At 50.6% G+C, this 72,089-nt stretch overlaps 1 long non-coding RNA gene across 1 annotated transcript; it reads right to left on the bottom strand.

The window, feature by feature from the left end:
* Positions 1-44,570: 44,570 nt before the first annotated feature.
* Positions 44,571-66,782, bottom strand: LOC140598243 (uncharacterized). The gene is made up of 5 exons (XR_012000465.1): positions 66,674-66,782; positions 65,532-65,582; positions 57,789-57,996; positions 46,146-46,228; positions 44,571-44,953 (listed from the first exon to the last, which is right to left on the bottom strand). It is a non-coding gene; the product is annotated as an uncharacterized lncRNA (long non-coding RNA).
* Between the last annotated feature and the right edge of the window lie 5,307 nt (positions 66,783-72,089).

Below are 72,089 nucleotides of genomic sequence, written 5' to 3'. Positions count from 1 at the left end.
AGCACAACAAAAGGAGAGAGGATTCCACTTGTATTCCAGTCCATGGAAACTCTGCCCCGATTCAGCAAAGACGTTGCCCACATCATGGGTTCCGACACAATGTGGACCAACATTCATCTCACTCATGTTGAAACAGAGGGTCAGTTGCAGCCATAGATTGGCTACAGAGTTAAGAGGTTAGCAAATCCAACAAAACATCCTGAGAATCAGGAGCCCCTGGGTGGCTCAGTCGGTGAAGTGTCTGCCTTCAGCTCAGGTCGTGATACTGGGGTCCTGGAATGGAGCCCCACGTCGGCAGGAGTGGGGGTGCTGCTGAGCAGGGATCCTGCTCCTCCCTCTCCCTCTGCTGTTTCCCTGATTGTACTCTCTTTCTCTCTCTCTCTCTCTCTCTCTCTGTCAAATAAATTTTTAAAACCTTAAAAAAATTCTAAGAATGAATTGATGGCATTTACAGTAAAGAATATTGTATATTTTATTATTATTCTTTAAGTACTTTATATCCTTTATATCATTAAAATTTAGCTAAAAACTATGTATGTATATCTATGCATGTAATTTTCCAGAGAGCTAGATATTTTGCCTTCATACTACTGGGTAAAATGCTAATAAATGGAATTCAACAAATCTACCAAATCAAAGTTGATTTATCAAAAAACTAAAATGATTTAATTAACAACAAATCTCTTAATATATATCACATTAATAGGTTAAGTATTAGGAAGCCATATAGTTTCCTAAACCTGTGTTCAAATGGCAAACCCATTAACATCTTCATTTATTATATATAGTAATATTATCGTAGTATATATAATATATAATATATAACAATGTTAATATTATTAATTAGCAACATTCAATTAGTTCATGTCATTAATTTTAAAACTCTACAGAGTATTTTATTTTATTTTTTAAAAGATTTTATTTATTTATTCGAGAGACACTGGGAGAGGCAGAGACACAGGCAGAGGGAGAAGCAGGCTCCCTGTGGGGACCCCAATGTGGGACTCGATCCCAGGACCCCGGGATCGTGCCCTGAACCAAAAGCAGACGCTCAACCACTGAGCCACCCAGGTGTCCCTCCACAGAGTATTTTATTTAAAAACTCTAAAGCTTGTGTATTTATTCCAATGAGGAATATTTGCCTCCACCCAACAATCAACATCATTAACAGCAACACTCCCAAGAATCTCTACCAAAATCCAAGGAAAGACAGAGATGCCCCCTCACCCACTCCAGCTGCTCCTGGGCTCAGGTAACCTGAAGGTGCTCGCGCCCCAGGTTAGCTGGAGACTGACTTCTACCTCTGCCCCCAACCAGCCCTGCAATCGAGCGGCTTGCTATTGGTTAGTTTCCTTTGGGAGAATCTGAGGGTTAACTTTCATTGCACAGGTGAAGCACTCCATGGGGGGGGGGGTCTAACTTCAAGGGAAATAGATACATTATGGTCAATGCAGTGTTGTGAATCAGAAATGACAGGCAAAGAGACTGAAAGGCAGGAAGTCAAATGATCTTCATTTACTGCTCTCGTGGTTTTGTTTGTGTGACCATGCCAAAGAATCAACCAGAAATAGTAAGAGTACTTGGACCAGTGGGGCACTGGGTGGAGACTATGCACAGGATGTTACCAGGTCAAGGGCTTTTCTGTCAAACTGAAATGATCACTTAGAATATGTGATGGGGAGAAGACCATGCAATTTATCAAACCAAACATATATATAATATATATATTATTATATTATATATTTATTTAAATGAATATATATGAAATGAGCATAATATATATTTATTATATATAAATATATAATTTATTATACATAAATATATATTATATATAAATATATGAATATATGAATATATATGAAATGAGCATTATATATTTATTATATATATTTATTATATTGTATTATATATTATATATATATTAAATGAGCAGGACCTATGCAAATAAAAGTATTTTTATAAATGGAGGGATACAGAAGAAATTGAGTGGAGGAAAAAACTGAAAATATGTAGTTTTAATTTAACAAAGTAACACCACCGGAACTATGTTGGAAGTAAATGTGATACAAGTTTTCAAAAATGCGTGTGAAATAACAAAGTAACCACAAATGGCTCTCCTCTCCCTTTCTCCTCTTTCTCTCCCTCTCCTTCCCTCTTCTGCTCTCTCCCTCTTTCTCTCATTTTTTTGTAAAAATGGGCCATGTAATGTAGAAGTTTGTAAAACGTGTTTTAGTTATTATTAAAGTTTGGCTTTGATGCCAAAATTTACAAATGAAGAAAACAGATACACCAACCGGGATATGAATATTAGTATTTAATACATGATGATTAGGTCTTACAAATAAGTGGAGCATTAGTAATTACAATGACAAGACACTTTAAAAGCTAAACATGCAAACACAAGCGTACTAGAAAGAAATGGGATCACCAGTCTCAGGATGAGAAAGGACTTTCCAACCATATAAGGTTTTGAAGAAATATGCAAATACTTATTGATACATTTGACCATACAATTAACCATTTACACATTCAAAACATAATACTAAGTGGCAGACACACTGAGAACATATTGAGATATGATTAAAATATTTTTCTCTTATAAGTTAATAAGACAAAATACTAAGACCTCAGCCAAAAAGAGGGTTAAGCCATGTGCAGGAGCAGAGATGGAGAAGCTGGTCAAGAGAGCAGAGCAGACTCAGGTTTGGAAGTAATCAAGTTAATATTAATAATAAAAATAGGAAATAGTATTTTTATCTATTAAATTTGTGCATTTAAAAAAAGATTTTATTTATTCATGAGACACACACAGAGGCAGAGACACAGGCAGAGAGAGAAGCAAGCTACCTATGGGGATCCTGATGTAGGTAGGACTCGATCCCAGGACCCTGGGATCACGTTCTGAGCCGAAGGCAAACCTTAACTACTGAGCCACCCAGGTGCCCCAAATCTGTGCATTTTTAAAAAATGAAAATACTGACAGAATCCAGAGAGTGCTAAGGTGGCGCTTCATTCTTAGATCATGTCACATTTTTAACATGGATTAAGAATAATGATTTTTCAAATTATAGAATAAACTTAAATTCCTTGTAGAAATTTTCATTGGGAAAAGGTTAAAAGAGAAGCATAAAAATGAATCACAGTTCAGGCTCCTGGGAGACTCCATAAGTTAAGGGTCTAATTCTTGATTTTGGCTCAGATCGTGATCTCAGGGTCCTGAGATGGAGCCCCATGTCTGGCTCCCTGCTCAGTGGGGAGTCTGCTTCTCCATCTCCCTCTTCCTCTCCCCCAAATCATGCCTGTGTGTGTGCACATTTGTACGTTGTCTCTCCAGAAAATAAAAATCTTTAGTTTAAAAAAAATGATTCATTCCCTCTGCCACCCCCCTTAAAAATCAATCAATCAATCAATCAATCAATCAATCACAGGTGAACGGTATGTTTACCTTTCCTACCAGCCATTTTAGTACATGAGTGTGTGTGTCTTCACATTTATATTTACGCTTTTATAAAATATATATACTTATGTGTTGATACATATTCTGTGTACACACAGAAAAATACGTCTATAGTAAATAGAGCTATATTGGATATATTGCTTTTATCTTGCCCTTTTAACTTAGAAGTGTATAATTAACAGTATTTCAATTTCTTCAAAAATATGTCTTCAATGGCTTCATGCCATGTATGTGGTGATCGTGTTTTAATCACCTCTCCCCTAGTGTTGTCTACTTAGGTACTTCTAGAGATTTCCCTGTGGCAGAGTACTCTGCAGGAAGGGCCTTTGAACATGTGCCTTTTAGCACACCTCAGACCACTGCCTGGTGTGGTTTTGTGGGCTCCAGGGACCCGATCCCATTACCTGGGCCAAGAGGCTAAGGTGCTAAATTCCCTGAGTCTTGGTGTATGACAATGACCTGCAAATGGCCTCCATAGCTCACCTGCCTGGCCTGCCTTTCATATGCCTACTGTGTGCCCAAGGTCCTAGCCGAGGACAGGGCCTTGCAAATAATGATGTTTTCTTCCTTCTCTAAAGGAGTCACCTCCAGGCTGATGCAATGGTCAATTTCCTTCTCCTGAAGGATATCATCTGTAATATAACACATAGGTTGTGATATGCATGACAGATAGGCATTTCCCACTGTGAAAGACATGCCCCCCTTTAAGCCTCCACTAGTTCGAGAGGTGTCCTTGCAAGAGTCTTGTGATGTAGAAATTCTTCTGGCCTCAAAATTATTGGATCCATCAAATGTACTACTTGAATATTTGGTGCCATAGATTCTACTTCATATAAATGAAACCCCAAAGCTTTCTTATTGCTACTTATTTAACTTAAAAAAGAATAAAATAGACAAGAAACAGAGCTGTACAAATTAAGATAATAAAATTAGCATTTCCATCCACATGAAGAGGTGGCATTTGCAATCATTGCTATGCTTTGATAATAAGTTAAGAGTCTAATCTTATTTTAGTTCTAAAAAATAGGACATTCATCTTATTAAAAATAAATATTTTATACATGTTTTCATAATTTCCTTCGTAACAGATTGCTGTTGGAATTGTTCATGTGCTTCTATCTTTTTCCATTTGGGTCTGGTTACAGAGCTTGATTATTTCTTCATTGAAGTTGATTCATCCCACTGAGCATTAATACTTTGAATTTGTGTCATTAATTTCATACCTGACCCTGAGCTATATTTTTATTACATTAAAGAGTTCTGAAGTAGATTGTGTTCATTTAGAAATAAGCATTAGAAAAAAAAATCCAACTGAGAGTATGTTGAAGGTTTTTCTACTTTATCTATATGTGCTCCTCTTTAAAGCATGGTTGTCAAAGGTCTGGTGGAAGCGCGGTCCATGCAGGGGCTGAGAAAGGCCCGTCTCCTGACTTGTTGCCGGCTGGCTGCTGTGGGCCTCCAGAGCACTTCCTAGACCCTGGCTGCTTTCTTGCTTGTCCTGGGCCTGGGGTCAGGGGCCTGTCCTGGATGGAACCTCACCAGCCAGGGAGCACCCTTCTCACAGTGGCTCCACCAGTCGGCACTTTTGTGGGAGGCTCCCATTTTGCAGGTTCTGGAGGCTTCCCTAAGGGCTTTAGCATCCCTGCTGTGTGCACCGCAGGGAAGCAAGGGGGAAGAGAAGCCATCCAGGAGGCAAGAAAGTAGGGGAGCTTTTGTTGAACCCCTACTCTCTGTCAGGTAGTACGCAAGATATTTGGGTTTTGTGTGGAGGGGTGTTATTTTATTTTATTTTAAAAAGATTTTTATTTAAATTCATGAGATTACAGTGAAAGAGACAGAGGCAGAGACTTAGGCTGAGGGAGAAGCAGGCTCCTTGTAAGGAGCCTGATGTAGGACTCGATCCCAGACCCGGGGATCATGCCCTGGGCCAAAGGCAGATGCAACCACTGAGCCACCCAGGTGTCTCGCTTTTTTTTTTTTTTAATTGTCATTTCCACTTAAATGCTCACAGCTGACTGTATGTCCACCTGAGCAACTAGACGGACTGGTGTCAAGTGCAAGCTGACCTCAGCTGGTCCTTTTAGGGAACCCCACAGCGTGAGCAGAAACAGATGGAGCTTCCTGTCCTCATGTACCAGGAAGATTAGCCCTCACCCTGGCCGGGTTTGGGCGAGCCGAGAAACGGATTCCTTTCTGCCTCTGAATGCTCAAACCAAATGTCCTCTGGGTTCCAGAAAACCTGCCAGGATATAAGGTCTTACCTCTGTTGGTAAACTGTGGCTGGTGGACATGTCCACACTCTCACCCATACACCCTCATGCCTTTCCTGCTGCTCCACTAGGACTTTCTTGCCCATTGTGCATAAGAACCCACAGGTACGAACCTGCTAGTGCGTCCCTACAAGGGTGACAGTCACTTTGTGGGAAGATGAGCTCAACATGGCCCTTGGCAGCCCCACGCTCTTCTCTCAGCTTCCAGCTAGAGATGAGCAGTGCAGATGGTTCTACGGAATCGAAGGCTCAGCCCACCAGGTGGCTGGGGATTCTCTCCACTGAGCCCCTGAGTAGGACCCTAAGCTGACCTTGCTTCTTACGTCAGTGATGACCTCTGCAAGCTCCATGATCACCACCCCATGTGGACCCCATGGTTCCTGGAAACCAGTCTGGGAACATGATATCCCTGCAGGAGAGCCCGAGGCCTGGTGACCAGGACGGCAGGACACTGGAGCCGGGCTTGCTCTGCCAGGAACCTGGGCCTCATCCTGTGATTTATCAAGATTAGGACCCAAGCAAAGAGTCTTGCTCAGGGAGGTGATGATTGACAATTTCACGGCTGCAAAGCCGTGAACATGGGGGATGTTTTACCTGTGAAATGGCTACTTGATAATTTGTTAAGCAAATATCAAAGATATGCATGCAGGCGCCAGAGGGAGTGCTTTCGGGTGTTCTATTTACAAATTTTTAATTACATTTTCTGTTTGAATTGGTTCTCCAAAGAATTAAAAATAGCAGCCTTGCTTTGGTCCCGCTCTCCGGTGCTCCCCGGTGGCCTCATTCTGCGCCCGAGCCTGCGATCGCGTGAGCGGGCACTGCATTTGTTAATTAGGTTGAGCGAGGCGCCTGGGATCTGCGGGAGAGGCCGGGCCCCCCGCTGCGCGGGTCACTCTGATGCCGGCTCCTCAGTCACCGCATGTCACCCACGCACCAGCCTGTAGGAGCAGGAGAGTCTGTTTATTGTTTGGAAACTTGGTGGGATGTGCTGCTAATTATCTTTCCCTCGGATAGAATCCTTTCGTGCTATGTTTAGTCGGGTTTCATCTGCACAGCAGCAAAGTAAACTTCTCGGGAAATTGGCTGGGAGTCACTCGGTGGCTTCCGAGGCCCGTGCTAGAGCACCTAATTTGTCCTCTGGGGCGTTGGCCTGGCGGTGCGTGTGTGCTGGGGACATTCATGCGCGGGTGCCGGGTCCACGGGCCGCACCGCCCTGGGGATGCCCAGCCCCGTGGAAGCCCGGGAGCGGCCCAGTGCAGCTTCAGGTCCCCCGTCAGGCTGGTGTCTGAGCACGACATAGGAGTGACACCAGCGATGCTGAGCGAACAGCCCGAGGCCCCCAGGAACACCCCGAAGAGCACAGAATCACAGGGAACGCCAGCCCTCCGGAGGCTCAGCGAGCAAATTACAGGGAGGCCTGGTGCCACGATGAGACAGTGTAAAGGAAGGCCTTCACCCCCATTCCCCCACGGTGACCTTGACGGAGCTCTTTCTGCAGAACTACTCTTGAGTCCGGATTCCAGGAGCAGACTGTCCATCCTCCCTTTCCATCCAAGTTGAGCACGGGGTCCAGGCTGGGTCTCGGGTGTGCAGAGGCCTTGGAATGTGTGTGTCCACATGGGGCACACTGGAAACGGGCACACAGCTCCTCAAGCTGTCGGGCCACCTCTGGGTTCTCACGGTACAGCCCCGGCGTCACCGGTGGTCCCAGCCCCCCGGGAGTACGACAGAGAAGGTGCAATGTGCTGCCCCACAGGGTCTCCTGCCTCCGCCATCCCGGGAGGTGCTCGGGGCAGGAGACGATGGCCTGGGCTTCTTGGGCGGTGCCCCGCACCCTGGGCTCCAGGGCTCGGGGAGCCGCTCCCCCAGCTGAGTATTCATTATCGGTCCACTTATGCTCCCGGCCTGAGTCCCCACCGGGCTCAGAAACAGGCTGATGATGTGCAAGCGCAGCGGAGAGCGGAGGCCGAGGAGGCCTCCATGAGCATCAGTCGGGGGGGGCGGGGGGCAGGGGCAGGGAGCAGTCACACTGGTAAATGCATACTTCACTGAGATAACCACCAGCTCTGCCAGGAAGATAAGGGGGCGGAGAGGGGTGGGGCCCAGAAGCAGAGAGGGTGTCAGGGGGGAGAACTCTGAGAAGACAGAGAGGTCTGTGTGGATGCCTGACCAGGTGTGCTACAGACAAAAGCAGGTGTAGGGTCGCCCAGCCTGTGTGCAAGGTCAGGCATGCTGTGGGGCTGCCCCACCTGCGAGTACTGGGTGGCCGGTGTGCCCATGGGCCTTGGCCCTGGCCTGTCCGACTCCAGCCCGGTGTTATCTGAAACAGACCCCTGGTGGAACAGACCCCTGGAAGTGACAGTGCCCAAGTGCCCCTCACACGGCTTTTCTGCTGATGCCTGCAGAGGAACACAAGAAATGGGTACCTCATGCCATGGCTCTCGTCCTGCCCCCGTCATGGTGATGGGAGCCCAGCAGCCTCCTGCCCCATCTATAGTCATGCATGCACATGTACACACACATCACGTACATCCCATCACACACAGGTACAATCACAGACACAATATACACTATCACATATACACACCCATGTATGCACACTTGCACTTAGAGACACACACTTGCACACATGGGCATACATACACACACACACACCCTTCCCACCAGCAGCACCACCACCTGGCCCAGTGGCTCTGATCTGTGTCCCGGAGATGCTGGAAAGGAGACATGGGTGAGGACTAAGCCCAGGGGTCTTGCTGGAGGAGAGGAATGACAAGGGTTGCCAACGAGGCAGCAGAGCCAAGAGCTTGGGATCAGACAGGGGTTCAGGCTAAAGAATGCATGGGCCTACTCACTTGGCAGGCAGCTGCCCTATGCCCAGCCTTGCTGGAAAACCACAGCCCTAAAACACATTTCATTAATGCCAGACTTCTGGAATCCACCATGGTATCCAGGAGTGCTGGGAGCAAAGAGGCTCATAGGAGTAAGCATCATGGGTCCAGGCTCAGGTGACCTGTCTGGGCTGGTCCTTCCTTCTGCTCTAGGAGTGGAGCCAGTCAGAGTCCTGATGGGGTTCTGACGGGGTCCTGACTGTGGTCCTGATGGGGGTCCTGACAGGGGTCCTGATGGGGGTCCTGACAGGGTCCTGCTGGGGGTGATGCAGTCCTGAGGGAGGGTGTGACTTTGTCCTACTTAAAATGAGGCCATCACCTTCCACCCAGAAATGGGCCCAGGGAGGAAGCCACCATCCCGCTCTGGCCAAGCCAATGTGCCTAGCCTGGAGCCAGCGGTGGAGATGCAGGCTTGGGCCCAGCCAGCCCTGGGATCTCAGCCATACCCTCTGCCAGTTGGTGAGACCTGGTGGCTTCCACTCCTGCACCCTGGGTGGGAACTCCCCAGCATCATCCCACCAGACACCAAGACTCAGGGAGGTTGAGATGCCCCTGTCACAGTGCGCTGGGCTGCTGTGGGGTCTTCCACCACGGGAGCGCGGGGAGGGCCTGGAGGCTTTGGCCTGGGCATCCAATGCCAAACCTCGGGGAAGAGTCTTCTTCCCCGTGAAATGCTCACCTCAGCAGCAACGACCTTGAAGACAGACCTGTGACCTCGGGCGCCATCTCCCAGCACCCTGGGGCTCACATGGGCTGGGACACCTACTGGGAGGAGGACGCAGGCACCCACACTCTGCAGCGGCTGTGCTCACCCACCAGTTTCAGCCTCAGGATTTTAAAGAGCTTTTTCATGAAAACCTGTCTCGGGTGTGAACACTGGATGCACAGACACGCCTGTGTACCATCCACGTGCACAGGGACACACCCCACAGGCACACTCCTGTGTGTGATCACGGAGACCTACAGTCTGGCCGGCAGCCTGCTCAGTCGGACGCATTTGTCAGTGTGCTCAGCACCACTTATAAATAAAAGTGTGAATTAAACAAGCCCAGTTAAGAAAGCTCTCTAAAATTTAATTTGAAAGAAACCTGCGTTAGGTTTATTCAGAAGTAAGTACCCTTCTCTGAGAGCAAGGACTTTTACACACCAACATTTGGCCTGGAAATTCTTAGAACTTCATGCACAGAGACGTGAGTGCCACCTATGGAATGAAGTGACAGCCATTCCTTTCCTGGGAGTGGGGATCACGGGGAGGAGATGGGAACCGGGGGGTGGGGGGCCGGGGCGGTGGCCCACCCAGCCCAGAACCCAGTGGGCTGCAGCCTTTGACTTCAGGCCGGTCTTGCATTGACATGGGATCTGTCTTCTTTGGGGAAATCGTGGATTTCATCGTATCTCCTTAATTTATGTGACAAACTCAATTACATTTATTACATGGCAGATCTGAATTGTTTTAAAAGGAACCACAGGTCCAAAAAATAAATAAACGGAAACTGACACAATTATAAACACTGGAGAAAATTGTGACAGGTGAAAGCCATTCAAAGCACGAAGGCCTCGCGTTAAATTCCAGTCTCGGGTTCTCCATCTCAGCAAAAATGAAATGACATAAAGATTTTGATCGTTCCAAATCTTTCACCCCCAGAGTGCAGTGAAACAAATAGAGAATTTCACTCTGGGTCTTTCACCTACTTTGTTTTCTTTGATCTTCTCGTCTGGCCTCCAATTGAAGCCGTAAAGATACAAAGCGTTTCTCCGCGGACCATCTCATGAAAGGTTTCCCTCTCCCGTGTCTGCTCTTCCCCCTCCTGGTCTGGAGTTAACCGCTTTCTTTTCATGATGAAAAGGATTTTAATTGCAGTGATGGGAGGGAATGTGTAGCGCTTTATCTGAAGCCTTTCTGCTAGTTATATATCTTTAAGTTGCAAATATATCCAGCTTGTAATTTAAATCATAATTGTACTTTCTATGGAAGATTCTAGGATGAAAAGCAGAGGGCAGCCTACCACACGCAAACGCAATCACACGCAGACACACACACACACGCACGCACACACACATGCATGCACAAAAAAAAGGGGGGGGAGAGAAAAAAGGATGAGCCGAATAAAAACAGCTTGTGTCAGTTTTAAAAAAAAATCCATTTGTGATCACAAATGAAACATTTCCAATCTCATAATGGGTAGATTGCTTGGTTTTATTACCAGCCATGCAAAGCAAGACCTCATCAAAAGAAGAGCTGCACCAAGGTCCCAGTTTTCCATTAAAATAATTTCAAAAAGCTTTTTTTCTCCCACTGAAAGAACCCATTTTGCAAGATGATTTAGCTCAAAATCTGCTGGGAGTAACCCTTGACATAAAGTCATATTGTGTTGGAGGTTAGTCCTAAATTCATACATCAATTATTTACTGTCAACGCCGATTGTATAAGTGTAGAAAATTACTAGGAATGATATTTTCTCTCAGGCAGAAAAAATGTGATACAGCAGATACGCCGCACCTCATGTGCCGCCCCACTGTCCGGAGCCCAGAATTATTTATGCATTGGAAAACACTGTGCTGAGCAGAGGGGTTGAGACAGAGGGGAGAGAGGGACAGACACATTATTTTAAACCTTTCATAACACCCATAAATATTTCATAACAAATAAATAAAGAATGTCGGGCTTGTGTGGAGACAGCTGTAGATGCACGGTTCAATGCTCCGCAAAGCTCGGGGGACCCCGCGCTTACCCTCAGCTAAGCCCCCCATTCCTTTTTAATCATCCACTTAGTGCATTATGGGTAGGGGCTCTCTCCAGGTGAGTGGGACGCTGAAGGTTACGGACGAGGAGGCCACTGTTCATCTGACTGCAGTCCTCTTTCTTCTTCTTCTTCTTTTTATTTTTTTAGGCAGAAAAACAAGAAAACAGGGGTCTCTTTATGTTTCCAGAAATCCTGCCCAATGTCTGGTCTGAAGGTTTTCACACTAGCGTTACTAACACATGTCGCCCTTACAATTTCTCCCCAACTAAAAATAATAAGGATAATAATCTTATAGCCCATAGAACACACTTTTTGAGATTAATGACAAAGTCTATGACAGGAGGCCTCCCCCAAGTATAGCTATTCCACACAGTGAGCCGCAAGGAGCCCTGACTTTTTTCCCCTCCCACTTTATGGGTTTTTAAATTGATGGAGACCTTTTGTGGCAAATGGAAAGAAACGAAAGGAATACATATGCACACGCACGGACAGAACAAAATGTGCGTTTGTGCAAGTGAACTCTGGGGGGTGCCTGCTGCCATCCGGTACGGTGGCTCCGGGGGCCTCATTACCATGACTTAGGGAAACACACAGCACATTACACATGTCCTGAGCGCGGCTCCTGCGGCCAGCAGAGGGGCCCTGCAGGGAGATGGGCAGAAGCGTCCCTCTGCCCCTCACAGCTTGCGGGCCTCACTCTCACACCTTGCTTCTTCCAGTTGTTCTGGCCCCTGGGACAGTGACTCTTATAGATGGAGAGGCTTACAGGTGAAGGGGCTCACCTGCGGTGGCTTAACACCTGGCTCAGACCGCAGCGGGCCTGGAGGTGGGGCTGACAGGTTCCACCTGTGATGTCAGGACTGCCATCCAAAGGGATCAGAGGCTGGGCCCAGTAGCGGTGGATGCTCAGAGGCCACCTGTCAGTTCAGCGGGACATGGGGAGGGGGACCTGCCACCAGCATCCACCATGCACTGGTCATGGGAGCTCAGCACCTTTGGGGAGGCTCCCCAAACTGCAGAGTCTGTACCCCGACAGTGAACTCTCCCAGACTCTGCAACAAGCTGTATCCGAGCAGGACCTGGGTGCAGGGTGGCCTCCCACGTGGAGGGCGTGAGGTTTTCTTTGCTTCTTGGCACCAACCCTGAAGCTCAGGTCCTGGGGAGCCACGATCACACTGATTTCCTGGTTTATATGTGCCATGGTGGCAGAGAGGATGGCCCTTCTGCAGGGCTTCCCCATCAGTGTCCTGCTGCAGCAGCGCTGGTGGCAGCTCCCCCCGGGCAAGCTCTGCAGTGTTGCTCTGGGGTTGGATTCTTCTCTGAAGGCCGGGCTCACAGATGAGTCCTCTAATCTGATCCAGCAATCTTATCGGGCCACAATTCCCTGCTCTGAGTCCCTAGCTTGTAACCCCTGGAGTGCTCTCAGACACTGGGGAGAAAACCCTGGCTTGCTACAGACCTTGTCATTCTGCCCAGCCTGTGGCCAGGATGTCTGCCCCAGCCTCCGCTGTTGTGCAGCCCACCTCTCTGAGGAAAACAAATCCTTTCTTCTCTGATTTTAGGAAGATGCATTGTGAACATCCTTCTACTGAGTCATAGTTGAAAGTTTTAATAACCCTCTCATTATTTTTTAAACATCCGAGGATATAGCAAAGATCCCAAATAACCTGCTAAATATTTATTTCATTAATACTTAAGTACACATTTATTTTTTACTAATTATTGCACACATTGCCAAGGTTTATTTACAATGAGTTCATCAACAGTAATTTCAAGTTGAGAAGAAAGCCAGGCACATATAAAGCTTGTTATCTGCAGCCAGAGGAAGCCACGCCAAGACCTTGATCAGCTCCAGGCCTTTTGCTCCCTCCACCCCGGGCACCCAGGGTGGAGCCACCCTCGGCGCATAGGGATGGGTCTCTATTTGCCGGGACACTGTCTGCACCAGGGGGAGCCCAAAAACTCAATTCACAAAGCACACCATCCTTAGAGATATAAAAATGTAAGGTGAAGCAGATATCAGAGTGACAGGAGGAGTAGGGGGAGAGAAAGCACAAACAGTTGATCCACAGAGGACACTGACTCGGTGGCCACAGAACAGGCTATGTGGGCTCCTGAAATGACCCCACCCCAGGTTGGGATGAAGCCCCAGTGCTGGACATCGCCTTGGTGTCCCTGCTTCCCAGGCTCAGGCTCACCTCGCCTTGGGGGATGCTACAGGCAAGCGAGATTTTCCTGATCATGAATTTCAGACACTGTTCTCCAGAAGAGTTCAGGGCATGTTCTGCTTTTGGTTTTGTTGTTGGTTGTTTATTGCCATTTTTTAAAGCAAGGAGGCTTTATTTTCAGAATATTAACTTGGATTATATGAAATCTTAGATACCTGGTTGCACCCTTGGGACCCTTAGCTACTTCCAAGGGTATCATGATGTGTTTGTTAAATACTTCAGGGAAAATCAATCCTTCTTCTCTAAGTACACACGCCTGCATCGATGCCCCATGACTCTCCTTCAGCCCCATGACTCTCCTTCAGGTCTCCTTCTCCCGGGAACCTTGTTGGTGGCATCCAAATGGTTTGCTTGGATTCCTGCCTTGAAGCCCCTGGCTGCAGCTATGCAGGCTGAAATCAGTTATTCCCTGAAAATGTGAATCTCTCTATGTATAAATTGGTCTCATTTTGAAGCGAAAGAAAATCACAGAACTGATGTGTGTGAAATGCTAAGGTCTTTGGGGCCTGACAGTTGCAGGCTCTGGAGCAGCTGGAAGCATCTGTTGGTCTCTCCTCCCAGAACCACAGAACCCGCTCTTCAGGAGCCTCTCCTGGTGAAAGGGGAGTCCTGCTCAGGCTATTCTCCATGGTCCACAGAAACCTGGCAGAGTCAAGGCCATAGGGGGATTCACAGCTGCATTCGTCCGGGCACTGGGGGCAGTTGGAAATCAGAGCTGTTTCCAGCAGCCTCTGGGGATGCCCTTGGCTCAACTAATGGCCAGGTGACACTTTGCCGGTGGACTTGCTTCCCCTCCAGGACAGGATGCTGGCTTTTACTCAGTCCTTGAGTCTCACAGATTTCCTCTCTTGGGGCCAGGGATGAATCCAGAGCCAGTGGCATAGCTGAATGGTGTCCCTGAAAGGACACCACCCCTTGGGGATGTGTGGCCAGTCCATCCTATGAGCCTTGGGAGGAGGTAGTCCTAGGAAGGGGGCCCACCTCCTCAGATGTCTCAGAATCAAACAGTAACCAGAGATATTTTTAAGAATGGTGATGCACAACAGATGGAATTTTTTCTCTCTTGGCTAGGGAAAAATATATCATTCTATATCCTCACATTAATATTTATTAGTTATATATTAATATTTATTAATAGATCTGTGATGGCTAAAGAACATGACTCTCCTGATGGAGGAGACTCCAAAGTTAGCTCTGACATTTAAAAGGTGTGGCAGGTTCCACTCTTGTCCTGACAAGAAAAAAATTAGGCAATCTGAAAACACCAGTTTGCAGTGCAGAGCACCACCCTGAAGTCTGGAGGGGCAGGCTAGTTGGGAGAGGTACGGCCAGGGCCGGCCTGCCTGGTGTCAAAGCTGCTGGAACCATAAAGTAGTAGGGACAGGTGAGTGGTGCTTTGATGGGTTTCTGGGAGCTGAGTGTGAGGAGGGTGGGGGCGGTGGTCTCAGCAGCTTTCCTCCCAGAGGCTCCAAGATCTCCCAGTGGAAGTCCGAGGAAGACCCTCCCCTTGGCTTCTGCAGTGGGAGAGAAGAGCTTCACTGGGAAATACATCCAGCAAGTTGTCTATAACAAAGGGAACACGTTTCCCAAGAGCTGCGGTGCAGAGCCCAGGGAGGCCATTTCTCAATTCTGGCCCCCTCGCATCTTCTGGTCTCAACCAGTGGAGAAGAAGCTGCAGGAGAGAAGTTCTCTGTGCAGGTGACATCTGAGGGACCTGAGGGAAGGAGGCTTCTCTCTTCCAGGCCTCACCCCATGCCAATCCATCTCCAGTACCACGACAACCACAGATTATGGCCCAACAAGCTGCAGAAGCAGACATGATCTGGGGAGGAGCTCTTGGCGATCCTCAATTGTCAGGAGGGTGAGGCTAGAGAGAGCCTTAGATGAAGACCAGCTCCCGGCCATAGTGGCAAAAGCACTTGCTCTAGAGGCCTGTTCCCCTCCAAGTGGATAGGACATGTCTGACTTCAAACAAAAAATTACAGGGCATGTCAAATGGCAAGAACAAGCATACTCTGGAAAGGCAATGAGATGGGTCAACAGAAACATCCAAGCTGAATGCAAAGTGACCAAAGAATGGGAAAAGAAACATAATATCCAGAAACAGAGGGACTGTAGTACCAGGAGAAGAAGAGAGAGAGAGAAGGCGTCAGAATAAATGTTTGAAGTAATGACAGCTAAGAACTTTCTAATGCTAATGACAGACACCAAACCACAGATCCAAGATGCCCAGTGATCACGAAGCGCTGACCACGATGACCATGCATGAGCACGGCACATTCTACCTGCAGGAAGCCAAAGACACAGAAAACCTGAAGGGAGCCTGAGGGGATAGGTGAGCACTCCTCTTGGAGGGAAACAGCTATCATGGACTTGTCTCAGCAGGAGCCACCAAAGAAGGAGCAAAATGTTAAGTGGAGGAAACATTTAAATATTTGGGAAAAAAAAAAACCACCAACCCACATTCTATAGCCAGTGACAGTAACCTTCAGAAGTAGAGGAAAAATAAAGACCTTCCCAGATAGACAAAAAAAAAAGAGAGAGAGAGAGAGAGAGTTTATGAAGAAGGGATCAAAGAAATTCAAGCAGCAATGAAATAAGCTCTTGAGGGAGAAGAAATAAAATAAAGGTCAGAAACTAGAGTTTACAGAAAGAAGGAGGGTCAGAGCAGGAGCAAGTAAGGGGGGTGCATGCGGGGTGATTCTAGTAAGATGGAGAGGTGATGCCAGGGACAGTGGTGTTGTGGGTGTCGAGGAGGAGCTGGGATTTCTCTGCCACAGGGTCCTGGGCTGCCACACATGGAGCAGTGGTTTCGGGAGGTGGGCTTAGGTCCATGTGAAGAGCATACCGTAAATGTCAGGGAAACCACTACATGTTTCTAAAGTTTAACTGAGACTCAGAGGGAGAAGGGAAAAGAATCACACAAAATCCTCAATCCTCAATCCTCAGAGAAGGGGGATCCCTGGGTGACGCAGCGGTTTGGCGCCTGCCTTTGGCCCAGGGCGTGATCCTGGAGACCCGGGATCAAATCCCACGTCAGGCTCCCGGTGCATGGAGCCTGCTTCTCCCTCTGCCTGTGTCTCTGCATATCTCTCTCTCTCTCTCTCTCTCTCTCTCTCTCTCTCTCTGTGACTATCATAAATAAATAGAAATTAAAAAAAAAACCAGAGAAGGCAGAAACAGGAGCCTTGGCACTGGACACAAAGCAGCCACAAACATGGTTGATCTTGTTCGATTGGCTCATGTTAGTGCCTTGACAAAGGACAGGAGGGAGAAACACAAATCTGGGATTCAAGCTGGAGATGTCAACAGTCCCCTGTCAATAATTAATAGATCACAAAAGCAGAAAATCAATGAGTGTACAGGTGAGATTTCACATGTAGGAGATTCAAGAACTCTTCCCTTGTTCGGGGACAGAGACGAAGGCAGACAGGACACACGGAGAGGGGCCCTGAGGCTGGAAAGGGGCCGGCGGTTGCACACGGCTGGTGAGTAGGCAACCAAAAGCTGAGAGGTCCTCAGGATGTGTCAGGGATGCTTAGGCCCAGGAAGCTGTTGCTCTCAGATTGTAAGGGCCACAGGAGTCATTGAAGAGACATGGCCCTAACCCTGGGAAATGTGGCCAACTTCAAGCATCTGGGGGTGGGGCCCAAATCTGCAAAGGCAATGAGCACCCCTGGTGGAGATCCAAGGACGGGAGCAGGAAACGCAAGATGGGAGGATCACCAGGTACATTGTAACCGAGGAAGCCCTGTGTCCCTGTTGGGAGCTGGGTCCTCAGTGGGCAGACAGACCCCCGGCCCGCCAGCACCCCGCACATGGGCGCCTCGGGCAGGTTCCCCCATGGGAGCCCAGGCGGGGCAGGAGCAGCTTCCACTGTGCTCACTGCCCTCCCCAAACCGGCCCCCAAATGACAGTTGGTTTGGCCACTTACATCATGTGCACATACGTGCGCACATACCCATGATGTAAGCAGTGCTAGAGTCTTCTGTCGATAGCCAGGCATATGTATTATGTTTGCATCCTGGCGAACAGAAGAAAAATCTCTCCTACTACAGCATCGCTTTTCCTAGGATGTGGGTAAAGGGTAAATAATGGTTCTATGGTACCAACTCCTCGTTGTCTCTGCAAAAATGGAAGTACCTCATATCGTGTCTAATCCAGGGACCCATGCAAGAAAGGCCTGGAAGGTCAGGAACATGTCAACCTTCTGACAATTGATTAAATTGCTAAATGAGGGATCCCTGGGTGGCGCAGCGGTTTGGCGCCTGCCTTTGGCCCAGGGCGCGATCCTGGAGACCCGGGATCGAATCCCACATCGGGCTCCCGGTGCATGGAGCCTGCTTCTCCCTCTGCCTGTGTCTCTACCTCTCTCTCTTTCTCTCTGTATGACTATCATAAATAAATAAAAATTAAAAAAAAATAAAATAAATTGCTAAATGATACTATTCACAAAAAACAAATTCACGAACAGAGCCTGAGGTCAAGTGTTTTGAACACTGCGTCTGCGAGAAGTGAGGACTCTCAGCCTCCCAAGTAAGGTCAGGGCCGTACCGGGGACACATGGGGCCAGCTGAGGCCGTGAGGAGCAGACATACGGGTGTGTGACACGCCATCTTCCAGGACCGGACTCTAGGGAGCTGGGGCTGGGTATTCCCCTTGCCCTGGGTCAGTAGGACCCTGGTCAAATCCCCATTCCTGAGGGCACCCGTGTTGAATGCAGAGTACCTGTGCAGATTTCTGGAGGGTTCCGTGGCTCCTCTGCTGCTGGAAGCTGGAGGCCTGTGTCCCCGCCATCAGAGAGGGACCTGGTGGGGCTCCTGCTGGGCAGACTCACACAGGTGTGGGCGCCCGCTCCACCCAGCCGTTCCTCCCAGGCTGACCCCGCGGGCCCTCGAGTACCAGCTCCCGGGGAGGCTGCTGCTCGTGGTTTCTGCTCCTGCAAGTTGGGACTATCCGCATCCACCTGCCTGTCTCTCCCCTGTGAAGGCAGCAGTTCGCCTCTGGCCTCACCTTTTGCCGATCTAGGAAGACCTGCTGATCCTCAGGGTGTTCAGCGTTTCTCCCGTTGCCAGGATGGGAGGGAGGCCTCCTGGGAACCTGGTGTGCAGGAAGCATGAATCTTTTGAGGGAAGTAAGTGAGGCACCCGTGGACTGCCCAGGTGTGGTCACTGTTCTGGGAGCCGGATGGTCCGGGGAGGGCAGGCCCTCACCCACATTACAGGAGCCAGGGCAGGCATAGGCTGCGGACAGGTGTTCCGTGGGGGGCTGGGCTCCCAGACCTGTGCCCTGGGGGAGGCATGGGCAAGGAGCCTGGGCCTCAATCCCTGTGGTCCCATCTGAGTCGGGATCCCAGTGCCAGGAGGCTGCTGGCCTGACTGGTAAACGTGCCCTGAGGCTGCCCGACTCTTGGCTTCCCCGCCGGGGCCCCCCTTTTTCCTGCTGCCTCAGGTCCCTGCAGGCGCCAGCTCACCAAATTCCCTTCTTCCCTCCCCAGTGGCTCAGACAGTGGCAGTGTTTGCAGTAACAGCCCGGTGGCAGGGCTCTGAGGGCAACTAAGGCTGGGGTGGCTGGGGGGCTGGGTTAGGGGCCCCTCACCGTCCAGTGGACGCCTGCACAGAGTGTGGTAGCACCAGCCTCTGAGCAGCAGCCAAGGGCCTCCAGAGGGCATGTCCCGGGCTCCTGATGGCCTGTCCAGGGGAGGAATCTGGTGGCGGCATCCCCAGTGGTGCATCTGAGCAGAGAGCTGCTGGGGGGCACCACTAACCCAGGCCAAGTGCCAGAGAGAGAAAGAGGAAGAGGGACTGGTGCCCAGAACCAGGAGGAAGGCTCTGAGTGCGGCGCTGGGCCAGAGGGAAGGAGGACACTCACACGCTGGTCCTTTGAACCGTCGTTAATCCGAAATAATCCCACTGCAGCCCCTTTGTTCACCTGCTTTAGACAAAACTGAGAACTGAGTTTCGTCCATGTGGTGACAGGGAATGAGTGGAACCAAGCACCCAAGGACTACGCCCAAGGACTACGGGGGCGTGGACCAGCACACTTACCCGCCACCACCCTCCCCTGCCCTCCCCTGCACCCCTGGCCCCTGGCCCCTCTGCCCCACCCTCCCCTGCCCTCCCCTTCCCTTCCCTGCCCACCCACCCTCCCCCATGCCTCCCTGCCCCCATCCCCCCTGCTCTGCCCTCCCCTGCTCTCCCCTGTTGCCCTGTCCACCCTACCCTCCCTTTCCCTCCCCTGCCCTCCTGCTCCCTGTCCCCCTGTCCCACCATCCACCTCTGCCCTCCCCCACCCTCCCCCGTGCCCCCCTGCCCACCCTCCCTTCCCCTCCCCTCCCCTGCCATCCCCTGCCCCCTGACCCCTGTGCCCCCCTGCCTCCCCGTCTCCCCTGCACCCCTGCCCGTGCACACTTCTGCCCTCCCTGCATCCTGCCAGACATGCCTCCTCCACCGCTGGGCAGGGTGCTCCCCGCATGTTCATTTAAGGTCTAATTACACTCTCTGCTGATCGATGATTGAGAAACATGCAAGTACAAAGCGAGTAAAGAGAAAAAAAGCACGTCAGCTAACTGCTCCTTGAGTTCTTTACGAGGCCACATTTTTGCGTTGCTTTAATTTCTACCGGACTTCTGGGAGCCCTTGTACATTTTATAAACGCTGGTATTAACGAGGTGTATTTTCAATCACAAAGTAACAGAGAGAAAGGCTCTTAACAGTCCGTGACCGCATCTCTCACTTCCCCTGGGTTTCGGGAAGGGGGTGATAAGGACACGAGAGCCCCCTACCTCGTGCTTAGCACTCGATGAAGATGACGGGCCCCGCGCAGAGGGCTGGCCCCAGTGTGGTGCCGGGGTGCCGCCGGGCAGGATGCCGAAGCCGGGAGCACGGGGCTGGCCGCCGGCGGGTGTGGACGCAGCCTTGGGCGGAGACGCGGGCCTCGCGCAGCCTCCGAGCCCTGCCCACGTCACCCATGTGGCCGGGGGACAGGCCGGAGGCACATCTGAACCACGTGGGCACAGCCGCCACCAGCTTGGCCTGCTGCGTGCTCTGGTTGGCCCCACCACTGTGAGCGCTGCGACCCTCCACGTGGCCGACCACGTCTACAAGCAACAGCCCCGAGTCATGAGTCGAAGTCAACTTAAAAAAGGCGATGGGCACCTGACGCTCATGTGATAGTCGCACAATCGGCAGTGGGTGCCCTCCCCGGGCAGTGCTCACGGCGGCGCGCCCGCTCTCCTCCTCGCGGAGGCCGTCTGCTGCTCCTGAGTGGCGCCGACAACTCTGGGTGTAGACGTGACCGATAGGTCTTCATGTGCTGAAACGGCTTCTCCCAAGCACGTGGCCTCCTCCGGCTGACCCGTTGGCCCTGGGGCCCCCTCCGCGGGACGCCCTGCTATCTGGCCTGACGGTAAACTCCAGGCTCTCCTGCGGGTTCTGCTTCAGATCAGGACTCAGATGTTCCCCCCAAAGGCCAGATTTCTGCTGTCACCGGCCTGGGGCCGGGGTGCCCGGCGCTGCGGGCGGTCGGGGTCTCAGGGTCTGGAGGGAGCAGGTTGACGACGGGACTCAGGACGTAGGAGGACAAGCCGCGCTGGCATCCGTGGCGGTATTCCACCTCGAATCCAGGGCCAGGGGAACGCAGGCCTGGTCTCCCGTGTGTTGTGCTGGATTCATTCCTCATCCCGGAGATCCCACTGCTCGGGCACAGGTGATCGTGGGGTCAGAGCAGCTCCTGGCTGCTCACGTTCCTCGTCCCGTGTGAACCGCAGACCAGCTCAGGATACCAGTACCTGCGGCGCCCACGGGCCGAGGGCGAGAGGGAGGCCCCGCCCGTCTGCCTCGCGTGTAGTTGTGCCACGTCGGGGGCCGGGGGCACCCGCGCCAGCCTCCACAGCAAGGCCTCCCATGACTCCTGTCTGTCCCTGGTTCTCAGGGCGGCTCCAAGGAGTCTTCCTTGAGGTCGGTCCCTGCGTTGGTAGAAGGGACACGTGACCGACAGGAGGTCTCCGACTGCAAACCGCCAGCTCACCACGTCCTTCCCTGCGTGTGCCACACACACCTCTCCGCCCACTTCTGGCACAAAGCTTTGCTGGAAACTGTGACAGGATGTAGGCTTCTCTCCCTCGTAGGACAGGTGTGTGCTCACCTGGGCACAGAAGGACTCTCCTTCCTTCCATTTGTTAGGCCATTTCTGAGACCGTCTCGGCGTGGGCCCCCGGAGCCCGGACCCCGCCGCGCACCCCACACCCTGTCGGGCCGGCCCCCATCAGTCTCGGGACTTGGTCCCGTCCTTGGGTGCGGTTCTTAGGCCATCTGCTTCCTGTCCTCGCTGTTTCCCTCCAGGAGTCACTGCCCCGGCCTGCTGAGTTCTCTGTCCCTCACTCCAGCCTTTGGCACTCTCTGTGCCTTGTCATCTCTTAAATCCGTGTTTGTTTGTGAGACTTCCCCAGCGTCTTCCAGCTCTTCTGTTGGCTCACCCTCTGGTCTCCGCAGCCCCCGTCCCTGGCGGCCTCTCCCTACCGGCACCCTTTCCTGGGTGCCGCCGGGTGCTGCGGCTCTGCTCTGACTTTGCTGGTCTGCTAAGTACCATTTCCCTCGTGTTGGTCAAGGGCCAGAGGCGGGATCCTGCCTTTCCTTCCATCACTGAAGGCACGCCGTGCTGTCCCTCCTTCTTACAGAGGCTTTGTGTGGGACTTGGCCTCGATACGTGTTTGTGTGAGTTCAGTATTCAGAGCTGCAGACGGTGGGCGTCTCTAACCTCCCCGGTTCCTGCCACTGTGCTATTTCTTGAGTGCACAGCTTGGTTTGGCGGCCTGAGCTCCCAGTTGGCCCCACTTCCTTTGGGCCTCCCTCCTCCCCGGGCTTTGTCTCCAGCTTCTCAGCATTGGGTCCAAATGAAGCTGTTTCTCCTCAGAAGGAACCCAGTTTTTGCAGAAGCCCAGAGGGGCTGGACCTGACCTCGTCCACCACGAGCCTTGGCCTTCGTCGCCCAAGTGGACAGACACTGCCAACACATGTCCCCCATGGCCCAGGCAGCCTGGAGCACTTTCCAGAACAGCTGTGCATCCGTGTCTGCTGTCCTTGGGCTCAGGGACCCCTGCCCCCTCCTCCCTCCACAGAGCTCAGTCCCAGCAGGATGCCCAGCAGTTGCTTCATTCCCCACCCACGTGCACTCTGCACGTCGTCCCCTTGTTTTGGTGCAAAGTTGCCCATCGGCTTTATTTCACATCTCCTTGCCTATTTTTACGTGTGGATGGAGAGATTCAGAAACTACTCATGGTCCCAGCCATCGCCCTCCCAGGACTGTGTCACCACTTCCTTGTGCTGAATTAGAAAAGCGGAGTTAGTTCAATTAACCTTCCAACAACTCCTGCAAAACTGCAAAGTGGCTCAGTGTGGATGGAGGGCAGTGGGACCTCAGCTCCAGCCCCAGCGATGGTGCACGGTCACGTGAGTTCAGATCCTGGCACCTGTGTGTCCAGCTTAGAAGCAATTTTGCAGCAGGAATCTCTGACTTTAAAATCACAAATGGGGGCCACCTGGGTGGCTCAGCAGTTGAGGATCTGCCTTCGGCTCAGGTGATGATCCCAAGGTCCTAGGATCGAGCCCCACATCAGGCCCCCTGCAGGGAGCCTGCTTCTCCATCTGCCTGTGTCTCTGCCCCTCTCTGTGTGTCTCTCAGGAATAAATAAATAAAATCTTTAAAAATAAAAATATAAAATCAGAAACAGGCCAAGATTAAAGAGGTTCCACTGGAAGCCTGTGTTCCCTGTCAAATGCTGACTAAAGCCTTCCCACAAGGGTCCCTCCCCTGGTGAAAGCACAGGTGGGCCCTTTGCAGGTCACAGCCACTACCAGCTGGGCCCCGTGTTTGGCATCTGCAAGCTCTGGGCTGCGTGCACAGCTGCACCCGCCCCCTGCACTCCTAGGGACCCTCCATGTTTACTCCTCTATTCACGAGTGGAAGGAGAGACTCAGAGACGCAGTGCCTTCCCCAGCATCTCGCTCAGGAAGCCGCAGGATGCCTGCTAGAACCCAGATCTCCAGTGTGTGCGCCCTGACACCCTAAACCAAACCCCCAGGGGGAGGAGGGGCAGCCGGCATGGTTTCAGTGCTCTTCTGCACCTGCCATCCCTGTGCCACAGCACGGGCCTCGCTCAAGCAAGCACACCAAACCACTAGGCCTCGTGAACACAAGAGGCATTGGAGGCCCTGCGCCTGCACCCCTGGCCTGGCAAGGTTGGAGGTCAGTGTCCACTTTTGCTGTAGCTGTTGTGAAGGGACCCACCTGCTGGAGGAGAGGCCTGGGCTCCTGGGAAGTGCCCCCAGGTCCCCGCCCCTGGAGCCTGGCCACTGGGCAGTGCTCATGTGGGAGGCAGGGGCCACCCAGTGCTGTAAAATGATCCCGAGCACCAAGAGCGACCAGGGCTGGCTTTGTAGGACCCTGAATTCCAGAATCAGAGGATCAGGACTCAGGGCCTGTGCCCGCCGCAGCGGGGGGTGACTCGGACAGAGCCAGAGGACAGCACAGGGAGAGTGTGAGTTAGGAGACGAGAGCAGCCAAGACGGCAGATCCCGAGCGTTGTCTCACGGAAAATAAATGGCAGTGGGTTTGGGGGAGAAGAGGGATGACTTCTTATTTATAGGGAGAACACTTAAATTATCCAGAATGTAAGAAAAATACTGAGCTATTAAACCTCAGAGGTCCCCCCCCCCAAAAAAGCCATCTTTTACAAGAGAATGAATTTCAAAAGATTTATTAAAGCTCACTGAGATTTTAAGCATGTTAAGGAAAATCCATGAAAATACTCCTCTTCTTTTTCCTTATGGCTTTAGAAACCTCTGCACTTTTTCCTACAATTCCCCCCCCCCCATTTTCTAGCTTTTCTGTTGTTTTCTGCTTATAACCTTTACAATACTTTCATGAGCATATGCTATAATTCTCTCCCCTTTCTTTATCTTCTTGTTCCTACAAGCTGGCTTGAATAAAAGAGTCATTATCAGCAGCCCTACAATGGACCCAGACATCCTCAGTCAAGATGCTGAGCAGATGAAATATTGATCAGTGTTCCATGAGTAATAGTGCTCCCCTGAAAGGAGCAGCAGAAGTTAATGCGTCTGCCCATGCACACCACAAACAAGGCATTCAGCAGCACAGGGTCCAGCCTCGCGGATTATAATTACTCCCTACAACAATAAACGTCAGGACCGTTTTTATTTATTGACCACAATCAATGATCGTCTGTGGGCTACACATTGAAAATTCATTTTACAAACCAGCATCCCATTGGATTGTTTGCTTTCTTCCAGAGACTGCTGAGCGTTAACCCCGGAGCTGCCTGCCGGGCCCTGGCCCACAGGGAGGAAGGGCAGGAGGAGCTGGCCGAGGCTCTGCAGCGCACACCCCATACCCCCTCAGGAGCCCTCACGCTGTGCACGACCTGACCCAAAGTGCAGGTGTGAACCCCGGCCCACTGCAGGCCAGTGAGTGTGGACGCGTGCCCAAGCCAGACCTGAATCTCTCCGTGCTGGCTCCCTGGACATGCAGGGCGGCCAAAGACAAGTTCGTTCCAACTTGTTGCTAGAAACAGAATTAGATATTACTAAACTCAAGCCTTTTAGGTCGGCGTGTGCAAAACGCCTGCCGATGCCTAGAAGCGCATGCACCTTGGACCCAGCCTGTTCATATAAAAAGCGGCGTGTCTTTCCCTGTGCCCCTGTTCATCTGCTGGAATCCAAGGAGAGATGTCGAGTGTGGGTAGAGAACATTTCACTTGATTCTGGGTGCAAGTCACTTCGTTATTTCGAGATTAACTGTCATAGCACCCATTCGACGAGCAGCCAAGTGGTACTGAACATAGGTCACACCCTTGGGGAATGTCATGACGCACCCTCTGTGCTGGCAATGCTGCCTTCCTACGGGCGCGGCCAGGCCGTCTGTGCACCGGGGACGCCAGACTCTGCATGGTCGCCTTGCCTTGCCCCTCCTGTCTTGGTGGATGCCCCGTACACCCACATGGGGTCAGCCAGGCAGGACATGGGATTGATTCTCCATGTACCTCACACCTGAAACGCTGGAGAAAGAGCCATGGCAATGCAATATAAAGCCATGACCACAGCGTCCAAAGCCAAGCCCACATCGGGGGGGTTGCCACCAACAGTGATGCTTATAAGCAAAATGTCCTGGACAGATGTAACCTTTAGAAACTGGTCACTTTCCCAAGAGTCGGTATTATGTGGTCACCCAGCTGCGGTGCTGATTGGATCGCATCCTCTTCCTCTGGACCCGACATGGCTCTGAGTGTCTGCGTCTCTGATCCTCACTCTCTGAAGTTCCACTGTGTTGTCTGCGAGGTGACGGAAGCACGGCCCACGGCACCTGTGGTCACCGGGACGAGATATGATCACCATGGGGAGCCCGGACGGGTGCCGGCAGCTGGCAGGTCTTCGGGATTCTCCCCCTTGCCCATCTCCCACCTCCTCGTTCCCCATTTTTTTGAAGCCTTCCCCATTTTTTAAAAGATTTTATTTATTTATTCATGAGAGACAGAGGCAGAGAGAGAGAGAGGCAGAGACACAGGTGGAGGGAGAAGCAGGCTCCATGCAGGGAGCCCCACTCGGGACTCAATCCCAGGTCTCCAGGATCACACCCTGGGCTGAAGGCAGTGCTAAACCACCGAGCCACCTGGGCTGCCTGCCTTCCCTATTTTTAACCTCAGAGTGAAATACATCTACAATGTATATTTTTTATTTGTCCTGCAATGTCAGAGAATGAAGGCGGTTTCAGAGCACCGGATGAGGTGCCTGGGAGGGAACTCCCTGGGTCCCGGCCTCAGAGGTACAGGGCTGCCTGTGGCGGGGGAGGGGGTATCTGGGGCGTAGCAGGCTGACCTGCACCCCTTTGAAATCAGTGCGCTGGCCTCCCAGCCGCAGGACCTCAGTGTGGGACTGTGCGAGGTTTCCAAGCAGGTGACCGAGGTCAGATGCAGCTGTGTGGATGCTCCCTCATTCCACAGGGACGCTGGCCCTGTAGGAGGAGGAGATGGGGACACAGACACACACAGGGTGGAGACGGGTCTACACGCCCAGGGGGAGGCCCCTGCCTGGATCACAGACCCATACCCTCCACAATGGCGAGAAGACACATTCTGTCCTGAAGCCCCTGGTGTCTGCTGGTGACACACAGACTAAGGCTCAGGGCAGCAGCCCAAGATCCCCTTCCAAGAACCAGGCTCGGCCAGGTCTGCAGAGGCCAGGAGGCCACCTCGTGCCTTCCAGGTGGTCTGCTTGCTTCCGGCTGGGGTGCGTTCTGGAGCCCATTGCGGTGCCTGGTGCCCCCGGGACGTGGGCAGAGTGAATCTGTGATGACCCCCACCCCCCAAGACCCACATCTCTGGGAAGGCTGCCCGGGCCATCTTCCGGAGACTCACTGTTGGCCTCACATCCTGCGGGAATCACAGAGCCAGATGCAAACCCTGCCCCCCAGGACAGCGGGCCATCGCCTTCTGTGTCCCCTGACCCCCCTCCTCGCAGGTAAAGAGTGTGTCCTTCAGACCAGGAAGACATGGATAGCACAGGAGGAAACCGTGAGAAGGTGTTGGTGCTGGTGCAGAGGCCGTGAGGCCTGGAGCTGGAGACCGCGTGGGGCCGAAGAAGGCTGCTGTGCTCAAAGTCAGCAGGTGACAGCAACCAGGATGGTCCATTTCTGTGTCCCCGATTCTCTAACTGAAATTCGAGGATAGTGGGCTGTGCTTCATACCTTTGTGAGCAAGGTGGTGCTCGGTTTACGAATGCGGTGTAGACAGACCCCTCGCCTGTTCACACTGACCCCGGAACCCAGATCCACTCTCTAGGGAATGTGCGGAGAAGCAGCCACCCGGGTCTCAGCTCTGTGTCCTCTGCCTCGTGGGTTGGAGTGCATTTACCTGCCGCCCGTCGCAGCTGACCTGCTGGGGTCAGGAGTCCCCACCTGGGGAAGGAGCCTCTTGGGGAGCAACCAACCACAGTGCAGGACAGTCGCCGTGGTCGGCTTGCACTGGGCTGTGGGCAGCGAGCACCTGAACCCACCTGCCCCTAGATCTCAACGCTGGGCGAAGCAGTGACCTGCCCTGGACCATCACTGGTCAGAGGGTCACTGTGCACGCGGCATCTGGGATGGGAGGATGCCAGTGACAGAAGAGAATGTTCTTCTCTTTTTAAAGATCTGTTTATTTATTTGAGGGAAAAAGACAGAGAGAGAGAGAGCAGTGGAGGAAGGGGCAGGGGGAACATCCCACGCAGACTTCCCGTTGAGCAGAGCCGGACACAGGGCTCGATCCCATGAGCCTGAGACCATGACCAGAGTCGAGATCAAGGGTCAGACACTCAACTGACAGACAGAGCCTCCCAGGCACCCCTGGAATCTATTTCTTACTGAGTTTAATAGGGACCAAATCCTGTGCCCGGCATGAGCCTCGATGGGAGGATCGCTGCAGAGATACCAGGACCACTGACCTCCGTTCACGGTTTCCTTCCAGGCTGCGTCACAGGGCGCGGTCAAACTCCCCCGCTATCAGGGGGCCCAGCGCCGTCCTCTGGGGAGAGGTAAAGGCAGCGTCCCTGGGAGCTGTGCAGACCGGACCCTGCACTGAGTCCACGCACACTTCCACGAACTCTGTCACGAGGGCAGGTGTGAGGGCATCAACCTGTACCACCCCCCCCCCCCCGGGCTCCCCAGGCTCCCTGTGCCCCACGTCCATCCCAGGCTCCACATCCTCCCTGGCTCCCTGTACCCTTCAAGGCTCCCTGTAACCCCTAGGCTTCCCCTCCCCTGCCCTCCCCGGGCTCCCTGGGCTCCCTGTCCCCCCTGGGTTCCCCATCACCCCCATGCTCTGTGTACCCCCTGGGATCCCCATTCCCCCAGGCTCCCGATCCCCCCCAGGCTCCCCACGCTCCGTGTCCCTCCCACCCTCTGTGTCCTCCACCCCGGGCTCCCCATCACTGCCAGGTTCCCTGTCACCCCCCAGGCTCCCTGTCACCCCCAGGCTCCCCATCCCCACCTGGCTCCCCATCCCTGCCCCCCGCTGGCTCCCTGTCCAGGGGACACACATGGAGGGACCCCAGCAGCGGAGGAAATGTGTTTGTCGTCGTTGTGTGGTAAGGTCAGTTGTAATAACTTAGTGATTGAGGCAAAGCAAGAATAAACAAAAACACGGACTACCAATTGTCACCACGAAAGGAACAATTTTCCAGGGTTTATTTTGCCCAAACAACATACAGATTTTCTTTCCATTTTTTTCCTGCTGTAATTTCAAACTTGGACACACATTTCTACAGCACATTTCAAGAACCAGACCATTTTTAAAATTAATTTTTAATAATGTGTAATAATCTGAGTGGCCCTGGTCTGTGTGCAGAATTAGAATTCCTCTGATAGAAAAAGAAATATTTGTGCAGAGTTTTATGAGCAAAGTTGACCTGAGGCTTCCCGAGGCTGATTGAGAAATTGCAAGCGACGCAGCTGCTTAACCCCTTCTGCGCCGGCAGCCCACTCCCGCTCGGGCCGGATCCCGGCCTTGCACCTTCATTGCATGGACCCGACACAGCAGATGGGCTCCCGGGTTATGAGGCCACATCTGAAGTTGAACACGGGCTTATTTGCAAATGCCCAGAGACCACGAGGTCGCAGTGGACACTTTATCCCACAGACTCGGAGCCCCCGTGTCCCTGAAGATGGCAGGAGGAAGCCCTGGCTGCCTGTCACACGCCCCTCCTCCTCGGAGGCCGGGACCAAGGCTGCAGGCAGCACCTGACCCCCCACCCAGGGGTCGGCACCCTTGACGGGGACTGTCACTGACCTGGGGGTCTGCAGAGGGAGAGGGCCCTGGGCCTGCCATAAGCGTGACCCGGGCGCTGGTCCTTCAGGGGCGTCTGCATCACAAACGTTAGCCAGGCGTGAGGACAACACTGTCACTGTCCCCACACAGAGTCCAAAACAGTCTCCATGTGAGAGGATGAGAACTTTGCCATCAAGGAGGGTGGGACTCACCGCAGCGTGCATCAGGCTCTGCTGCCCTGGTCCCGCTAGTGAGAAACCACAGGTTCTCATCACCTCTGGGCACACAGAAAACACTATTCTATGGCTCAAAGGATGCTCTTCCCCAAACCAGCTTGAGAAGAAATTCACTTGCAACCCCTGTTTATCAAGGAGGCGAACGGGCCCACGACCTAAACCACAAAGCTTTAAAGGAGGAACGAAGGAGATTAATTCCATTGCTGTTGGTCCAGGAGCGGAGGCCGCTCAGAGGGACAGCGTGGTGGCCTGGCCGTCACAGATGTGTGCAGGGCTCATCACAGGCAGCACGCTGCTGGCTGCATGGCAGAAACAAGAAAAACTGCTACATACCTTTGAAAATGAAAGTTGGTCCTAACTTGTGCTCTGAAGTAGTTCTTACAAAAACTCCATCACCCAACAATTTAAAGTGATTCCACTTTATCTTGTTTCCCTGTGACAACCCGTCCTCTGGCACCAGCGGCTGCAGCCAGAAACGAAGTGCAGGTGACAGTGGATTGGGAGAGTTTGCCTCGCTGCCGAGGACCATGACCGGACCCTGGTTGGCCATGCAGGGGACCTCCTGTGACCCCTAGTCAGACACGGGCTGCTGTGGGTGCCGGGGCCATGTGCTCTCACCCCTGAGTAGGCGGCAGGGGTGGTGGCCGGCGGTCCTGCTGGCTCTCTCCCCACCTCTCCGTCCATCCTCCTCCTACTTAACCTCTCTCCCTCTCCCCCCTCCCCCTCCCTCTCCCTGTCCCTCTCCCTTTCTTCCTCCACCCCCCTCCCCCCGCCTCTCAGACGGGGAGTGTGATTTCTACAGCCCAGGAGCAGAGAAGCTGGTCTCTGGCACGTGAGCTGCTGGAGCTTCCCTGGCATCGATGGCCTGGTCACCTGCTGCTTCTCCCACAGGCCCCAAGCACAGTGCTACCACAGGAAATCCTGACACACATGGTGACCCTCACTGTGGTCCCCAGAGTCTCCTTTTGGGGAGAGGTATGGCAGTCCCTGCAGGGTCCTAGGACTCGAGTCTGGCCTCCCCACTGCTCTCTCCAAGACCCAGCAGGGCCTCAAGTGCTGTGATAGCCCTCCCTGGAGTGGCCACCACATCAGAGTGTGGCCGCTGGAGAGCACCCGTCTGGCGGGGTGGCCATGACCTCCCGGTCCAAGGAACGCCTGCCTCTTAAGAGCCCGTCCCTCCTGGGTGCATCCGGGTGCTGCCACCTGAACCTGGGTCGGCCATGCTTGTCTGGCTTCTGAAGCATCTGAACCAGCACGTTGGGTCCCTCCCGGGCCACAGCCTGAAGTTGGCCTTTTCTTTATACCCTCAACCATGCACAAGCCTGCCTTCTCCCTTTCTTGCCTCCAAACTCTGTGGCACGAGGTTTTCTATGGCTGCAGAAATGACTCAGTGCACACTTAGCTCCTTTGCTTTCACTTTCAGGAGAGCGCAAACCTGTCTGTACAAGTCCTGGAAGTATCCGCTTAAAAGACTTCATGATCGTTGTCAAGAACATTTTTTAACATGGAATAAATGGAACAAATTGGAAGACGCTGGTGTTAGATGAGGAGAGCCACCATATGTAAAGTGCACTCAGACTCCAATGTGGGGAACCCAGCAATGCAAAGGGAGTCTCAGGACATCAGTGTCCAAATACAGATTTCTCTCCCCCTAAAACCCCCACTGGAAATCATTCATGTCTCAGTTTGTACCTCATCTAAAATGAAGCCATCAGATTCCACAGAAATGAGGCTGTCTCAAACCCTTTCCTATAACGAGGGGCTCATAGGCAACAAATAAACTGTCATCGGAATGTGATTACTTTAAGTCACGCTCCAAACATTAGTTAAATCGATAAAAGCCCTAGCAGAGATCATCTGATAAAACTGGAGCAAAGCTTCCCCCCGCCTGGGACACTTTGTTTGTGAGATTGTAGAGGCTACATGGTTTCAACAACAGTAACTTAATTAAGCTTCTGAGGCCCTGAGCCACACGGGGTTCTAGGTCCCCCATAACCTGAAGCGTCAAGATTAACTGAAACAGAAAAAGATCACCGCCAGTCAAAACTGTTTGCCAACAATTTGCAAACCTGTACCAGTAACGGACAGCAGTACCTTGTGGTCTTAGAAAATAAAGCAGTTTTTCTGAGAGTTTTCATTAAAACAGAGTAAAGATGTGAGAGCAAGTTGAAAGGTGTGCTTCATCTCGCAAAGGTGTGAAATTTCAAAGCAGAACTTACATAATGCAACAACTTAAGCACATCCTCCACCATCAGAGGCCGTTGTTTACAGGGGGAAGTGCACCCTGTTTCCAGCAGCAGAACGACTTTGCAAAGTGAAGGACTTGGGGGTGGGGTCAGTCCCACACAGGACACGCGCCGCGCCTCTCACTGGGTGATGGACGGACAGACAAACATGTTGCTATGAAATCCAACGAGCGTCTTTTCTCCCATCGCCTCCGGCCATTGTGGCTTCCTAGGGACAAGTGCAGGTCCTCCGGCCCAGGGAGGAGGAGAAGCCCTTGCAGGTGGCTTGGGGTGGATCTGGGGACGTCCCCATGCTCTCGAGGGGCCAGCGGGGCTCCCCCAGTCGTGGCCTCCGCTGCCCAAACTCACTTCCAGGCAAGGAGAGGCAGGGAGGCACCTCCTCCCCAGTCCCACCCCTCTGAGGGGCTGGGTGATGGGGGAATGTGGCCACCGAGGAGAGGATGGTGGCAGGTGCCCAGTGGTGTGAAACAGAGACACCTGCTGGCAGAGCCGTGGGCAGTGCGGGTCCTGCTCCAGGCTCCGAGGCCCGGGGTAGATGAAGCGTTTCTAATCTGCCCTGAGACTGGAGCAGGAGCGGGCATGGGTTCCACAGTCCTGCTGATGTGAAGTGCTCTGGGGGCACTGGGGCCACCCCATGTGACTGCCCAGCAGCTGTCCACGGGGCCCAGGACTCCAGGGAGAGACAGGAGCCCCCCAGGGAGCCTGAGGCCGCCCAGCCACCAGCCCACCTACCCAGGTGTATTTCCAGTATGCATGCGTATAATCCGTGGACTTTCATTAGCGCATAAAATAAAGCACCGACCCCAAAAATGCCTTTGAAGTCCCTTTGTGAGCGTGGACGTTGGCCTAAATTCTTTTTTTTTTTTAACATTTTATTTATTTATTCATGAGAGACACAGGGAGAGAGAGAAGCAGAGACACAGGCAGAGGGAGAAGCAGGCTCCATGCAGGGAGCCCGACGCAGGACTCGATCCCAGGACCCTAAGATCACACCCTGGGCCAAAGGCGGGGGCTAAACCACTGAGCCACCCCGGGATCCTCTGGCCTAAATTCTTGACTGTGTTGGCCCAAGTGCCACCAGCAGGTGCCTGGGTGTGTGGGGCTGGAATTCACACCAGGTTTGCAGAAGCAGCTCTGTGCTGGTGCCCTGTGTCCCAACGGGTCCTGTGTGACCTGCTGGGGCCAAGCGGGAATGGCCTTGCAACCTCCACCGGCATGGCCGCTGCCAGAGGCCAGTGCTTGGAAATGGGGGCCGGGGGCCCATGGCGGCATGGCTTGCGTGTGCTCCCTTTGTTTCATGTATTTGTTACCTTGCTGGTGATTTTTTCTCACGAAGTGTTAAGTGAGCATGTGAGGAAGTGCACAGCTGTTTCCAAAACCCTGGGGACAGTCTTGGGAGCAAGCCCTTGGGACCTCCCCTGGCCCCAGCGCTGGCGGTCCTGGTGCCGGGGGGCCACTGCACATGATGAGGGTGACGGCCCCCGGGCCCGGCGGAGGGCCACATGGCACCCGCACCCTCGGGCCTGCGTGTGCACACAGGCTCTGGCCACTGAGTCCCCAGCAGAGACGGGAGCCACCCCCTCTGTGAGGGGCTGGACGTTTGCAACCTCCTCCCCGTGTCCCCACAAGTGCAGGGGAGCTGCCGTGAGAGCTTTCTTGGGGGTGGGGACCCAGGGCTGACGGCAGCCACCCGAGAGCGCAGGCTCCTGCCATCCTTGTCTGGGCTTTTAAGTTGGCACCGCTCGCTGGGTGTTTGTCTACAAGCCAGACCCAGGACGAGTGTCACTCTGGGGTCGGGGCGGGGCGCTGGCTGCCGGCACAGGTCTAATTATCGAAATGTGTGCTAGGTTTACGTGACACAATGGCTCCCGGGGAAAATAAAAGCCCGTGCGGAGGTGCTGAGTGGTGACAGAGCCGCTTGGGAGCCCGGGGCCCTGGTGGACTTGTTAAGCACCGCGGCCGCTGTGTGCGGAGCGGGGCGGCCGCGGGCTCCTCTGGACGGAGCGCTGAAAGCCAGCCTCGGCTCTCCGCGCTGGTTTTTTTCCATCTCTGCCATGCAAAGATAATCAGGTTTATGTAAAGTATGTGTGCTCTTTTGACAGCCCACGGTATCTCATTAATTCAATCACACCAAACTCCATTGTTCCCAAAGTGTTTGAAATGCGGATAGGAACCCTGCTTTTCTCATCCTGCCAATCACTGTTAACATTTTTCTTGCAGTTGCCATGGCTGGGGCCAGAGTTCATGAAAACACAGAATAAGAGCCAACAAAACCAGAATAAAGACTTATTTGAGATACTCTGTTTAAAGGACATCGACCATGCACAAAACATGGGAAGTGAATGTGGACAAGTTTGGACACTGTGCTGCTGAGAGGGAAGGGGGTAGAAAGGGAATTTGAAAATCAAATAGGCCTATAAAAACCTGACCCAAGAGTCTCTGGGAAAAACCCGATGAATTGCCCCCTCGTAGAACACTGTTCTTTCTTTCGTGTGTTCTTCGGGGGACAATGGCTCATGTATTATAACACATGCCACCGGGGTCTTTACACTGTTGTAAGCGGCTCAGGCCCACAGAATGCTGATCGCCGACAACAAGGGCCCGCGGGCCCGCGACGCGCTCTTTCTCGGGCTTCGCCAAAAACAAGCACTGGGAAAATTATTCATGCATGGAGCCCAACAAAGCGGGGATGGAGATTGGCGATGTCACACAGCGAGATCATGTGACACACTTAGAAAAAGGACGACACGCATTCACCCCGAGACATTGTTAAATTCCCATTTTATCTGCATGAGCGTACCGGCGGCGCGGGCGCCTCGCACCGTGGCGGCCACGGCTACGTCTGTGGTGCCACGCGGGCCAAGAGACTGTGGCACACCCGGCACAAAGCTGGAGGCAGCTGCCCACCCCCCGGCTTCTGGGGTTACCTGCGTGACACCCCCGAAGCACAGTCGGACCCCCGGGCAGCACCCTGGCCTTCCCCGGTGGGACATGCTGCCTGCCCTGGCTTCACTCAGCGGGACTCGGCTGCCGGGCACAGAGACGGCCCCTAGCTCTTGCCCTGGGGGACACAGCGTGACACCGGGGACAAGCTGGTACTTACTGTGGTTTATGTGACCCTTTATGTGTTCACATCTTTCCCTATCAGAGGTGCCTGCCGGGCCTACTCGGGATGCCCTGCTGACAAGCACAAGGCCCCTCGGTGCCCCCCTGCCTTGCCCTAGCCCACACAGAAGGTCCTCCAGCCTTCCTGGGATGTCGGGGCTGGGCCCTCCCGGCTCCAAATCTCCCTGCAGCGCGGGGTCACCCGGTGTCACAGCCTGGGCCTCTCTGACTGTGTCCCTGGAGCATCTCCGGGGAGAGCTCCTTGTCCTTGATGCTTTTCCAGCACCTGAGTTCCTGCCTAGACACACCTGCTGCTCGGACGTGTGGCCGGCACAGGACCGTGCCTGCTTCCTGGGGCTCATTGTCTGCGCCCCACACAGAAGCTCCAGGAGGGCAGGGCCTCCCTCTCTGGGTCACTCCCCACCTGTTGGCAGCTCCCTGCAGGCTCCTGGCTCAGGAGCCTGTTCCCGAGTGTCCACTTCAGGAGCGTGTCCTGCAGTGACCGGCGGATGCCAATACCCAGCAGCCACAGAGGCACCTTGCCACAGGTGGGGAGGTCTTGGCGGTCAGGAGGAAGCTTGGGGTCCACCCCGGTGCCCAGCCCTGCCCCCCATCTGGTTCCCCCTCTTGGGTGGCTTTGCTGCATCTCATGCTATGTCTGTTGTTGGCACTGACACTTGGATGGAGACAAGGTGTGCCTGGACGGTCTCCTCAGGAACTTTTGTCCGTGCAGCAGGCACAGCACGTTGGCTCACAGGTGCACTGAGTCTCTTCTCCACTTCAAAAAAACACAATTTCAAGAAGCAATAAGAAAACCTGGCCTGTGCCAGGTTTTCAAGGTCTTGTGTGTGGCAGCCAGATGTGCGCATACCCCCGGCCAGGAGTGCACAGAGGGGTCCGTGCAACCTTCCTCCGTGGTGTGTTTAGCACATCGGTGCTCTGTTGTGATCACCGAGCCCCGGAACGCTGACCATGGGGCTCCCGAGAAAGCACAGGCATCCCCGGGGGGCCTGTCTCCAGGGCAGCTCCGGCCTGTGCCCACGACCACGTTGACGGTGCCCACGACCACGTTGACGGCGTCCACACAGCTCCTTGGTCGCCCAGACCAGTCTTCAGTTTTTAACTGTTAAACAATTTTAAGAAAAGAATACGAACTCAGCTAATACAAGAATATTTTTACCGACTTCATCATTCTCATCTTATTAAAGCTTACATGGCTCACTTTTTAATCAAATGGTATATTAGTTTAATAAAAAAAAAAAAAAAGTCCTATTCATTCTCTCCCTCCAGCATTGACACACTGTGTTTTTTTTTAAGAACCTATATTTCTCCCTTTATATTTTATAGGGCTACCTATAATAGATTCTCCGTGTGGATGCATTTATAATTAATTACTTTTCTCTGTGCGCATGGCCTTTCCCCTTGCAGCCTCTGCCCGTCGCCCGCCAGGTCCCCGTCCTCCCTCCGCTTCCTTCCTCCTTCTCTCTCAGGGGTGGTCCAGCTGACCCTCATGTCCCCGGTAAAAACAGAAGGGAGGGAATGTTTCGATGACCCCAAACTATAGATGAGCTCAAACATACAATGTTTGGTCTTGCAACGAATTTTAATGTAAAATCACAGTAATTAAGACTTTGACTTATAATCATTTTAAGGGGATTGTACATAAGTTATTCTGAAAATACTGTTCTGTTGATGCAGATTGGGTTTCTCCAAAATACATCCTAACAGAGGGGGATCTATAGATTGCACTGCATTGTCCTTACTAATAGTCAAGTTTCCACCCATGACACCCCCACCTGCCCCGGTCGGGCCATGAGGCAGACCAAGTGGAAAGACAAGCTACTCCTCAGGGGTGTGTGGACCCAAAGTACTGAGCGATACCCCCAGCGGCCTGCTCTACGGAGGGAGATGGTGGGTGGGGGTCCGTTGCCAGCGTGAGAGCAAGGGCCCCACGGGGAGTGCCAGGACCCCTCCTGCGGGACGTCTCATCAGAAGGACAGGAGGCTCCAGACTCAGGCTGAAAAGGAAATGCGACCTGTTGTTTCAGACCTGCCTGATTCACCCCTGACACAGCCTCAGCCCATCTACACTAGCTGCTTAGTTTGAGTTGAGATCTAATCACCAGTTAATCCAACAAACACCTTTTTAAAGTAAATCAGAGGGATCCCTGGGTGGGCGCAGCGGTTTAGCGCCTGCCTTTGGCCCAGGGCGCGATCCTGGAGACCCGGGATCGAATCCCACGTCAGGCTCCCGGTGCATGGAGCCTGCTTCTCCCTCTCCCTGTGTCTCTGCCTCTCTCTCTCTCTCTCTCTCTCTCTCTCTCTCTGTGACTATCATAAATAAATAAAAATTTAAAAAAAAGACTTTCTAAAAAAAAAAAAAAAAGTAAAGCAGAATTCTCCAATGTGTGTGATTAAAACCACAAACAACCCCAGAAAAAAAAGGGGTTCTAAGTCTACTAAAAGAAATGAGGGGCGCCTGGGTGGCTCCATTAGTGAAGCATCTGCCTCTTGGCTCAGGTCATGATCTCAGGATCCTGGGATCGAATCCTGCATTGGGGTCCCTGCTCGGCGGGCGTCTGCTTCTCCTTCTCACGTTCCCTCTGTGTGCAATCTCTCAAATAAATAATAAAATAAAATCTTAAAAAAAAAATTGCCAAGGAATGAGTCCTACATGATGGAGAGAAGCCATCTGAGTCTTCCAAGTGCAGACATTCCTTGTCACAATACCCTGAACCCTCCTTCTAGACCCTTCTCTTTCCAGTGATCCTGATACTTCCTGGTAACTCCTTTTTTTTCCTTTTTTTTTTAGAGAATCTGAAACCCAATTTTTTATTACTATTTGTAACTACAATCTTCGCATCACAAAATTTACAATCCTAGTTGATAAACAATCAGATAGCTTTAAATCCTTTGTATTTTATTCTTTTTTATATAAATTTATTTTTTATTGGTGTTCAATTTGCCAACATATAGAATAACACCCAATGCTCATCCCCTCAAGTGCCCCCCTCAGTGCCCATCACCCAGTCACCCCCACCCCCCACCCACCTCCCTTTCTACCACCCCTAGTTCATTTCCCAGAGTTAGGAGTCTCTCATGTTCTGTCTCCCTTTCTGATATTTCCCACTCATTTTCTCTCCTTTCCCCTTTATTCCCTTTCACTAATTTTTATATTCCCCAAGTAAATGAGACCATGTAATGTTGGTCCTTCTCCAATTGACTTATTTCACTCAGCATAATACCCTCCAGTTCCATCCACGTTGAAGCAAATGGTGGGTATTTGTCGTTTCTAATTGCTGAGTAATATCCCATTGTATACATAAACCACATCTTCTTTATCCATTCATCTTTCTTTGGACACCGAGGCTCCTTCCACAGTTTGGCTATTGTGGACACTGCTGCTGGAAACATTGGGGTGCAGGTGTCCTGGCTCCTGATGGAGAAGGACTTGGGAGCGACAGTCAGAGGACACTGGCCTCCTGCCACTGGAGGGCTGGCTGGGTGCGTCGGCTGGTGCTGCACACAGTCCCGGCGCTACCACCCCAAGCACTTTCCTGGCTTGAGGGAAGGGCGAGGAGCTCACCAGGTGGCCCAGTGTCCCCTCCTGGGCTCACAGGACACACGTGAAACCAGGTCTGACCTTGTGTCCTCTCTGCTTCCTACCACTGCCAACCTGAAAACATCAGAGGAAAACCGAGCTGGAATCCACAGAAATAAAATCTCACCTACAGACAACAAAAATCTCCTCCAGGCCAGGGCAGGAACTTCACGGGGAGCCTTAAAGCCGAAGGGTGGACCCTGGGGAGCAGGAGCCACAGGGTGGAGACCAGCTCTAACGGCATCCTCCAGCATCCTTCTCTGTCAGCTGGGCATCTTCTGGCAGGTGCCTGCAGGTGAGCAGACAACTGGGAGCCCGGGGGCTGGGAGGGGACACACGGGCAGGGGCTTCTGGGGCTGCTCGCTGACGTGCCTGCAACCCACCCCAGCCCGACCAGGATGCCCCACGCCCACCCCCAGGATGCGGCCAGGGTTCTTTCAGGGAGCTCGGCGCTCACCCTCTTGTGCCCCCACGATTCGGGCAAAAGGACAGGTGTGCAGTTCTGCCCCACACGCTGTCCTGCCACCCAGAACATATATTCCAGCCCAGCGGTCTGACCCTTCCCCGGTTCTTCCCACCCTCCATCCTCCCAGATGAGAACGGCGTGCCCCGAATGTTCGGGTCTATGATGAACTCTGGCTGGGCCCGGGTGCCACACCCACAGTGAGGCTTCCCTTACGTTCCCTCCGCCCCGTGGCTCTCGGGAGCACAGCCAGCACTGCGGTGGCTAGAGAGCGTCGTGGTAGGACGGGGCCCGTGTCTGTGAGGAGGCCCCTGAGGCAGGGAATGTCCAGGAACCTGACTAAAGACACGTCCATGGGGTGGAGGTTGCGCCCAGCTGGCTCCCAGCTCCCTGTCCCCAGCAGGCCTCTCTCCCTGTGGACATAACTACAATTCGGGTCTCAACACGTCCGCTGCTCCTTGCACCCCCTTTCGAAGCAACCAGGGCCAGGTCTGGGTCTGGGGCCACCGAACACACCCGGGAGCAGGCCTGCTGCGGGGGGGAGGCCGCATGAGGAATGAGCACCTGGCTGGCCACGTGGGCACGGCCCAGCCCTGCTCCCAGTCCCATGGCTTGTGCAGCCACCCTGCACGGGGCTGGCAGGGCTGTGACGCCTTCTGTGCTCACAGAGCAAAGAAGAAGCCATTCCCGTGTGCACCTGCCATCAGCGGGCGCCCACTGCACAGGGACCTTGCTGAACTGAGGAAGAAGCGGCCCTTGGTCATTGCTTTGTGAACCTGGGGTCTCTGCCTCTGAAGTCGCCGCTGTCCCCTCCGACACCGGGCATGGGGCAGTTCCTCCAATCTCAAGCCCCAGAAGGTTTGGTGACATGACCCTCCTTTGAATGTTTCTGCAACCCTTGGGGTTATTTCCAGAACAATGTCTTCTTCAAAACATTCCTCTTCTTCCACCTTGAAGTGTGCAGTTAGGGTGTGCTCCTTCCAATGACAGATGCCTTTTTCATCACCAGTTTTATCTTCCTGACTTAAGAGACAATATAACCAAGCATGCTACTTATTTATGGTGTTGGAGGAGAAAAGTGTTCATCTGAAATCCCCGGATATTCCTCCGAAGGCTTTTAATAAATATTTCGTAGTTTGGGACAGTTCCCCAGGAAAACCATTACTGACCATTACAGTCTCCAGAGCTTAGAAAAGGTTTTGTGTGTTGTCTGCTTTGTTTTGTTTTGTGGGGTTTTTTTAATATTTTATTTATTTATTCATGAGAGACGCAGAGAGAGATACAGACACAGGCAAATGGAGAAGCAGGCTCCCTGCAAGGAACCCGATGTGGGACTCGATCCCAGGACCCTGGGATCACACCCTGGGCCGAAGGCAGACACTCAACCCCTGAGCCATCCAGGTGGGTGTCCCTCCTGTGTGTTTTGTGTTCTAACTGTGGTGCTGACCCACGGACAGTCCGGGAAGAAGGCAGCAGCCCCGCGCGACTCGCTGTCCCATGGAAGAGTTGCCTGACGACAGAATTCACCACTTAGTCTCTGCCAGCTGAGCATAGGGACGTGTGGATGACCATCGACACCAAAACGCGCCTCCCCCGCCATCTCCTAAGCACCTGACATCCAGAATAGCTGACGTAACCAGAGTGTCCGAACGCTCCTTAGATGCCTAAGAAACTACAGCGTGCCCTCAGGGGCACGTGGGTATGAGCGATCCGTGTGCCGCACACACACAATCAGTGAGTCGGTTTGGAAGTGAGGAGAGTCCTCCTCAGAGGCCTTCACAATCCTGAGTCCCTTTGCTGGGGGTTGTGCTGGGCGCAGCTGACTGCGTGGGGTGGGTTGTCCCGCAGCCCGGTTCATCCAGGGTGTGCTGACCCGAACCGTGTGCAAGGCCATCACACGGGCCCTGGGGCACGCAGCTTTGTGCAGTTGCATGCGTGTTTGTCTGGTGCTGTCCCAACACCGGCCCTGCGGGGCCGAGGGGCCTCCTCCCGCACTGAGCACACGTGAGGGCTCACACGCAGTGAGGGTGCGTCCACGTATTCAGCTACAGAACCGAAAAGTGACATATTTATTTCTAATGTGGACCGACGGTCACAGAGAAGATGCCCCGAGATCCCCCAACGGCACCTCCTCCTTGTCGGAGAGCACAACCGGCCTCGAGGAGACGAGGCAGGCCCTTTATCCTTTTACTTTGGGTGTCTTGATCACAGTGAGAAAATAGGAAAAGTTTCCTGCCTCCTGAGAACAAGCTGAGCATTGTAAGAAGAAAGGGTAGGTAGATTTGGATTAGCAAGCAAAACTGTGTCCTGCTCTGAGGAGCACTTGATTCCACTCGACTGTGTCGGATCGTTAAAGACGCTCACATTGTGTGTGACTATTCATTCTCGTCACCTGCTCTTGATTAATCCCATTCTAAATGGTATCCGTAGACCCTGAAAACTCATACTACTTAATTAAATTAGCGACACATTTGTCTCCCCCGTTTTCCTATCAAAGGGCTGTGCTCAGGAGAAATAAAACCTTTGTTCCCCGCTACTCCGTATAATTTACACTCTCTTCTCCCCTTTCTCATCCAGCTCCTGGCTCAGATGCTAAATTGTAGCTGGTAATAGGGAGCTATTAGGTTTAGTGAAGCATGTCGAAGCAGCAGCCAGTGGAAGGCGGGCTGAAAGGAGGCTCCGGCTCCCACGGAATAACAAGGTCAGGAAGCCCGGTCCAAATTGTTCAGGATGGCTTTGTACCAAAAGTCACACTTTTTGAACTAAAACATTTGACCCCTATAAACTGAGGGAAGAAGAAAGCTGCCACTGAGCAGAGAGACAGGCCGAGCCCTGTGAGGCATCAGACCTCCATGTGCCCAGCCGTGGGAGCTGGGGACAGGCCGCTTGCAGGGACACCACGGGCTGTGACAGGGAAGGATGGAAGACGCTTTGGCCCGAGATCATCCAAGCTAACAACTAATTAGAGTAATCAGGAATGTTGCCCCACAGAAAACCCTAGACGCCTGTGACTAGCAGCCTTGGGGTTTCCCAGTGTCAGTGTTCGGAAGATAGCTTTGTCTGGCCTTTGATTTTGTTGGTGTTACAAGTGCTGATTCTTGTGTTCGTAATGAGCCAGACCACACGACAGACCACACGAGTCCTATCACCCAACAGAGCACGCTCCTTTCCACAGCTGTCCCCCAAAGGGAAGACATGGCCGAAGCCCAGCTCCCGCCCACTGTCTGTTGGGGAAGCCAGGCCAGGTCCACGTGGACCCAGGACACAGGCTCACACGGGCGCTGAGCCACGACCTTGGCCTGCTGATTGATGCTGCGTAAATCCACAAGTCATCTGATGGTATTTATTGTCCTTCTGGCTTCTAGTGCTTGTCCTTCTCCTTTGAGGTTCGCCTAATTCTTAGGACCTGTGCGGACATATTCAAGTGAATTCTAGGCGGCCTTTTGTTGTCTCGAGAAGGACAGGCCCACCCTCCGGGAAGCAAGTCCCCCCCACCCCGGCCCCCCACACTCTCCGCTTGTTCAATGCAGGTGTGCACAGACACACCCAGGTCCTCACCTTCACTCCCAGTGAAACCAAAGCCAAGCACAAGATCCCGACGGAACGAGTCAAGACAGTGAAGTAAAATTGTACACGGTGGAAATGGAAAAAGTGTGGAAGGGAAACGAGTTCTATTTTAAATTAGGGGCCTGAGCCTAAACCCTTTCCTAGTAGAAATCAGAGCCCCTCTGTGTCAGCTGTGAAGAAGCGGGTGCACGCTCACTGCCACCTGGTTGCCAAGTAGCACGTCAGAGTCCCACTCGGTCTACCCTTTAGCAAGAATTACGTGGCATCAGTTTTTCATAATATGATTATGCTGATCCTGCTAACGATAAAATTTAATTGATCACGTGACAATGAGATCATTACTAGTGGATTAGCTGGCAAGTGATGAACATAAATAGATTTTTTTTCTTTTGGAAGCACCTTATACTAAGCCGACTCGTTCTCATTATAAATGTCAAAACATTCTCATTCATTATTTCAAGTCACAAATGCAATTTAGGAACAGGAACCCAGCTGTGTGTTTATGGGTTTGAGGGGACAGGTCAGGGAATCACATGGTATGGACTGGGTTCCTTAGGAGGCCTTGAGGGCAGGGCATCGGGAGATGAGGACACCGCAGAGAGGACGTGGGAAGAGAGAGCAGCGGCGGCATCTCCAGGCTCAGCGCAGGAGCTCAGCCTCAGCTCTCACTCAGAATCCCCTGGAAGTGAAAGCTCCTGGAAGACAGTGGCCTTGCTATGAAAGACGAGAAGAGGAAATCAATGTTTAAAATCAAATTCCAGATTTTAGATACTGTGCTAATGTAACCTGCTCTCCAGAAATCAGGGTGTGGGATTTGGGTGGACCGTCAGGTCGTCCCATGGCTTCACCCATCAGAACAGGTATACAAAGTCAGGGCAAAGCCTCAACTGCAGTGAGGGGACCAGAACCAGGGACCCAACGGCAGGGTCTTGGGCCTGGGCCAACAGTCAAGGGTCAGAGGCTCTTGGTCAGCAGTGCTGAAGATAGGTGTAGACACTACCTCCACCTGGTGACAAAGAACTCAGTGACCTCTTTCTTGTCCAACAACTTCTGTGAAAGAAGCACATTTCCTTTTGAGAGAGAGAGAGAGAGAGAGAGTATGCATTGGGAGGAGGGGCAGAGGGAGAGGGAGAACCCCAAGCTGACTTTACCTCCCCCAGCATGGAGCCCAATGTGGGGCTCAATCTCATAACCCTGACGTATGACCTGCGCCACAATCAGGAGTGGGATGTTTAACTGACCAAGCCACCCAGGCTCCTCCAAGAAGCAGATTTCTACATGTGACCCCATAGTATGACTTCCCAATGGTGACTTCATTTTCACGCAACAGAATAAAGTGATCACCTTCATTTTCCTTTGGGGAAAGCATGGGCACATCTACTCAACCAGAGAACTTTGTGTGTTCTCTCCTAATCCCCATGGCACTCCTTTGTCACGATGCTTCTGGTGACGGGTTTAGTATGTCACAACATGGGCTTGTGTTACCTTGTGGGCGACCAGATGCCTCCACTGGAACATGCCTCTGCAGACCCTGCTTTTAAGTCAAATGGTAGGACGTACACTTGCTATCACCGAGATTTAGTCTGCTAATTTCTTCTAATGAATTTCTGAATATTGATTTTGCCAACTGGAGTTTTACATGGCCCGCATTTCAGCCCCTCCTGCAACAGCCATGGCATCTGCAGCCGGCAGTCCTGGGCTGCATGACGGACCCTGGAAAGGTCCCTCCAGCTCCGCCACTGCTTCATTCAATGTTCCCTGAAACTTACACAGTAGCGTATGTCACTTATCCCAATGAAGCTGGGTGGGGGAGGGCAGAAAAAATAAAAAAGTTTTATTTTATTTTATTTTATTTTATTTTATTTTATTTTATTTTATTTTATTTTGCAAAACAATCAGAAAACATTTACTATACTGAAGTTTTATTTTTATTTATTTATTTTTTTAAATTTTTTTTCAATTTTTATTTATTTATAATAGTCACAGAGAGAGAGAGAGAGAGAGGCAGAGACACAGGCAGAGGGAGAAGCAGGCTCCCTGCAAGGGACTCAATCCCAGATCCCAGGACCACACCCTGAGCTAAAGGCAGACGCTCAACCACTGAGCCACCCAGGCGTCCCCAAATCAAAAATTTTTTAAATTAAAAAAAAATATTTTAAACCCCAATATTCCCTGAATGCAGCGATTCATTCAATTTCCAATCACCCAAATCTGATACTATCTTATATAACCATTCAGTGACTCTCAGTCCTCAAGGATGTGATGAGAAGCTTTCTCAGAGATCTTCATAAATCCAGATCCATCATGTTTAGCGGCATTCTCTCCTGTAATCCTGTCAAGAAAGGAAACCACTACCTCAGAGTCCCTTTTTACTGAGCACTGTCTTTTTGTACCTGGCGTCTTGCTTATTGTAACTTCTCAAAGTAAGATACAGTCACTTAAGACACCTTCCAGACCCTTCCCAGCATGAGTAGTAGATTCTGTGGCCCTGGCAGGTTGGGGAGCTATCTCAGGTGGCTCTCTGAGTTCAGTGAGGGTCATCTGCCTTCCTGCCCCACACTTGCCCTCCCAGCCATAGGGCTCAGATGAGAGAAGGCTCCCGGGAAACCCATCATTAGCTTTGGGCTCACCTTCCCAGTAATCACCCAGAGCAGATGCTGATATGGGAATTGGGACCCCCAAGACCCACTGACTTACTCCTGCATTGGATAGATGCCGCATGGCCAAAATGCCAACTGGAGTCAGGAGCCCTGGTCTCTGCCCAGGTGAGCTGGGGCCAGGCCCTGGTGCCCCCAAATGCAGCGAGGACAGGACCAGGGGCCCTCTGGGCCTCTTGCCGGCTCCAGCATGTGTTCTGTGCCTTAGAGGGCCAGTGGGTCTCTGTCTCCCCTAGTGTGGAAAGGAGGCTGGAAACCCCCCAGGGACCAAGTAAAGTCAATTTACTCATAAAAAGGCAATGTATTATGATAAGATTCAGATTTTCAATTGAATGCTGTAAAGGGAAGTTTTAAAAGTCACATATAATTTGATTTAATAGGGTTGCTTCCCCCGCTTAGTGGGAAAATGGGATGCCGACGGAAGTGTGATTTTCATTTAAATGTCCTCGTATGAGAGATGACGTGTGCCATCAATCTTCCGGGGGACAAGGAGAGAGGGCAGGAATTATTGATGTTTAGTAGCCACAGGATTATAAACAGGAAAATTGAAAGCGATACCTAATTGACAGGGTCTGTCCGTTACCGTGGGAAAGCTCAGCCCACTTCCCACCACAAGGAGGGAACACAACAACAGCTGGAAGGTGTGCATCACTAACACAACATCATAGTAAAAAGGAAGCAAAAAAAATGAAGCAGCAGGCTCATACCCAATCTTCTTTGCTCAGCTATCAGCAGCTTGATGGTGGCAAGGTTCCCACAGTCCCCGGGGGCTTCTGGTGACGTTTTAAGCACGGAAGGGAGAGGCTGCACTTTAGCCACACACTTGGTGAGGCTTACCATCAGCAGAAGGCGGAGGGCGCAACTTACCTGGGCCCAGGACGAGCGGATGGGGATGCTGCTGGACACAGCCTGCTGAGCCTGTGGCCTGCTTCCGCCAGATCCCTGCCACGCTGTTTTGGGTACAAGGAGCTGATGTTACTGAAACCAACACATGAAGCTAAAACAGCAGGAACAGGTGAGCTCTTGCAGCACATTATACTCCGGAAACATCTACATCTTTCTTTAATGCCCATGTGTCTAGGACTTTGTGGATAGATCTGTCTTCAAATGGCCATATAGGACACTGTCCAGATTCTAAGACTCTTTGAACATTTCTGTGGCCTGAGTTAGGTTCCAAATAGGAGACAACCAGTGGCAACCATCATAAGTGCCCTACAAACCATCAGACCAAGGTCTTGTATTCATATTTCCCATTCCAGGGAGTTCCCAACTTTGCAGGTAGGGCTGTGGCAGGGTCAGGTCATCCACTGAGCTTGTCAAAGACTGTGTAGACTTGCAGGTGGAACAGCATAATGTTAGGTGGAAACACACTTGGCTGGGGACAAGGCCCAATCCATATCACAGGTGGGGCATCCATCTGAACAGTCTCCAGCAGGACATACTCAAAAAGCTCACCACCGACCAAATCAGGCATGGAGGACATGCTCAGAAATATGCTGAAGACCATACAAGTGATATTTAGCAGAGGTATATGTAAAATATGGCTGAGATTTAAGAAGCCCATTTTAGGACCCAGGAAGGTAATGACCTAGATTAGCAGCAATTTATCTAAAAAGGCTCAGTTGTTTCAACTGTAAGCTTCACACAACATCCTATGATCAGAAACGTTTGCAGCCCTTCAGAACCATGTGGGCTTCCAGACTGCATGGATGGGCTTGCAGACAGGTGAGAAGGGGCTGGCTCGGGATAGGTGTACACATGTGACAGGCCACAGGTCCGGAGTGGAGGAGCAGCTGGCATGGGGCCCATCTCCACCTAGTCATCCTGGCTGGCAGGTACCCCCACTCTGTGACTTTTGGGACCAAGAAGTCTAAGCAGGAACCCAGGCGGGGCACCATGGGGTGGAGGGAGTGCTGTCTTCTCTGTAGCAACCAGGCTCAGTGGACAGGTGACCAGCACCCACCAGCGGCCAAGCTCAGCAGGACGGAGCCCAGGCAGCTCCGTCTGCTGAGACACAGACCAGGAGGAGAGCTGGCTTGTGACCAGGACGTGCCCCTGGCGTCTAACAAAGGTAGTGGACACATGAAAACAAGTGTGATTCTTCGTCCTGAGTGAAGGTTACTGTAATTTCGACTTTATTTTGAAGGATAAGCTATTGGGGCCCCAGACAGAGCCCCACGTTCCCATCTTCAGAAAATTGCACCCAAGAGGAAATTGGCAAGGAACAGGTCACCTCCTGTAGGGGCTTGCACCGATTCTTATAGGGTTTTCTCCCTCCCACAGGCTTGCCACTGAAATAGCTCATCACACATCCATGGAAGGATTCTTTTTCTAATTAATATGTTTATCAATGCAAGCCTCATAGTGTAGGGTGATGATTGAATACAGCTTGGAATATGAAATGTTATGAGTGCAGGCATAACCTTCATTACACAAATATCATAGGCTCATAAAGCCCCAGGGTGCTGTATCGGACCAATTCTATCTGGCATTCAATAAATCAGAAATCTTCCCATCCAGTTGGATTTTCCTATGTGAGCACCTTTGGTAGTGTTTCATTTCACATATTCTCAGATCCATCAGAGAATTAAGGGACAGTGATTGATTCCTAACCAAAGCCCATCAACCACAGTTAAAATTTCATAATATTCACATTAATTAAAAAGCTTCATTATCCATTTTCTTTTGCATACAGTCGGTTGGGCACCTCCAAGATTTAGAAAAGTAAATATAACTGAAATGAAGCCTTGGCTCAAAGCATTTTAACCACTGGGAAACAATCACAAAATGTTAAGCACAGAATGTTCGAAAATATGGCAGAAGTTTATTCTCCAAAATAAGAACTGAGCAGGTGGAGGCTTGTGACGTCTCAGATGAGAGCTGTGCTGATGGTGTCTGAGCAGGTTGGACCACAGTTTCTCATATGTAAGAAATGGCTGATTTGTAAGTAACACTACAAAAGCCTCAATGTACTGAGAAAGAAAATACTTTACTAAAGGGATAAGAACATTGGAGCTGGGTCAAGATCTACTTCAGGTAACCCTTAGTTTTCGAATCCGTGGGACTGGAACGGATCATGTCTGCCTGGTGTTCATTTTCTCTGCGGAATGTCTGGAGCGAGGGATTAACAGGGATTAGAAAAACATAGAGCACTTCTTGAATTTATATAACTCCTATGTTGGATTAAAAATATAATGGAAAGGAAGATTAGGCTTAAAGACAATACTATACACACACACACACACACACACACACACACATCTACATACTCTCTGTAAAACGTGTTGGCCAAGTCCCTCCCTAACCAGGATGCTGCACACCACAGAAACCCATACAGAACAGAACTCATGCTGCAGCCCTCTCTGATGCTATGATAAAACATTTGCAAGGTACTGTTGGATTGTTGGCTGCGCGGTCACATCTCAATACCAATAATTTTATACCAAGATAGGATAATTTTAAAAATTGCTAAGATGGTTCTTGTGTAACTACAAAACTATATAACTTATAATTCCCAAGTAGTTAATAATTGACCAGCTCTGACTAAACTTCATCAGGCTAATTTTTTCCTGATGAACAGAATAATTAAAATGCTTATCTTCTATGCTATTGATCTCACTAACCAGATAAAGTAATTGGAACATAACTTAATAATTATCATAAGAGAGCACTAAATTGGATCCAAAAATGATTTTTACTCCTTTTTGCAAGATGCAAAAATGTAAACTATATCTTTCCCCAATTTTTGAAAATCGTGAGAAAATTCTGTCAAAGCAGATATATGAATAAAAACTATAAAATTGAAATAAGCCTAAGATTTGGCAGAAATGTCCTTAAAGTAGCTAGAGTCTGACACTGACTTGGAAAGACAGTAATGAGAAATAGAGGCACATGTTTTACGATCACTGCTGCGACACTGGACTTGATGCATTAACATCGGCAATTCTTGTATACCTTGTCATGCCAATAAAATGATTGAAATTGAAATTCATTCCACTTGGGTGCTAGTAGAATCACTTTTAGCTATGACTTTAAGGGTGGAATTGGAAACAGTAGGGGGCTGTGTGTAACTAGGACTGTCTGGAGGCAGAAGTCATTTCTCAGAGTCTGAAATTAAGGTTTTTGTTCACTTTTCATAACGGAAGGAAGAACTTGTCACCCAACCAACTGATTTCTCATTTTTCTCCTCTGGATAGAAGCCCGTGTCATTCGGCTGTGCCTAGATAAATTATAGTAAAGATTTTGGAAATAGAGTAGTGAGAAGACCTTTTCAGGAGTAAGTATACGCTGGTGTCAGTGATGGTGATAATGTAGGTGATGATGATGCTCATGATGATGCTAATGGTGGTGGTGATGCTACCACTGCTTGTAATGGTGATACTGGTGCTGATGCTGATGATAAAGGTGATGGAGATGGTGACGGTGATAATGCTGGTGATGATAATCATGGTGATGTTGGTGATGAGGGTGATGGTGATGGTGGTGATGGTGGTGATAATGGTGATGATGATGGTGATGGTGGTGATGGTGGTGATGGTGATGATGGTGGGTGATGATGGTGGGTGGTGATGGTGATGATGGTCATGATGGTGATGGTGATGGTGGTGATGATGGTGATGATAATGATGATGGTGATGGTGATGGTGGAGATGGTGGTGATGATGATGGTGATGATGGTGATGGTATGATGATGATGGTGATTATGGTGATGGTGATGGTGATGATGGTGGGATGGTGATGAGGGCGATAGAGTGATATAAGGGTGGTGATGCTGGTGATGGTGGCAATGATGGTAATGATGATAATGATAATCATGATAGCTAACATCTGATGGGTTCTTACTGTCTTACATGTGTATATTCTTACAGTTCTACACTGTTCTTACATGTGTGCATACTGTCTACCAGACACAGTTCTAAAGGTTTCTTTAATCTACCTGAAATCCCTATAACGTAAATATTATTATTATTATTATTTATTACAGAGAATATTAAGATTTCAAGGGTTAGAAAAAGTGCTCCAGGACACTCCAGAAACTGCTTTTATCCATTCCAGCTCCATAGCATTGAAACAACAAAAAGTGAGAATAACAGACAGAGTTTAGGATTGATGCAATCTGTTGCACTCAAGTGCTTTTAGCTGCTAGCACACACATCATCTTCTTCACTTTGCCTGTGGGTCATTTTAGCCTATAGGTAACCTGCAGAGATGAGGGGCATCGTGAGTGCTCAAGGCTACTCTAGACATCTGTCAGAGATGCTATCTCTCGCCTTTCCTACAGTGTAACTACTGTTGAACAACCACATTCTGGATTCATCTCTTCATTTTCACCCACAGCTCTTACCAACTTCAGATATATGATGCACCTTGCTTATCTGTTTATTGTTAGCCTACACAGAATAGAGTATAAGCTCCATATGGGAAGGCATATTTTGTCTATTTGATTCACTACTGCAGCCCCAGCATCTAGAATTATACTAGGCACATAGATATTGCTCAATATACATTGTTAAATGCATGAGCTGCTGATGTAAGCTGTGAATGTAGCCACTAATTTAAATACCTTTCAGAAATAATATAGCTTTCTGTCCAGATGAAGTAATACATGCGGGGTTACTCCCCCACCTGAAGTGACATTTAAAAAAAACTGATTAAGGGATCCCTGGGTGGCGCAGCGGTTTGGCGCCTGCCTTTGGCCCAGGGCGCGATCCTGGAGGCCCAGGATCGAATCCCACGTCGGGCTCCCGGTGCATGGAGCCTGCTTCTCCCTCTGCCTGTGTCTCTGCCTTGCCTATGCCTCTCTCTCTCTCTCTCTGTATGACTATCATAAATAAATAATTTTAAAAAATTAAAAAAAACTGATTAAATATATGGGATGACAGTTTTCAGACATTGGACATCAGGCAGCAATAGCCAGCAATCTCTGAAAGAAAATACAAATAAGGCAAGTCCTAGGATTATCCCAGTTTAATGTCTAGAGAGAGATTCCAGATCAGTGCAGTGAGGAAGTCAGAGGCAAAATCCAGTGATTCCCTGATTTGAAAAAAACATAATTTGGATATTGGGGAGCTCAAAGCAGCTGGAACCCACAGGGTAGAAGTCCAAAAAGAGAAATTCTGCACAGAGGGAGATGCGGAGATCTACAGAGACCCTCTACCCTGGCCCTACTGAGGGAAACTGAGTACTGGTCAGCACATGCATGTGGGGAAAGTGTCTGTGCCAAAAAAAAAGTCCTAGGACCACACATAGGGGTGGGAATAGGGCCAGGAATTAGTAGAGAATCAGTAGGATATCACCTCAATAGAAGGGAGAAGTCAGCCCTGTACTGAAGACCCTGCTAGCGCCACACAGCAAGGCTTAGGAGCAAGGATTGAGTTAAACTATTTCCACATAATTTAACTGAAATCTAGAAATAAAGTTCAAGGATATTTATATGAATATATTCCACACCAAATAAGGCAAAATTTATAAACTTTAACATCTAATTAAAAATTACCAGACATGCAAAGAAGCAGAAAACCATATTCCATGATGAGGGAGAAGTCAGTCAGGAAGTCAACCCCAAAACACGACAAAGGATATCATTAGTAGACAAAGACATCAGAGCAATTATTGTACCCATATGTATACATTGAAGCAAGCAAAGATGGAAACATTTAAGAAAACACATGGAAGGTATAAGGAGTAGCTGTCAAACAACCTGTAGACAAGAAAAATCAAGCACCCGCAATGAAATACACACTGGGTGAAGTAAATTAGTTTACACACTGAAAGATCAATGAATTGAAGAAATAGCAAGACAGACAGCCCAAAGTCAAGTACACTGGGAGAAGAGGGCGTCAGTGAGTGGTAGGTCAATGAGAGCAGGCTCTTACATGCATCATTTGAGCTCCTGAAGGTAGGGGAGAGAAAAAATATTTGAAGAAGTAACCTGAAATTTTCCAAATTTGATTAAAATGATAAGACCACAGAGTCCAGGGACACCTGGGTGGCTCAGTGGTTGAGCATCTATCTGTCTTCGGCTCAGGGCGCAATCCCAGGATTTGGGATCAAGTCCTAATTGGGCTCCTTGCGGGGAGCCTGCTTCTCCCTCTGCCTGTGCCTATGCCTCTCTCTCTTTCTGTGTGTGTGTTTCTCATGAATAAATAAATAAAATCTTTAAAAAAAGACCAAAGAGTCCAAAGTTTAATAAACTGCTAGCACAGAAACATGAAGAAAACTGGATGTATTGTAACCAAATTGCTTTAAGCCAGGGATAAAGAAAAAAAATCTCAAAATTAGCCAGAAAAAAAACACATGGTCTGAAAATGGAACAAATATAAGCAGATTTTTTTTCATGAAAGCCAGAAGACAGTGAAGTGACACCTTGAAATTCTAAAAAACAAAACACTAGATAAGAAAATACTTACCCGGTAAAAATATCTTGCAAAACTGGAAGCAAAATAAAGTCTGTTCAAGCATATGCAAGCAGGAAAAAATCCATAGCTAATAGACTTGCATACAGTAAATGTTAAAGAATGTCTTTTAAGAAGAAAAATGACAATAGGTGGAAATCTAGAACAAAATGAATAAAAAGATCTTAAGAGGTAATTATAGATGACTCTGATTATCTCCTAGAGGATAACTGTTTGAAGAACAATAGCCACAGTGTAGTGAAGTGTCCATCCCATGTGTGGAGATATAACCTGTGACAGCAACAGCCTGGGGACTGAGAGAGAGAGCTGTGAGAGTACTTCGTAGGATTCTCACCGCACACGGCACAGCACAGCACTGCCTGAAGGTGGACAGTAATAAGGTAAATGGTTAGATTATAATCCCTAAAGCCACCACTAAATAAAATAATTATATTTAATAAATTAACAAAGGGCATAAAGTGGTATCATAAACATACAAACTGAAACAAAGTAGAAAAAAAAGAAAAGAGTACAAATAATTAATGAAATAATGTTTTTAGAAATAGGATAAATTTAAACCCAATCACATCAATAACCACATAAAATACAAATGATCTAAATACCCCTATCAAAAAGCAGATCTCAATTTAGAATTTTTAAGAAGCAAAACCCAAATATCCCATCTCAAAAACCTACTTGAACTATCAAGGATGGAAAATACATACCATGCAAATACTAATCAGAGAAAGCTGGGCTGCTTATATTAAAATCAAACAAAGTAAATTTTAAGGCAAAGAATATTAGCAGGGATAGAAAAGATAATTTCATAATCATAAAAGTTTCAATCTATCAAGAAACTGCAGAAAAATCTTAAAAATTTAAGCATCTAATAATATGAAGCACAAACTGATAAAACTGAAGGAGTAAGTGTTTCTAGTTTTAGAAGAAAATACACAATCCTGGTCAGAGATTTAAACACCTTTCCATCAACAACCCTAGAGCAAGTAGAGACAACACCAGCAAGGACTCAGAAGGCTTGGAGCACCCCTGGGCGTCTTTGGCCCGTGCTGCACTTGCAGAGCACTGCAGTCACCTTACCTTTAAGGCACAGAAACCCTCACCAGGACAGACTGTATTCAGAACCATAACACTAGCCTTCAGATCAGATGGACTGTTCTCCATGTTCTCTAACCAAGTGAAATTAAATTAGAAACCAATAACAGAAAACAAATCCGGAAAATCCCTAAATATTTGTAAACTAAATAAAACTCAAAATAAGTGTTTCCAAAGAATGAATCTAAAAGAATATTTTAGAAATATATATTTGAACCAAACTAAAACCATAGTATAATATATCAAAATATGTGGGGTGCAGCTTAAGCAGGATGTTTACTATTTAAAATGCTAGAGAGTTGAGGATCCCTGGGTGGCTCAGTGGTTTAGTGCCTGCCTTCAACCCAGGGTGTGATCCTGGAGACCCGGGATTGAGTCCCATGTCGGGCTCCCTGCATGAAGCCTGCTTATCCCTCTATCTACATCTCTGCCTCTCTCTCTGTCTCTAATGAATAAATAAACAAAATCAATAAATAATAAAATAAAATAACATAAAATAAAATAAAATAAAATAAAATAAAATAAAATAAAATAAAATAAAATAAAATAAAATAAATGCTAGAGGGATGACTGGGTAGTTCAGTGGTTGAGCATCTGCCTTTGGCTCAGGGCATGATCCTGGGACCAGGATCGAGTCCCACATAGGGCTCCCTGTAGGGAGCCTGCTTCTCCCTCTGTCTGTGTCTCTGCCTTTCTCTCTCATGAATAAATAAAATCTTTAAAAAATAAAATACCTACATCATGAAATAATAGAATACCTACATCATGAAAGAAGAAATGTCTTAAATTAATAACTTCTGCTTTTCCCTTAAGAAACTAGCAAAAGTAACAAATGAAACCAAAATAAGAATTTAAAAAGTAGCAATAAGGACAAAAAAGAATGGCATAAGAATGGGAAAAAGCTCAGAGGAAAATCAAGAAACCAAAACCAGGTGTTTTGAGAAGATCCATAAAATTAATAAGCCTCTAGCTATGTGGATCAGGGGGAAAAAAAAAAAGAGACTCAGATTAGCAGCAGAAGGAAGGAGACATCACTACATGTTCTAAAGGTATTAAATTTTTAAAAATATGTATATTATTATGGGCAGGACTATACTGGCACTAAGACCATACACAGAAAATGTTATAACTACAAACCAACATTTCTCGTGAAGATTGACTCAACGATTTTAGCAAATCGAATACAACAAACATAAAAATGATAATATAACCAAATGGAGTTTACCACATATGCACCGTTATTTTAGAACTCAAAGATTAATCAATGCAATCCACCATATTAACAAATTTTAAACATTCACAGATTATCATAATAAAGAAAATGCATTTGGCAAAATCTAAAAGTTCTCCAGAAGCTAGGAATAGAAGGGAACTTCCCCAACCTGAGAAAGGCTGTGTCTACAAACAAACACAACAACCTACAGGTAAGGCCATACATAATGACGGAGACCAAAGTCCTCACCCCAGAAGGTCAGGAACCAGCAGAAATGTCTGCTCAACATGTCTATTCAACATTGCACCCTTCATGGTCACCATAAACATAGAATAGGACTTGTGTCTTGTACTTGACCGCAAAATGCAGGATTCATAGTGACTATTAAAATATCACTAAACTAACATGTGAGAAGACTAGTAATAAAATCATGGTGGGGCTGAAGGTCACGGAGCCCAGGCCTGCAGAGGAGGGGCATTTGCTACCTGGAGTCTCCTCCAAGCTGTGCACACCCACCCCCACCCCAGTCTCTATACAACTCACAGGGAGTGTACCCAGACCTGTTTGCATCGGGTTTGTGAAATAAAACCTCAAGGTTGTATGTTCCAACTCCCTCTGTATCTCTGGCCATATCTTCTGGGCCCCGTGGGAAACTCAGGGTCTGGGAGCTTTGGAGCGCCGGCTTCAGAGATCTCAAGGCTGGCTCATGTTTGCAAACCTCACAGACCAGACATGTACCGTCACTCTTTAATTCTTAACTTATCCCTTTATGCCTCAGAAAATTCTCTACACCTTGTGTGGATGTGTGTGTCACCTGTGATAATAAGTTTGCTTTGATTTGCCATAATTGTGTTTTAAGCTCCTGTGTGGACACATGGCTTTGTGAGTGCCTGGTCTACACAAGACAGTCACACCTGTGTTTCCCAGTCAGGTTTCCGGAGGTGGGGGGGACCCCAGGGGCCAGGAATATGGGACCAGAGAAGGCTGGCACCACAGAAACCACCAGGCCACTGTGCTCAGGCGGTTCTGAACCCCGTGTTCCTCACTGAGGATCTGGGTTCGCAGAGGTGCAGGGAGATATGCAGGCGCTTCTACTTAACCCCAGGCGCACGTAGCTGGCTGTTCCAAACCCCACAGACAGCTCCGAGGCTCCCCAGTGTGGCCTCACCCTCCCAGATGCTGGCTGCTCCCAGCCTCCCCCATAGACCTCCCTCTGCCTGTAGCAGGCACATCCTCTGTGGCTCAGACCCAAACCCCGCCTCATTTGGGGACATCCGTGGAAAACGAGAACACTCTTAGACTCTGGAGGTGCTCGAAGTTGCCCCGTATGAGGCCTGCCTGTAAATATACTCAGTGGTCTGGCCCCATGATAACGACCAGGCTGGGCAGGCGAGTGACATCGGCCCAGCAGGACCCAGAGCCAGTCCCCAACGGCAGCACCATCCCTGCTCCAGCCTGAGGCAGAGCTCAGGACGTGGAGGGAGCGCCGGCATGCACACAACCCAAGCTGTGATAGCGACCAGCAAGTGTCAGGGTATCGGGGGCCCTCCGTGGCCCAGACACAGAGATCATCAGTTGGGGAAGGAGGTTCTGATGGGGGAGATGTAGGGAACTTGGGCAGCAGCCCAGAGCAGCAGGACAGAGACTTAAACCAAAGGTGGAAGCAGGTCTCAAGGCCCCAGCAGACCTGCTGGTCTGGGAGCTCAGAAGGTCAGGCCTGCAGAGCCTGCAGCTCTAGGACATCTCTTTGGTGGTGTGTGTGTGAGCCAGCGCCTCCTTCAACCTCCTCTTCCTCTAAAAGCCCCCTGATAGGGCTGGACCTTGTGTGGCCTAGCAAGCTGCAGGGGTGAGGGGAGAATCAGATCTGTGAGCCCATGCACTGCACGGAGGGGAGTACCCCCCACATAAAGATCCGTACATGTGGGCAGCCTTGCCAGCTGCATGTCCTCCCTGAGCCAGGTCCTCCCTCAGTGTGCCTGCCAGGTGCCTGCCCTCCTCCCTGCACCAGCCTTTCACTGTAATACAGAGTTCTGGAATCTGAAAATACTCTAGGACCTCAAAGAAGGAGGGGTGACTGCCAAGTTCAGGAGCTGCTGGTTGGCAGTGGCAGGACAGGGCTGGAGAGGTTTCCATCTCGTGGAAGTCGTTTACTGAGGCCACTGCATAGATGCATCCAGAACCTTGCCCTGCTTGGCCCTGGCCTGACCCTGGGGCTGGAGGTTGTGGGACAGGACAAGGACACAGGAGCATGTGGATGCCTATGGGCAGCTCCCCACGTCCCCCAGGATGTAGAGCAGGCTGGGAGCTCATTACTGGGTGTGGACAGAGAGTTGTCCCCTGGGCTGGAACCTGCAGGCTGGAGCTGGATGCGGGTCCAGCAAAGAGCCTCTGTGACCATGAGACGCTTGTGTCCAAACAGCAAGACTGTCTTCTACCTGTCAGAAGAGGGGCGAAGCAGGAATTTGAGCCGAGGAACTGAGTACACCCCTCCTTGTTGGGGCCCAAGGTCCCAATTCAGGCCCCAGAGTTCAAGGAGAAAACGTGCATCCTCAGAGGTACTGGAGAGGCATTGTGCGTTCCCACCCCGTCCTCTGTCTGCGGCTGGCCAGCTGTACCTGCACATCTGCACAAGCTTTTCTACAGCAGAGCCTTTAAATCATTCGCTCAAAGATCGTATTTCATTCACACTCAAATTCAGTTATTTGAAATAAATTTACCTTTAAATAAATCATACAGTGTAGGCATTAGAAAACACAGTCATCCCGATTAAGAAAATGAGCAGGAACTTACGAGTAAGTCTGGCCTCCTCCCAGCAAGTGATCAAACGATGTTTTGACTCATGTTTTTATCCAGAATTCCATCTGCAATACTCAACGTACATTCAAAAGGTCCCGATCCTTCCACAGCCATTTCGACTTGCTCGGGCAGAGCCGGCTTTCTCCTGGATGCAAGTCCCAGCACCGAATCCCACATTTCTTTAATTCTCTGCCCAATTCACCTATTTGTTCCAAGGAATAAGGAGAGATGGAGAGAGCCCCTCGTGAGTTAGCCTCCCTATCCGGGGTCATCCTGTGTCGTCTTTCTTTCCTTTTTTTTTTTCTTTCCTTTTTTAAAAATGCATCTAAATGCCCCCAATCACAGAAGCAGCAGCACCAACTCATCCCACAAGGAAGACCATCCAAAGGAAGGAAACGGTAACAGTTTAAGTAACTAAGGAAATTAATTAACAGGCAAAAAAAAAAAAAGTTCTTCCTGAAGGCATTTAAAAGAACATTTCTAACATGTGATTCATTGTTTTACAATAGCAAAGGGAAACTTTAAGAAAAATTGACAGTTCTCTGAAATATGATTAAAGTCGGAGACACAGATTGGGGTAGAGACCCAACCTCCAAATTTGCCATTCTGTGGAGCAGCCCCCAGCCGGCAGCACCAGGGTCCCTTGGAAACCTGTTGGACATGCAAACTCCTGTGCTCCCTGCCCAGCCCAGAACTTAAGGACCTTAGTCCAAGGGAAGGGGTCCAGCCCTCTGGCTTTGGCGGCCTTCAGAGGCTCCTATGCACTTCAAAGTGTAAGGACAAACGCCCAGAGCCTGGCCACCCTGCTCCCACTGCTCCCACTGCTCCCCGTCACCATCTCTCTCTCTGCCGGGCCTAGGGCATCAGAGGGAGGTGGGTCAGCCCCAGGCTCAGGTGAGGGCAGGGCACTGACACTGCTGGCCTCCCAGAGGAGCTGGGACCGCAGGGCCAGCACTACCCATCATTGCTCCTTGCAGAAGGCCATGTGACATGGGGGAGGCTAGGGGAGGCAGGGCTGCTTGGGGTGAGGCTGTGCGGGTCAGCAAAGCCAGGGAGGCCAGCTCTCTGCTACCTGAACACAGACTCAGGAGGTCCTCTCTCAGAGGCTGTCCATCAAACACCTGTGCTCGTATCATAGGGGGGACAGTTTTGAATTAAAAAAAATAATAAACAACATAATTAAGAACTATAAGCACGATAAAAGGTGCTTTTATTTTTTTTAAAGATTTTATTTATTTATTTGACAAAGAGAGAGAGTGCACAAGCAGTGGGGAAAGGGAGAAGCAGACTCCACTATGAGAAGGGAGTCCCATGTAGGACTTGATCCCAGGACCCCAGGATCATGACTTGAGCCAAAGGCAGACACTTCACCCACAGAGCCACCCAGGTGCCCCTAAAAGATATTTTTAGATAATCAGCTGAGTCGATTGCACGGGGATACACTTGGAGGTGACAGCAAGCTGCAGGAGGCACGGTGGTGGCAGGCTTTGGAGCACTGATGCTGTGAAGTCACAGTGACCCAGTCCCCACCTCCCACTGCCGCGGGACAGCACAGTCCCGGGTCCCACACAGAGCCCCACCCCACTCAGAGCCTGTTAGGTCCTGTGAGTGTCACACAGCATCTGTCTGTCAAAGTCCTTTCCAGATATCTTCAACTTTTAAGTGTAGCACTGTAAGGGTGTAAAATGCTAGACTTGTGAACATTTATATGAATCTAGAATGGGAGAGAGACCTCTAAGCAGGTCACCAAGTGCAGAATCTGTTGAGAAATCAGTTTGATGGGTTTGAGTAAATAAAAACAAGATGCCATAGCAGGTGGAGAGCTCGGTAGATAGACTTAAAGGCAGATGTGTAATGAGCATTTGGATCACAAACGGCAGAAAAGGGCGGAAGCCCTGGCTAGTGCATCTCGAACACCATGGGAACATTGGCAGCCAAAACCAGGCCAGTGCATTAAAAAAGTAAGTTCACAAAACTTTTGAAAGAAGATCCCAATGGGCATTAATATAGGAAAAATGACCATCCAAAGCGCATGCAGCCGGGAAGCCTGGAAGTGAATCAGCAGGGATGCCGAATGCCCGCTGCCCCACCGGCTCTGCAGACGGAGCCACTGACCTGGGCTGCCCGTGGGCACAGCGTGCCCCGTGTTGGCCGCAGGGGACAGTCCCCACCTCTGACACACAGCATCGCTCTGGGTGAATCCTGCCACCGCCACCAGCGAGCTCACAACACAACACCAGGAATAGTCAATGCAGGACATTTGAAGCCGAAAATACAAAGCAAATTAGCAAACCCACTCAGGAAATAAACTGTAGAAACCACGAGACCCCCAGTGGCACCTGCCCACAGCATGCAGCCGTGAGAAATGGGGTTCTGAGCAACCACAGGAGATGTGTGCAGTGCACTTCTGGAAGGAAAAAGCTTGCAACCCTGCACAAAATCAGGTTACTTTTTTGCTGTTGCACATCTGAAGACAATAACATACAATTATCAACAGGGATTATACCTAGGTGGTAAGATATACAAATTATGGTTTTATTTCCATCTTCTACCTGACTTCTATTTCACAACATGACCTTTTTATATAGTCACCTTGCTACATTTAAATAAAGAAAAAGGAATGAAGACACTAAAAGGTAGACTTCCAAAAGCTCTGTTTAAACTCCTTAGAGGATGACACCCTAACACATCTAAGACGCCCATCAAGCACAAGACAAAATCCTGTGCCTGGCCTGGAAACTCAACCTTCTCCTCAAACACAGCTCCAACCGGATTTCATTTTTATAGTTTTTTTTTTAAGATTTTATTTATTTATTCATGAGAGACAGATAGAGAGAGAGGCAGAGACACAGGCAGAGGGAGAAGCAGGCTCCATGCAGGGAGCCCGACTTGGGACTCGATCCCGGGTCTCCAGGATCACGCCCTGGGCCAAAGGCGGCACTAAACCAGTGAGCCACCTGGGCTGCCCTCCAACCGGATTTTAATGGTGGAAACACAGCAGACATCCATAGACCTGCTAGGTCGACCGCTCAGGGGTGATCCCGAAGGTGAGCGACACCTTGGCACACTGAAGTTAACGTGGACACTCAGGCACGCGGTCCTATCTCGAGGGCTGCGCAGCTCACAGAACGCACATGAAGAATCTCGTGTTTGAGTGTGTGCTCATCCCTATTACCCAGACTCTTAGAGCCCACAGAAGTGACTCTCTAAGAGCTGTTCACAGGCCTCGTGCTCTCAGGTGACTTTTAAACGAGCTCCCGTGTAAGAGCCTTCTCTGTCTTGGCAAGCAAACTAAATCTCCCCCTGTCAGACCGCCGGCCCCACTATAAATAACCCAGACTTCCACGTCTGTGCCATTCCATAATTTCTCTTTCTTTCCCCCAAGGGCTGAATGCTCCTTCTACAAATACTAGCAGAGAACTATGTGAAGCCCGTTTTACGGAGTCCCCAGACCATGCCAAGACTTCAGGACCACAGAGAAAATGGATAATCCTGCGCACAGTCTGTTTGGCGTGGCCTCTGATTCGCCGACACCAGGGCTCCAGAGAAACGCAAGCACAATTGCCAACAGGCTTCATTGAAATGAAAACATCATTTTTCCTTCCGTCCATCTCAGGGAAGTCTGAAACTGCCTCTGATAATTAATCCACTGAGAGAAATCAATACTACAACTGGTTGAAGATGAAACAACCCATAGCAAAATAAACTTTTCAATGATGCTTCAGCAGTTTCTGCAAGCACAGAGTATCTGCTGCAGATGTGGAATCTAAATAAATGTTGCTTTCTCTCCCCAAATAATCCCACCCAGAAAGTCAATTACCCTGAACCATTTTATGTTGTACAACACTTTTGTTATAAATACGGTCTTTGTTCTCCAACTGTTGACTAGTTGGTTTTCTTTCTCCCATTAGGAATAGCAAATGAGTCTACAATTTGATAGTTGCAAACAGACTGAGCAAAATGGTTGCAGATGTGAATGATTTACAAGCCACAAGGAGAACTCACATTTGTCCTATGGGCCTTTTGCAAATCCAGAGTGGTTTTGTTTTGTGTATGTGGTTGGGTTTTGGGGGTTTGGGTTTTTGTTGTTGTTTTTTTTTTTAGTTTTTTTCTTTTTTTTCAGCTTTTGTGTTTTGTTTTGTTGTAATTTAACTTATTTTTCAAAAACCAACCTGAGCCAAGAGCATAAGCTGATCATGTATTATAGTGCAGCTTATGTCTCCTTGTAAAATATTATAGTGTCACATTTTTTAAAAATAAATGCAGTTTAGACCATTTGTTCCTAAGAAGCAATTGAGGGCTCTGCTGTCTGAAGCACTGCAGTCCCCGGAGGAATGGAATTTGAACTTGAATGAGCAAATCCAAGATGGTGCACCATCACGCTTCAGTGGGAGTACTGTCATAGCGAATAATGATCACTTAGCAGCCACTGGGGTCACCTGTTGTTTAATTTAACTTGGGCTATTTGGTCTACCTGATTTGCTGGAGAAAAAAAAGAGCCTGTGTTTAGCATGTTCACACAGTCTTCTTAATTCTTACAACAACCAACAGGGACAAGGTATATGAGCTCAGGCATGGAGTCAGACTCCAGGCCCTGCCTCCTGGTAGCTGTGCAACCCCGGATGAGTTGCTTGCTCTCTCCTGGCCTCCGTTTCCTCTTCTATAAAAACAGTACCTCTCTCCTGATGTTGTCACGAGGATTGATTCAGTTTAGTGAGCTCTGGGGCTCAGGACGGTGCTTGGGGTGTGCCAAGAGCCAGAGAAATGTTAGTTATTGCCATTGTCACCCAGGAGCACCAGGTCCCTTGCTTGGATTTGAGGATATGTCAGAGAGGACCTGACCATGTCTATAAACTCCAAACTTGTACTTCTTCTGCTGTTTCTAAAGGTGGAAAGAAGATATGTGTGAAAGCCTCAAAAATAGCTGATGAAATAGGCAGTCCTTTGGGTTTTCACAAAAACTGAGTCCTCCTGAAAAGTGGAGCCAAATGCAGCCAAATACTGTTATTTTCTCTAAAGGTGAAATTCACTGACTCTCTAAATTCTGTTTTCCATTATAAAATTAATAATGTGCTTTTTAAAGTAAAAAAAAATCTGGAGCAAAACATAAAGGATGTATTTAGAAAGCCTTAATTGGAAAGAAAGAAGAAACACTCCCATTCTTATTTAAAACAAAATAAAACAACAAAACAAAAAAAAAGCCATGACATCCTTTTTTTTATCCATCCTGCCATATCCTGGGCAACAAGTATGACATTCTTCGTAACGGAAGTAAAGTAAGATAATCACAGGCATTTTGAGCTACAAATTAAACACTATTCTGAACTGATGGTCTATTCTGCTGACTTCGGAAACCAGTGGCATGAAACGAAAATTCATCTCTGCAGGAAAAAAGAAACAACATCATAGGTACGGCATGTCCTCCCGCTCACCCATTTCCCTTTCTACCCTCGGCACCAGAAATATATGTGCATAAGTAATATTCTTCCTGAGGTCTTCCCAACCTGCTTCCTTGTGTAGAATCTGGGATGAAGTTTTTAACGGACCCTTCAAACCTCTCCCTCTTCAAAATGCTTTCAGACTTTTGCGTCTACATTTTGCAAAAGGCAACAGGAGCAGAACTGCTTAAAAGGAGGTGGTATTAATTATCCACAGATATCCTGAGCCACAGGATAATTCATTAGTTGCACCTCCGCTCCTTGCAAAAGGCATTTGAGGAAGATATTACACGTCTCGGAGCAAAGGGCTCAGTTCATTATAACGGATGTTGGAAAAGTCTGCCTTTGAGATTTCTCTTGCTCTCCTTCCTCCTTTAGACACACTGAAGTTTTCCCTGGAGTTCAGAGCAGATTGAAATGATTTTGGAACCTCCCTCTGGGGAGACCCGGCAGCTTTTTCTTAGCAGAGGCTGGTTTTCCACTATTGATCCTCTCCCAGCTCCCCTACGAGGCAGTGCTCCCGCCTGCGCTTATGTGCGAGTGGGCGGCGCCCCGGTACAGTCAGTACGTGGACAGATATTGTGACTGCTGGGCAGACGGTGACCCCAGGCGGTGCCAGCCTGGCTGTGGAGTCCAGGGCTCTCCCTGCTGCCCCCCGAGGTGCCCATGCCGCCCTGTCCCCAGGCAACGAGGCCTGGAAGAGCCAGCACCCAGGCTGGGGTGTGTATGTGTGTGTGTGTGTGTGTGTGTGTGTGTGTGCGCGCGCGCAGTCCCCCTGCCATGGTCCCACAGGTCCCTGGGGCCCCACTCGGCCACTTCACCTCGGGCTCAGAAGGAAGCCTGGAGCATCACCTGCCAGGGACAAGGGGTCCAGTGGGAGAAGCTAGGCCCCCAGCTTCTGAGCAGTAGACTAGGGTCCTCAGGGTGGCCGGGGTGGTCCCGGAGCAAAAACAAAGCCTGGGCCAACAGGTCGCCCCAGGGCCGTGGCAAGAGCTCCGTGTGCAGGAGGGAGGCCTGGGACACGGAGGGCGCCCCCCGCCCAGCACCTGCTTCCTTCTGTGCACGCGGTGGCTGCACCCCGAGCCGGTGCGCGTGCGGCGGCCTGCCCCGGGCGCCCCAGGCCTCGCGGCTCCCCCGCGACAAGTGGCCGGCCTGCCTGCGGGCTCCGGTTCGCGGCTCCGGCCCGCCCTGTCCACTTAAAAGATCATCCATCACCACCCCGGTTTATAAATCAAGGCGGCCGGCCCGCCGCGCTCCGCTCGGAGGTGAAGCGCCCAGAAGTACTTAGCCAATTCCCAGACCCCGCGGCGCGCCCCTCCCCGCCTCCAGCAGCCAGGCCATCCATCATCCCGCACCCACCGAGGCAGAAGGACGCCGACAAAGGGGCGCCCGGAGCCGACAATGCGGGCTGCCGCGACGCGGGCACCCGAGCTCTTTAAAATTTCCAGCCAGTCCCTTACCCTTTTGTGTTAACAAAACCTATTCATTTCAGGATTTGGCAGTTCAAATTATTTCAGACAAGACCTCAAGACAAATGGTTATTTGATAGAGTCACACAGCACAAGTGCGGCAACTGGAAGAACCGGGAGCTGTCCCCGATGGGCGGCCCCGGGGGGAGGGGAGGGGAGGGGGAGGGGAGGGGAAGAGGAGGGGGAGGGGGAGGGGGAGGGGAGGGGAGGGGCCCGCGGTGGGGAAGGGGCGGGGCTGAGAGGGGGCGGGAGGGGGGCCTGGGATGGGGATCGGGCGGGGACTAGGCCTGGGGAAAGGGAAGGGGAGGGGGAAGGGGGCCTGAGCCTGGAAGGGGCGGGGGCTGTGCCTGCGAGGGGGAGGAGGAGGGGGCGGGCTGAGGGGGGGGGCGGCCCGGGGGAAGTGGAGGGGGACGAGGGACGGGAGCCGCCCTGGACGGGCGACTGGGGGATAAGGGGCGGGGGCCGGGGAAGGGGAGGGGCGGGGGTCGGGGAAGGGGAGGGCTGGAAGGCGAATGCGGACCCGGTGGAGAAGCCGCGGGGGCAGGGGACTGGAGCTGTGCCTGGGACAGGCGGCGCGCAGAGGGGCGGGGGTCGCCCGGGAAGGGTCGGGGACGGGAGCTGGCCCCCAGGAGCGGCCGGTGCGGGGCGAGCGGGGACGGGCCGCCTCCCACCGGTGCACCTGCCGGCCTGGGGCCAGGCCTGGGAGCCCGCCCGGGGCCGGGGCGGGGGCAGGGCAGGCGGAGGGCGCTGCGGGCAGTGTTTGAAGCAGCTCCTGCGGGGCACGTGCAAAGCAGACAGCCAAGAGTGGGTCCCCTTCCTATCCCGATTACCTGCTAAGTTGCCTTGTACGTATTTCAAACAGGGTTCTTTTTTTCTATTTCCTGCAAAGAGAAAACATAAATTGTCCATCGTCCAGAAGAAAGTGAAACAGACAGTTCCCATTACCCCTCACGCTCGCGGAGACTGATTTGCAAAGGCTGGAAAATTGTGTTTGAAGCAATGTAATGACGTGTAATAATTTCCTGTCGGGGCGTCAACGAGAAGCGCGGCCAGGGTGATAATTTCCGTGCGCTGGTGTCGGAGGGGGCGGCGGGCTGGAGGGCGAAGGACGCAGGGGACAGGCCGCTGCCCCGGAGGGTCTTTGGATGCAGAAACTAAAGAAAGTCCACATGGGGGAGCAGATGGAGGGCCCCATAAAGGCCAGCCCCGGGGAGCAGCCACCGGGCACCGAGTCCAGCTTGTGTCCCCGTCAACCTCGTGTGAGGACCCGGGCCGGAGGTCCGAGCTGGGCCGGGCACAGCCCACCCGGAGGACCCATGGCCCCAGCGCGGAGCGCAGGAGCCGGCGCAGGTCCCCACCCCCGGACCCACACAGGGTGACCTGCAAAGATAGATTTACTTTCAGGTGGCGCTGCATGAAGGATAAAAGGCTCAGCATATCTGTAAAGGGGGAGAAAAACAGTCTGTGCTCAAGTATCCCTGCTTGTCTCAAGAATTCAAGGGGCCCTGGAAATCAGTAAATGCCAAGTTTATAGATCAACCCAAGATGAATGAAGCACTTCTCCTGAACGCGGTGCTCTCCTCCTTCTGTCTTCTTGAGCTGAAGGAAAACAGCTAGGTTTGGTTACTTATTAATTTTGTTACTTCGTCTTCCTGGGAAAGCTGGCACAAAAAGTCACTGACCCAGGAATATGGTCTGGGAACCCCAGTAAGTCGGTCACACCAGACGGGCTCCATGGGACCAACGGTCACTGAGGTGCCAGCCTGGCCCTGTGGCCACCCCCACCGGTCCCTTCCCTGAGCCTGGCTCTAGAGAGGACCGCCCCAGGGTGGTGGACCAGGTTCCGGGGCTTCTCCCAGGCAGGGAGCCTGATTCAATCCCCACCCCCATGTGTACCCCCCTTTCTGGACATTTCTTGTCTGTGAAAAATGAGCCACATTGCCTGGGAAGCCTCTTCCCTGTCTGCACTGACCTTAAAATTCGCACTTTCCCTCTGCCAACCTGGGGTGGAGCCCTTCTGTCTGTCATTTCTGAGAGGGTGACAGAGCCGCCCAAGGGCAGCTGACTTGTCTGGACGCGCTCCGCTGGCCCATGGTGAAGAGCCCTGAACTTCCTATTTTAATAAATATGTGTAACAGTCTTTTAATGAATACCGAGTCATTAAATCATTAAATTAATCTCCTCCTGCCCCCCTCCTCCTCTGGAACAAAGGGTAGACAGTCCACATGGGCTCAGACAGGCCCATTGGGTTCCTTCCTAAGCTCAGCCCACCTGGGGCAGAGGCTAAGCCCCGTTCCTCAGCCTCCCTGTCTGTGCTCACATCCTCTTCCCAGCATGCTCTCATGCATCACAGTGTCCCATGTGTCACCACCGCTGTCAAATAACGAGAGTCCCCTTTGGGCTCATGTGAAGAAATGAATATCTTATTATGAAGTTCTAAACATCCATAATCATACCTGTTTCACTGCTGCGTAACAAGTTGGCACAAATATAGCAGCCTAGAGCAGGGTGTGTTTATTAGCTCCTGGGGCCGTGGGTCAGGATTCTGGGCAAGGCTTCGCCAGGGCCTCTGCCCAGAGTCTCACCAGGCTGCGCTCCAGGTGTCTGTCGATGGGCTGAGTTCCTACCTAGAGGTGGGACTGGAGAGGAACCTGCTTCCAAGCTCCCTGAGGAGGTCGGAATCCATTTCCTGGTGGCAAGGCCATGGCTGGGGCCATGCCTGGCCCTCAAACTGCCCACAGCTCCTTACCACTTGTGGTCACCAGCGTGGCCTCTACTTCGTGGAGCACACAAGGACTCCCCAGTGTGCCCCGATGAGATCTTCAGAAGGGGACAGGATGGCAGGAGGGATGGCCCATCCCCTTTGCCACATCTTATCCTATCGGTTGGAAGCAAGCCACAGGTCCCACCCACCTCCAAGGGTGCAGGCTTGAGGGTGAGCATGACCAGGACGCAGGGGGCTGAGGGTCCTCGGGTCTGCGTGCCTCCTGCAGAAGGAGCCATTCCCACCTAAATGCCTGCCTCCCAGGTCCGTTAGGGGAGCCGTCTGGAGCACTTGTCCTAGGCAATGCATTGTCTCACCAACAGCCAAAGGAGACTCTGGCCCCCTGCACAAGAGACTGGACTGTGTGACCAGCCTGACTATGACAGCGGTCTTGCGGCTCAGCCACCAACGACCCCACTGTGGTCTGTCTGCCAACAAGACCCAGAGGCCCACAATTTGTCACAGTTGCTCTCCCATCATCCTGCAAGTGGGAGTTTAGAATTGGAAGAGTATCTGCAGTGGATGAGGGCAGTATTGAACGAGCACCTCCTGTGTGAAGACCCCTAGGAATCAGGGGAGGGGATGGGGCACCTTCCCCATCTAGGTGCTGGAGAAGAATGTCCTGGGGAGCCATGTGCTGCACATCCATTAAGACAAGTGGTTCCCAAGACAGAAGCTTCCCTGCACAGAGCACTCCCCACCCAACAGCTAACTCAGGTGACCCCTCGAAGTGCCTGAGGTTCGAGGGGCAGGTGCTATCACCTGCACTTCATAGATCTGAAGTAAGTTGAATATGAAGCAGCATCCTCAAGAGCCACCCCCAGCAGCAGCAGAGTCACTAAGAACTTAACTTTTCAGAAATGCATATTTGCCCCCCGCCCCCGCCAGACCCTGCTCTTACAGCCCACTGGGGGTAGAGGCAGAAACCTGCCTAAAGAGCCCTCAGGTGGTTCTGATGCTCAAGTCTGAGAGCCGCTGGTCCAGATCACAAGCCAGCTCCTTGCCTCTAGCTCTCAGCCTTGCACGCACACACACACACACACACACACACACGCGTGTACACACACTCATGCACATGTGCTGGGAAACCATGACACCATCAGAAGAGCATTCTCCAGACTGAAGAAGTTGTCTAGATTGTCTCTTACATGTACATTTTTTTCCGGCATTTAATGTTTTTATGGTATTATGCTATTATTTGAGATAGTTTTGCAAAAACTTATAGGCCAAGGAGCAGCAGTCTTATACAGAATATAAACTACAAAATTATAAATTAAGTTTAATGGACATTTAATTATAGGGACAGAAAGTGTTTGCTGCATCCTTATTTATATATGGGAAGTAGAAAGACATGTTTATGCTCTTTTTTAATCTGTGCAAAAAAATAGTGGGTACTTAACCAAGCACATTAACTTGTTAATTAATCAGGAAAAAAAATCTTTACTTGTGATCAGGGGGGAAAAAAATGTTGTGATGAAGTCCTGTGCCCAACAGGACTAAGATAGCATCAGGCCAATGGACCTGCTCGTTTCAGCCCACTGTCTGGTCTCCTTCTGACTCTTTACAGGATCCATGAAATTCTGCTTTTATTTTAGGCTCAGGTCTCCGTGGCCATATCTGTGGCCTGGCCCCTAATCTCTGATCTGGATGGGTCAGGTGGCCCTCAGCTGATACCACAATGAGGAGTTTCTTCTGGGATGCAATGTGCTTTACAAATGACCCAGATTTTACATTCTTGTGAAAGAACAGCCGCCTACGGGTTTCATGGCAGGAAGGGAATCACGGAAAGCAAAGCTCAACACCAGCATGTGTGAGCGGTAACCAAGGCCCCTCGTGAAGAGCTGTCTGGAACTTTCCCAAAATCAGTGATTAAAGCCGGCACAAGCCGGAGCAGCAGGGGCTGAAGCGTGGACCACGGATGACCGGCGTCTTGTCCCCAAGGACTGTGCCATCCCCCAGGTGCCAGGCCAGCACCCACCGCACCACAGAGGGGCTCTTGAGAGCTCACAGCCTCTGACCTCCAGGCAAGCTGTGATGTTCGAGAGCAGGTTGGCGAGTGGGCAGGCCAGACCCGTGGAGGATGCAGGCAGGTGGCAGGTGCGGGGCAGTCTGTGTGGCTGGTGGCTGCCGGAGCCGGGACGCATGAGGTCCTGTAGTCAGTGAGGCCTGTGCTGGAGGCAGGGCGGACAGATTGAGGGGCACTTGCAGATCAAGACGAGGGGCTGAAAACCCTTTCCCGTGACAATGGAAATTTTTGGAGGGTACTAATGGATACTATAGTCTAAATGTTAAATAAAGACATATGTGGCTGCTACGTGAGGACGGATGGTTGGGGGCTGTGGGAGTGGTCCCCCCAAGAGCTGCGCAGCTGGACCTGGCGGGACACAGACGGCTGAAGAGCAACAGGTGTCTGCTGTTTTGGAGGTGGACTCAGCAGACTTGCAGGTGGATGGGACATGAGGCAGGGGAGTGAGGGAGACCACAGGGAGCAGGAGCACCTAGGACCGCAGCCCCCCTGCAGAGCAGAGCAGGGTCACAGAGAAACAAAGGTCTCAGCACAGGAAAAATGGATTTGACAATTGTTTAAATATGTAATGTTAAGCTTAGGTTTATTAAAAAAATTAAAAATTTTAAAAAAGTAAAGTTGGTAAACTGGGTCTTTGTCATTTGCTTAAAAAAAAACCAAATGCAGATGTGTTTGGTACATTCTTTCCTGAGGGAAAAAGAGAGAGAGAGAGAGAGAGAGAGAGAGAATCCTGCTTTAACATCATCGTGTAGTTTTAAAGACAAGGCGGTGAGTAACTCAGGCCTCTGGCTCAACCAAGCCAGGCGCATTTTGGTGGCTCTCCACCAGGGCTGGGAGTGGCACTGAGGGGCCCTGAGGCTGGAGCCCAGCCAGGCGGAGCCCAGTGCCTGAGACCAGTTCCAGGCTGTGCAGGGCTCCTGTGAGGGGGACGGGTCAGCCCCCAGTGTTCGGAGCAGGACCCATCCGGCTCTGTGGACCAGGTGGATGGCCATGCTCTCAGGTTGACTTTCTGTGCTTTCTATGAATTCATGTATCCGGATATTTACCTCACAATTTCCTCGTCACTTCAGTTCAGTGAAATAGGAATGTGCCTGTAAAGAGGAGAGGCCCCCAAGCTGGCCTTGCCCCATTCCTCAGCAGGGCACTCCCCATGTCACCCAGCTTCCACCTCACTCTGAACCTCTTTTATTGGTATTTTTTTTATTGGAGTTCGATTTGCCAACATATAGTGTAACACCCAGAGCTCATCCCATCAAGTGCCCCCCTCAGTGCCCATAACCCAGTCACCCCCACCCCCTGCCAACCTCCCCTTCCACCACCCCTTGTTCGTTTCCCAGAGTTAGGAGTCTCTCATGTTCTGTCTCCCTTTCTGATATTTCCCACTCATTTTCTCTCCTTTTCCCTATAATCCCTTTTACTATTTTTTTATATTCCTCATAGGAATGAAACCATATGATGATTGTCCTTCTCTGATTGACTTACTTCACTCAGCATGTTACCCTGCAGTTCCATCCACATCAAAGCACATGGTGGGTATCCGTCCTTCCTGATGGCTGAGGAATATTCCATTGTATACATAAGCCACATCTTCTTATCCATTCATCCTTCCATGGACACCAAGGCTCCTTCTACAGTTTGGCTATTGTGGACATTGCTGCTAGAAACATCGGGGTGCAGGTGTCCCGGTGTTTCATTGCATCTGTATCTTTGGGGTAAATCCCCAACAGTGCAATTGCTGGATCGTAGGGCAGGTCTATTTTTAACTCTTTGAGGAACCTCCACACAGTTTTCCAGAGTAGCTGCACCAGTTCACATTCCCACCAACAGGGCAAGAGGGTTCCCTTTTCTCCGCATCCTCTCCAACATTTGTTGTTTCCTGCCTTGTTAATTTTCCCCATTCTCACTGGTGTGAGGTGGTATCTCATTGTGGTTTTGACTTGTATTTCCCTGATGGCAAGGGATGCGGAGCATTTTCTCATGTGCTTGTTGGTCGTGTGTGGGTCTTCTTCTGTGAAATTTCTGTTCATGTCTTTTGCCCATTTCACAATTGGATTGTTTGTTTCTTTGCTGTTGAGTTTAATAAGTTCTTTATAGATCTTGGATACTAGCCCTTTATCTGATATGTCATTTGCAAATTAAGGAGTCAATCCCATCTGAACCCCTTTAAAAACAGATGTGCATGAAGACCCAGAGGCATCAGATGCCTCCTCACTGCCGCCCTGCTGCCCTCTTCCCAGCCTGAGCTGCCGTGTGGCCCAGACCTCCTCCTAAGGATGTAGTTGTCCAGGGGAGCTTGGGTTCTCGTCTACCAGTGGGGATCAGCACTGAGACGGCATCCCTTGAGCACCGAGGCCTGGGCGTTCCTTCAGGTAGAGTCATTCTCATTTTGATGATGAGGAAACTGAGTCTCCATGTGCTAGAAGGCCTGTCCTGGTCACATAGTGGGAAGGTGTTGATGTCAGGAATTAGATCATTGTTACTCTTTGCAGATTGTGTAATCAAATGCCTGGAACATGAATAATCCTGAAAATGTGAAAACAAGTTTAAACTATAAGATTTCCTATTTAAGTCAATGACCAATTAGAAATAGAAAGGAAG

Source organism: Vulpes vulpes, chromosome 3 (genome assembly GCF_048418805.1).
Source record: "Vulpes vulpes isolate BD-2025 chromosome 3, VulVul3, whole genome shotgun sequence".
NCBI lineage: Eukaryota > Metazoa > Chordata > Mammalia > Carnivora > Canidae > Vulpes > Vulpes vulpes.
Note: the sequence above shows the minus strand (reverse complement) of the source record. Positions and strands in the feature narration are given on the sequence as shown.